The sequence below is a fragment of the Denticeps clupeoides genome, chromosome 9 (genome assembly GCF_900700375.1).
Source record: "Denticeps clupeoides chromosome 9, fDenClu1.1, whole genome shotgun sequence".
NCBI lineage: Eukaryota > Metazoa > Chordata > Actinopteri > Clupeiformes > Denticipitidae > Denticeps > Denticeps clupeoides.
This window is the reverse complement of record NC_041715.1, coordinates 13,520,050-13,578,314: the sequence shown is the minus strand read 5'-3', so window position 1 is coordinate 13,578,314 and position 58,265 is coordinate 13,520,050. Positions and strand designations below refer to the sequence as shown.

Here is a 58,265-nt window from a genome sequence, read left to right as displayed (position 1 = left end):
ACTGCCCCGATAGTATATCAACTTGGACAAGATGCATTGTTAAAAACATGCTACCGTTCTGATAGATATATTTAAAAAAATTTGTCCAGCAACCACACAGCCAAAATGTAAGCAGAACAGGAAACAGGAAAGACTCGTGCAAGTTTTATTTCTCTGTAAATGTTCCTTCAATTTTCATAACACGTCCTTTGTAAACATCTAAAGAACTCTTCACTGGACCTCACAGGGACCTCCTCTGAGAATTCTCTAATGGTATTTAAAGCACTCAAGAGGTTTCTGGGAACCACCGAAGGAGGTTAGGCCTGTTCACTAATATCAAGTCAAATGTATATTTTGGGTTTAAGGGAAAAAGAACCCAGATGAACAAAATGAGAAAAAAAAATAAACTGCCGCTTTGCTGTTTTGCTGTGGCTGGGAAAAAATGTTGCGCATAAATGGTTCATATGTTTTGTGAACGCAGACCAGAACAAATCTGTTTATGTTGTTTACGTTTTATGAGTTTTACAGCACGGTGTATGGTTCCTTCTTGGACACACCCACAGACACATACCAGGGAAAAAAAAAGATCTAGAATTGACCAAAACTGGTTTCAACTATTTCTCACAGCCGGCGCAGATCACGCACCGACACCCACCAGATTTAGTTTCAACAAATGATTGTGACCTGGTTGATATTTTTATGAACTTATCTTTAAACTACGAGAAGCTTGGAGGAGCACTGCTGTTGTCCCTTGAATCCACAAGTGCTTTTGGAAGCACCGGCCCCTTTTATTGTGGTTGTGGACAGCAGGTACTGCCCCGGCAACACAGAAGATGTCCACGCACGCAGTGCTGGTGCTTTATAAAGATGACATGGCCAGATATGTGCTAATGGCTCGGTGTAAATACGTCTCTGGATGTCAGTGAAATGAGGCAATAAATCCTGCAGGGATGATGAATTGCCTGACCACCGCGCCTGCTGTCGGACTGGCTCTGTGCTTGGCATTGGCGGGTACGTACAGTTTATTTTTATTTCTTGATTTCCACCTTGAATAGCGGAAAACGCGCTCTCACTGAGCAGCGGGCCAGCGGCCTGCAATTCATTTACAAAGCAGGTTGTTTATAGAGGAAACAGCAAATTACAGACATGAAATCACCCCGTCTGCAATATCACAGCAGCTTTCTGTCTTTACCTTTTTTCGGGGGATTTTGTTCCGTTTCTTTTGTCTTTCCGGCCTGGCAGGAGCGAGCTACGTGACACGGTGTAACAGGGCGATGTTTGACGCTCACGTCCAGCATTACTGTATCCTTCCTTTCGCCCAGTCTGTGGAGGACATGACGGAACACAGGCTGGAGTGCCCCTGGCCCGCGGTGAATGGGTGAGTGGATCGTCACCGGGGGATGAGCTCTGGTGGCTTGGGGGTTATCTCGGGCCCGCTAATCCCGCGCTGACATCAGCGCGGCGAGAAAAGATCAGACCGCCAGCTCACTGATGACATCTTTACGGACGACGAGCGAGAGGAAAGACGGGCTAAAAATAACAATGGGCAAAGTCACATGGTCGAGTTCTCCAGGGTGCGTGTGTGTGTTTTAATTATTAATAAAAAAAAAACACACGGCAAAACATATGACAATCCTGGACTCAGGACACATTAAAGCTGATTAATGACATAAACGGCCTCAGAAATGAGTGCTCATCTCCACCTCGTGGAAAGTGGGGCGCAGGGATGACTCTGGGCCTTTACCCCGGGGACGAGCGTGATTGCTTCCTCCTGTCGGCCCGGGTGCGTGCGACTGGCCAGGCTCTGTTCCGCTTGCGTGCCGGAGCCCGCCGTAATTATTTCTCTCCCCCCTCCCAGCCCCTACGTCATCTTGACAGCGTGTCTGGAACGCGCGGCCAACGCGAGCAGGTGCCTGGAGCCGACGCTGAAGGACGCCATCTTCCTGAGGCTCCACGACGCCTACTTCTCGCTCTGCTCCCGACTGGAGGACCCTGCGACCGGGGTCCTGCTGCTGCTGGCGCTGCCCTGCGTCGTCACCACGTTTCTACTGCCCGTCTGCTGCATCTCCCTTACCACTGCCAACACAAATATACAGCCGTAAAAATGTGCTGGTTTACTACAATTTATTACTACAAAATGCTTATTATGTGATGTTAACAATAACAAGCAAGTCATTTTTTTTATTATTCTCAGATCAAAATATTTTGAGATATTTAATTATAATCTAATTTGAAATATCATGTTATTGTCATGAATGCGCTTTGCATGTAACCCATGTAAAACACTATATAACACACACAGTATTCGTGTGCTTCACATTCTGCTCAGTATTTGGTACTGCATCGCGGATCAGACATCTAACGGTATATTTCAGAATTTGTAACACCCCCAGATTTACAGTCCAGATCTTGGGTTAGTTGGCTTACATTAGTGTCCCCACCCACCGTTTGCTGTCCTTAAGAACGCCGTTTTGGAACCAAAACACAAAGAAGTGAGGGTGGCCTGACACACTTTGTACAATTCTGTATGGAAATGCAGCGTCCAAAATGTACTCACTCTTTACCTTGATGATAAATTGCCATTTTCTCCTGCAGTTTCATGAGATAGAGTCTCCTGGCCTTTCTTCCCAGCTGTGTTTGCTGAAAAGTCCTTTACTTTCAGATTTAAAACATTTTACATTTGTCGTCAGACAAAACGTCACCAAATTTGATTCACGCAAAGATTACAGACCATATATATTAAAATATACAGTGTTCATATTTATAGACCATTAGCCAATGATTATCAAGGGGAACGTGTGACAGTGAATCATCCAATCCATAACCAAACTTGAAACACATAATAAATATTTATTTATTTTCAGACAAAAAAATAACAATTTCTTTTACAATGGTTTGAAAACTTTACAGTAATAGCATGTAGAAGTGCTATTAAAATATCCACATGACATTAGTAATTTCTGGTATTGCTAACTCTAAAGTAATACATTATTTACCATATATTAACTCACAAAAAAAAACAAAAAAAAAACATGTTTGTCTCATTTTTGCCCACGGACAAACCACATTTCTTAATTACAGCCAGGCAACGATTGGGGATTAACATACTGGTACATCTTGTTCCACATGGATGTCAGACAGAAAATAAAACACATTTGTATTGCATGTGTAAACTATACAATTTTTTCCATAAAAACATCACTCTTGACTGCAGTGACATTGTGGTTTTTTTTTTTATTGTTTTTTTCTGTCACATGCTCTAGCGCAAGATCTATGGGCTCCCTATACACAACTGGAACAGACTAAATAGAAGTTCATTCTCAGACAGCCAATAATCTATGTCACTGGGAACAGGAAATATACATCCTATGGCCTTGGTGTCGCCTAAAGGATAAATTATGGACACACCACCCACAATATTGACGTGGCGTACTGTACAATCAAGTGATTACCAAGTAAGACAAATGGATTTGCATGGAAAAAGGACACCACCCCGATACTGTAACATTTGGGGGCCCTGTCCCACTTACACTATACCAGTTGTTTCATGTATAGGTGAAGGGCCTGAAAGATTAATGCAATCTTGCTGCTCACTTGTGATTGTCTACTCTTAAGAAGAAGAAAAAAATCCCCAGTGTGCAAATTCTGTGTCCACAGCACTGAGAAAAATGTAAGGAGTGGCTGTCGAGACATAAATCTGAACAATAACACAACACTTCATTTGTTGGGTGGGTGGTCTGTGCTACCAGGGTGGTACCAGAAAAATGCAGCGCAGCTTATTCAAAAAGTTCCTTAATGCCAAGTCCTTTCACAGGGCTCGCTATTTTCTTTTCATCTCCCGGTTCCAACATCTAAAAGACCACATTTAGGAAGAGGCAATGCTACGTCTTTTATTTTCTCAAATAATAACCCCACTTTCAAAGGTCTTTTTATTCTTTTTTTTTTTTTTTCGTGAACTTTCATTTGCCCCTCAACTTTATGACACAACTCTGAGGTGACTGGTGCATTTATGTCTGTTGGCATTCCACACGTCAGAACAAGTGCGCCCTCCACCAAACAAAAGAACTTTCCATTTCCCGCGAGAAGCAGGAACCCTTGTGCCATTTCCCAATTTGGATCAGAAACCTGTCTGCGGCCATAGCAACCACCGACACCGCTTAAGACAAGTCGGCCGCACAAAGCCTATAGCTGCCATTCGCCGCAGAGTACCGTCTTTGTTCACGCGCAAATTACATTGATTCAAGTCTTTCCCCAGAAGGCCAAGCCGCACGCATGCGTAACCTCCGGTTTTACACTGGCGCTAAAACTGCATACATTCTCTACGTCACACCCTCGTGGGCGCGGACGCCGTCATGTTAGGAATACAATCACAAAGTACCACTGTGCACAGGTCTATATGGCTCTCTTAACAGCTCTCACAGGCGAATACAGCGGATGGCCAGTTGGACGGTCCGGTGGCAGAGGATGCTGAGCTAGAATCGAAGGCTTGAGGTAACGTGCATAGCGGCTCGTTCCCGGAGGGAAGTCCCCTCCCGAGCCCTGTGAAACTTTAAGCGGCGGTGTGGTTTCAGTGACAAGGTACTGTGAGCCTGAAGGGTTCTTTTTTAGCCGCTGCCATGTCTTTCCGCCAAACGGTGAAACCTCACGGGGCAGAGGGCCACTGAGGAGGCGCGTTGCATTGCCGCAACCCGTATCACTTTTTGCTGATGAGCCAGGGACAGACTCATGGTAACCTTTACTATGCTGTAAAACGACAAATGGCTAACGCAGGAGAAGATCTAGGATCTTTTTGGCATTTCAAATAACAGAACGCGTGCAGATTCGCCACAAGCGCCCTTTCCACACTCAGGCCGACAAGTAATTACTTTGCGCTCGGACAAGTAATAACAGACCTTGTCATATTCATTGCACATATTTCCCCTGCTCTACCCCCCAAAAAAAGACGCGTGGGTTGAGTTTTGCACTCAACTCGATCAATCTAAAAAAAATAAAGAGCTCCGCCTTACGTACACAGCCACGCGAACAGCCAAACGACGGACGCTACGCTATTTACAGTCTAAAGGGCAGCTGTAGTATGCTATACAGGGCACTCAGGCATGTGAGCAGCAAACTACAAAAGGCAGTCGCTGATGGTGGCTACACGGAGGGTGAGATGACGCGCCGTCAGGCACGCCTTTCAGGTGCTCCTGAGGGCGGAACGGTGGGAAAGTAGGTCATCCGAACCGAGCGTTACCTTCAGCGAAACGAAACGTAGCAGCTTCAACAGGGTGCACTAATTTTTTTATCTAGAACAGGCGACTATTTGGGGCCAAATTCCGAGGGGGTGTTCACTATCTGAAGCATCAAGGGTTGCTGGGAGTAAACATTTTATGAAGTCTAATGGAGCTAATAATGACATCAACCAAATTCATTTCTTTTCCAAATCGAATTTACTTTAAAAATATTTCTTATTGACATTTTTTTTTTGTTAGATTTCCAATATGTGACATCAAACACAACATATATGTGGTTATTCTAAGAAAGAAAAGCATTAAAACATACTTTGCTGCCTTTATTATGTGGAGTATTTATCTGGAGATTTATGCTTTTAAATGAATAAGGAGCCGCATCTCGATCTTCCACTAACAGCACTCAGCCTTTCTCATGGATTTTTGAAACATCATGACTCAAAAGTGCAGTCGTATCTTGTGCTCAGAACATCCTTCCCACTACCTGCACAAGTTCATTTATGTATAATTTTACCAAACTGCTTGGAGCTACATATTTGAAAACAGGTAATATCGCATAGAGAATTTTTCGCTTTATAACAAATCATTCCAAACTGAAAAATCTGGTTAAACAAATTCCTGAGGACTAGTCCAAAACAAATGAATTACCCTGACTACTGAGTGAGAAATTAAGATGCACTCTTAGAAAACCTCCCTGTCCATACTGGCATTCTGTAATTCAAGGGAAATTCCAGAAATCACTCGTCTTTGCTATAAAATAGACTGCAAAGACAAGAGTGGTTAAAGTTTGACAGCTGGGATTGAAGCCAAGTACAGTACTGACCCTCAGTGACCCCTCTTAAATGGTTCTGTACACTGTTCCATGGAACAGGTGAACGGAAATTCAGTGCACCCTTCAAAACAAAACCACCGGAACAGTGGGTTCATAATAGAGGCAACGCGCTTTTTCTTATGGCTTCAGGTTTTTGGCAGATTGCCTCAAATAATTTCCTCTGGAGTAAAAAGTAAAGAATACCTGACCTCAGTAGTGAATCCAAATACTTTTTTTTTTTTTTTTACATTAATGTCATTTTGTAGCTATATAACCTGCACAGATTATCAGGTCATTTCAGTGCATGTTTGTTAGGTGTTTATGGTATAGAATATAATATAAAAATGCTTTTATGCATTATAACACATTTTATAATGCATATACTAATTATTCTAATATTATAACGCACAGTGCTGGTGCGCATACAGTCAATTGGAGTTGTGACTAAACATTATTTTGTCTGTACTAAACCAAGTGCTTTTTCTCTCACACCTACAGCCAGCGTACAGCTGAGCAGCCTCCCCCAGTACCAGGCTGCAGTAATACTGGTTGACCCACATATATCAAACATCCCAATCAAACGTACACAATGCTGCTTCCGTGAACAAGCCTCTGCCGCCAAAGTAAACCAGTGTTTGACAGATGACATGGAGAAGTACGGTGTTTAAGGTGCATGGTCTTGTGTAGGTCTAGGTTGTCTTTTTTGTTGTTGTTGAAAAGAACATAATAAGAGACATTAAAACAGGGCGTTGTTTCTGTAGTAAGAGCAGTGCTATCGAATGTTCACAGTCTTCCACAAGACAATCCTGCCAGTACCAAAGCAGCTAGTTTTGATTGGTGTGTGTGGCAGTAGAACAGCTTATCCACAGGGCTCTGGTGATGACAGTGGCTAAACTAGCATGTGAATCTCGTTATACTCATCACGGCCATCTTCATCGAAATTTGGCGAGTCCTCGTCTGCATCCAGCTGCAGGAAGAAACAAAAAAAAAGTACTAAAACAACAGATTAAAATGAAGCCGCCGTTGCGTCTGACCCTAAAGGCTGACAGGGAATAAATAGTGGGACAGAAGGAAGGACACCAGAGGTGTACCCACCGCCTGCAGCTCACGGTCCTCAAAGATGCGGGTGAGGATAAGTCGCCGCAGAGGAACGGTCATGATGAGGATGAAGGGGAATGCCAGGGAGGCTATGGTCGACTTGACCACCCACAGTAGCACAATGCACACTAACTGGATGATGGTGAACATGTTCATCCTCCAGGTCTTCACCTACAGAGGCAAACGAACATGGCTTTGGTTGCTAAAACTTGTGATGGCCACCATCTAGTGGGTACATAACAATGACAATTAAATAAGCATATTCTTAACAGAAATGTTATATTTAATGTTAAAGCCATTATATCTTAAGTTAAAGGGTTCATAGCTTCATGTACAGTATCTTCATTATTCAGGCCAAGACTCAGCACTAGTGCTGTGACAATAGCAAAGATTTGAGGGGCATTATTGTGGAATTGTTATATAATGATATTATGTTTAACAGCAAATTGTGTCAAAACTGGTTTAAAAGGGAGTTGGTAACAAACTCATTCCTGACCCAGAACCAATAAAGTGGCAGGTTTTATCCCTGATAAAGACACTTTTACCTCCCTTTAAACAGTCGTTTTAAGTCTGTCTGCATAAGTGTGGCAGTTCTATATAAAATGTAATTTAGGAAGGTCATGGACGTTGTTGTGGCTCCACCTCTGCTTCCCTCACCTTTGTGACGTAGATGTGATCAGGGTGGTGTTTGGCAGGTGTGACCATAAGAGTGATGCGCTCATACAGCTGAATCCCAGTCAAAGATGTGATTCCCATGTAGAGGAAGATCCCAAACAGGACAGCCAGAGGGATGATGCGCAGCAGATCTGTCATCACTATGGACATCCCTGGTGGAAGGTCAAAGGCCATATTAAACCTGACCCTTTCTGAAACACTGAGGAGCATATCTTTAAGTTTTATGGAATGTAATTCCATAAATGTGTATCGGTAACACTACCATAATGTAAATAATAATCAAGTGATTTGAGCATCCAAGTGTAGATGTCTATTTCTACTTTGAGTTATAGTTTAACGCAAAAGAAAAGTAGCATAGCATGATAATTGCTCATAAAAGTTTTAACCAGGTTCAAGAAAATTTATAAAAAAACTAATAGTTCTATATGAGTTACTCATCTATTCTGCCCATAGTAGGATTTGGGCAAAATATATCTGCTCCAAGGAGATTTTTAATTTCCCCCTTCTGTATCTCCAGCTTGCCATATACATCCTTAGGTTGATTCTATTTACGAGAGGCTAAAAAAATGAAGAAATCTCCAGGTCATGTCGTCTCAACGTGATGTTTATGATGACTATGAAAAAAAAATGTCAGTAAAAAATGAGGTGACGTCTCTCTCTTACCCACAAGGACAGCCACGCACATCCCAGTCAGTCTCTGCTCTTTCACTTCCTGGATCATCGGCTTCTCTCCTGGGGCAGTGGCCTTGCTCATGACAGTCAGGGCATTGACGTGAGTGACTGAACGCACCGTGGCGGCGGTTAGCCAGGGCAGTCCGAATAGTGGGCAGATGGCACCCAGGGTGACAATTAGAAGCAGGTCCAAGTGAAATCCAGAACCCTTGACCAAGCGCCTCTCCTTCTTACTCACTATAAGACTGAGAGAGGAGTAATTAAACAGGAATCATACGTTCTAAATGAAACCCTTACAGACAAATCATTTCCAGACTATATTGACTCCTGCCGAAAGTGGTTTAGGATAGTTTACACCATCAGAATTGTTCCCACTGAATAAAACCACATACAGTATACAGTCTCATACCAAATTTGGGCATGAGCATGTGGCCACAGCTGGTCAAAAGTGCAAAAGTTGACTGAACTTGCATGAGGCGAGACACGTTGGCTCCTGCAGGCCACTTACGAGGTGATCTGCGTTTCCATAAAGATGAGGATGAAGACTAGGAGGGCTGGCACCACCGAAGCCCCCATCATCCAAACTGGGAAAGGCTGTTTATCACCAAAGGGGCTGATAAACCAACCTCGTTTGTCAGGGGATGTGACCGAGAAACCAGAGGGCACATTGAGCTTCTGTAACCACAAAATACAAGCACTGAGATCTCCAAGCCTCCTCGGTCAGTGCACAAGCCAAGCATTTACCACAACTTAATACACACTAAAAAAAAACCCTGGGTTCAATTACTGGTAAAAATGTAATAATATGTTTAAAAACGGGGCTGTGTGTGGACTGCCAATTTGTCTTGTTTTTCTTCCAGAGGGTCAGTGGAGTGGAGACAATGTAGATCAGCAGTTGTGGGCTCACCTGCGTGTAGGTGTCGGGGATGGAGTAATCCACGATCACCGAGAACAGGATGGAGATGGGGATACCAAAGTCTCCAATGATTCTTCTCGCCTGCAGAGTTCAATTCAAGTAAGAAACGAGCAGCAAAACAAACAAAAAAAGCTGTTGCGGTATTTTACCTTCCCACCCAGGAACCTGCTGTTCCTAAACTTTCTAAGGAAAAAGGCCACAAAGAAGGTCCCGAGCATGAGCACCAGGGAGAGCAGTGCTGTGTTGGGTTGATTGTGCACAGGAGCCTCGGTCATGGCATCAGAACTGGTGAGATGAGGGAATTCGGTGCTTGGTCCAGTAGGGGTCAAAGGGTAGCTCTGCATAAGGGGGTGCTCCTGAAACACCTGCAAATAAAAAAAATATTCTTAGCATTTTTACCGTCAACGTTTGCTGGCCATTGCAGTTGAAGAACATTTAGTATCAATGGGTCAATCAAACATTAAAATTTAAAGTCCACCTTGATGAGTTTGGAGAAGGTCTCATAGATGAAGATGAGTGAGATGAGAAAAGCGAAAATCTCCTGCGTGAAGGGGGAGATGTAGCGAACCAGGAAACTGCCCTCGGCTGCTACTATCACCAGCACAATGAAGATGAGCCAAAACCCAATCCACACCCGACCAGTGAGGTACTCAAAGCCCTGAGCCTGACAAAACTACAAGAGAAAGGTGTAAAAAAAAGAGCACACGGTCATTTTTGTTCCACTCAACGCTGCAGCCCTCCATTAGACAGATGGACAGAGCGGCCAGCAACTGTACCTTAAAGAAGGCCTCTTCAAACACCAGCAGAGGTCCAGAAAAGCCAATGATGAGCAGAGGCTGACCGGCCAGCAAAGAGAATAACACACCGACTGTTGCCGTGGAGATGATGAGCTCTGATACGCCCATCATGCCATTCGTCTTCTCGCCTGTGCCATAATGCATCGAGGAACTCGTAAGCTATTTTAAGATGGTCCGACGATAAAGTTGGAGTGTTCTGCTACTCACCCAAAAGACCTCCAAAGGTGATGGTGGGTGACAGAGCAGCAAAGTAGATGAAGATTACAGCTGCGATGCACTGAGAGTCAATGGCGTCCTTTATGTCGCTCATGTACAAAGGATAGCGTCTGCGGATATCATGAATCAGACCGCCAAACGGGATTCCGGAGCGTTTGAGTGGGTCTACGTCCAGTTCCTCTTCCTCCTGCTCATCTGTACTCACATCTGCCAATAGTTCATACACATAATTGTTACGAAAAGGCCGTAGGAAAGTGATGAGCTCTCAAGATATCTGAAAGGGTTTACACCCACCCTTAGTCTCTGGTTCTGTCCCAATCGTGGCACTCAAGCACTTCTTATTCTCTCTTTCTTTCCTCTTCCTCAATATCTGTTTCTGAAATAAGGCCACGGTCTTCAGAAGGTCTTTGCCTTCCACATCTGAGGGTGGGATCACAATACTGCAGTCCAGGAACTCGTTGATGCCATTCAGAAGGTCCTGTCGGTCGTCAGCAAAGTAGGCAACCTCGTGGAAGTTCTACAAAACAACAACAACAAATAGACAATGAGATTCGAGGACCTTTAAAGAAGCAATGGCTTTTGAGATCTCTGACATTTTTTGGGACAGTGACCTTGTCTGACATCAGGGTGGAGAAGGACCGGCCAATTTCATGGTAGTCCATGTTGGACTGAGTGGGTCCCAGAAGAACGAACATGAAGCGGACTGGTACTGGCACCTCCAGAACTGACTCCAGAAGAACAGAATCGCTGAGCCTGACAAACGCCATAGCTGGTTGCTCCAGGAACTCCATGCACCCTGACCACAGAGAACAAACACACAACGTTGCTTCACAAAGGTGAAGAAATATTAGAAATTCGTATTTGATTTTCCTATGCCAAGTGTTTTGGTCTAAGGCTTGAAATATTCTCAGACAAACTCAAAACTGCTGCAGCTCTTAATGTCTCACAGCAGGCCTGCTTCGATGTGTTCATGACGAAATGCAGAGAAAGCAAGACACACTGGCGCCTTACAAACAAGCACAGATTTAAAAGCTTAAACCTTTCGTCCCTGAAGCAGAAGAGTGAAACGTAAACAGCAGTTAGTGACTTACCCACTAGGACCACAGTGGCTTCAGCATCCTTGGGAATCTTCGCCATGAGCTTCATAGACCTGGCAGCCGCGTGTCCCTCAGGAGCTAGAGGGTGGTGCGACTTCTGTAGATAACACATCACTTTTACGAAAATTACAACCAGAAGTGGTGCTAGACTTGGTGTAAAATCCAGTACATGCAAACGTCATCTTTAGGAACACAGAACACATAATCAGCTTCTTTTCCGTTGCGTTGTGAGTAAAGGATTAAGGACAAATCTCGGTTTATGGATTTTAATAAAGCATTATGTCAATGTTTCATCTTAAGGGCCAGACCTAAAGTGACAAAATTACCAAACGCTCGATCGCTTTTAATTCAGTCTTAGATGAATGGATTTCTACATCATTTTATGAGCAGCCTTAAATTCGCCAACATTTGTAGTCATTGGGAGCGTTAAAAGTTTCACAGTTAATGCATCAAGAGGTTTTAACCAGAAGCACCTGTAAGCCTGTGCAGCGCCTAATGCAGCACATGTGCTGAGTCGTATGACAGCACAGCGCGAAGGCTGAAACGCGAAAGATGCAAACAGACGGTGCTTTGTCAAGCTCAATAAATCTGGAAGATCACCAGCGATTAGCCAGCTCTGGTAGAGATGGCCCGCCGAACGCGACTTAAAGGGTCTTAAAGCGGCACGAAAGTCTCCCCTTCCAAATCCTCTGTCATGATTAGGCTCATACACATACACTGCGAGCGGCTTATGCGTAAGCGTATAAGCACCTCTTTGTCATGGTCGGCCGCTTTGGTCTCATGAATCTCAGCATGGTCCTCAGAAACCAGTGGCAGGGCGGTGTCCAGTACATGGTTGTGGTTGCGGTGGAAGCTCCCCAGGCTGCTGAGCGAATGGTTGCGATGGAAGAGGCCCTCTTTTTCATCGTTGGGGTGACTGCAGGGAAGTGCAGAGTTTTTAGAATCGCACGAGCAAACGTGGTCGCCAGCCGTACAGCATTGTCTTTCCATAGATGGCATCCAAGGTTGAACTGTGTTTTTGGATTTATGTAAGATTCATGTCAATTTGTAAACAAGGGCATAAAACCTTCCTGCAATTACAAATAATAGAGCTCAAAAAAGGCAGGTTTCCATCTATCCTTCCAAAATCAGCAAACCAAAAGCGAAACCTCATCTTCAAATATAAACAGTGATATTGCAAACCAAACCGCATATCTCCATTCATTTAAAGGACAGAAAAGTGCCAGAGGAGCCCAAAAGTGATGCAAAAAATAATAATAATAATCCCTGCAAAAAGCAGCATGTGGTCGACAGCATGAAGGGACGCTTGATGAAGGAATGAGCGCCGAGAGAAATGACAGACCGCAGAGGTATGAAGCGTGACCAGACGTGTCTTTGTGGAGAGTAATCAGGTTACAAGAAGGGTTGAAATCTTTCTCTCCCTCTCTTTGTTCCATCTCTTTCACTGCGGTGTGAATGGGAACGAGACCACGTAAAGTGTGCCTGTGCCTTCTTGCCCCTCGCACACAATTTCGTCAAAGTAGGTGATGTCCAGCAGGTGACATCACCACGCTCATTAGGACCACTCATGAGAAAGAACTAAAAAGCACCCAGAAAACAAAGAAACAAGGTGTGACACGAAAATGTCATTATTTCCAGGAAATATTTTAAAGAGAATTCAGAATACTGGACCTTGCAGTATTTCTTTCCACATCAGGGATTTACAGTATATGGAGAAACCAGGGAATAATTGGACACATTTCTCGAGACAAATGATGCAAATGGGTGTCATAATGTTACACTTGTGTGTGTGAGTGTGTCTACATGAAAGTGTGTGTATACATTTGCATGAGTTGTACATGTTGAGGTGTTTTATAGGCGCTTTGCACTGATTCCCCATTAAATGGCCACAAATGAACCAAGAGTCTAACAGATTGATTAACAGATTAACGGGCCCCGTGGATGGGGGATTGCACGACACCATAACTGCTGGGTACAGTATATCACGTTGTATATCAGTCCAATGGCATGGACAATGTTCTAAAACAGGCAGAAACAGAGACTCAACAATAGGACACTCAGCACTAATAATGGTTATAATGGTAAAGACTGGTGCACTAACTAATGGTGAATTAACACTAACAAAGAATAAAATAAGTTTAAATATGGTCTACCAGCCATTCTTTTACCATATTGAATACAACTGAGACCATTTTATCTTAATGTCAAATACCCAAACCAGCTCACTAACCAGCTAAATCTCGTTAAGCACATTTGTCAGTAAACCTCCAGTGTGACCCATGCAGGGTTAATGACATTCAGAATTAAAACTGGGGACCGATCTGATTGGACTGCTGGCACCAACATACGACTGTGAACTGAATGCAAAGACAGAAGGAGACAGACAGTGAACAGATCATAAGGTTTTTCTGACAATGAACAGGGAAGACATATTCAGCAGCAAACCCTCAAAGTAGACCATAGGAATCTATCTTGAAAATAAAGAAAATAATATTCCTTTACTAAACATTTTTCAAATGAATTCCCTGCTTCCCAATAAAGCATTTTTGGCCCATTGTGGATAGAATTGATCCTCCTGGCAGCGCGCCGCATGGCACAGTGAATCGATGGTGCCCGTGGTTGAGCTATTGATGTAAAGCCCTCGCTAACCTGTGTTTGAGTAGCAGGGCCCTGAGAACGTTGGCTCGGTCCTCAGCCCTGATTTGGTCCGAGATGATCATAGTCTCCACCAGCAGGTGAGCGATACCTGGCAGTGTTGTCTGCTCAAGGTCCAGCAGAATGGCACCTGGCAAAATAGAGGCAACCACGTCAGGCAATTGATGCATGAGGCCTGCATAGTTTAAACAAGATCCCACTCATATGGAATTAAGTATGATAGATAATAAACACCAACATTTATACTTAGGCAGCTAACAATAATAATATAAGTATAAGTGAAGTGATTGTCACACGTGATACACAGCAGCACAGCACACGGTGCACACAGTGAAATTTGTCCTCTGCATTTAACCCATCACCCTGAGTGAGCAGTGGGCGGCCATGACAGGCGCCCGGGGAGCAGTGTGTGGGGACGGTGCTTTGCTCAGTGGCACCTCAGTGGTACCTTGGCGGATCGGGATTCGAACCGGCAACCTTCTTCTCCCATCCAAGTACTAACCAGGCCCAAGCCTTCTTAGCTTCCCAGTTCAGACGAGATCGGGCGTTCTTCAGCTGGTATGGCCGTAAGTGTTAATAATGTGCAGAAGTGCTAAATCCTTAGATGGTTCTAGCTGGTTTCACTGGTAAGACCAGCATGACCAGCACAGAAACATAGCTTAAGATGGTCATTTCAGTTGGTACCTTAGGCTGTTCAAACTAGATGGTCCACCATCTTAACTTTTGTGTTGTGTTCATTTTATGTAAAACAATTTTGTGTTCGTGTTCCATTAAAACTCATCATAAAAACTGTTTTGAACTTCTATTTGTGATTTATAGCCTGTATGCCTATCCATATCTTATACATCTTGAATTCATGATCCAAAAATATTTCATAGTTTGTCACATACTACTTTGGTAAAAAAGTTTGATATGAAAACCTTTAAATGTTTATTCAGAGACATTAAGTACCACCTGTTTGACCAGGAATATTTTAGAAAGGAATGTATCCCAAAACCACACTTGACATTCTGACAATATTCCAAGATCAATGTCTTAATGACAAGTGGAATGGGTTAACTCAAACTCCACTAAAATCCATTTCCCTGCAAGTTGCTCATGTTTACTACCATGGATTCACTGCACTCAGTCAAGAACAGTTCAAAGCAGGATTTGATTTCATCAGTACAGGACCAGGGTACAGCACATTTTGTAAACCCTGTGGTCATCCTGATGACATTTTCAGATGAAATCCAACCTTGATTCTCAGGTTGGGATGAATACAAGGATAAGTTCCCAAGTTTCTTTGACTGAAATGTGACAGCAGGCTCAGTGTTGGCATGCGCTTCATCATTGGATGCCTCCTCAGTATTTTTTCGTCCTGCTATGGTGCTGCCAAACAATGAACTGTGTTACAACTGAAAGGCTGCCATAGTGGAGACCAGGGAGCCCAAGGTTTGTATGTGTTCACGTGAATGTATTTGTATTTGTGCATTTGTTCTGCTGACAAATGAGGATATATCTGAATTACTTTTTTTTTTAATTCATTTTTGACTAAGAATGTAGAGTTTACATTAGTTGAATGAAACACACAAAACTGTGTGAAATTTAATACAATTTAATACAATACAATGTCTGTTTAAATGCTATTTGTAGACAAAGTTATGGAATTTTAAACCAGTCTGATGAAATTTTAGAACATGAGGCTTAACCTGGTCATTCTTTGATAAGCAATATGGGCCTAGCCAAGAGAACAAGAGATAAAAAGAGAACATTTGTTGCTAAACTTCACCATGTGTGATGGTCCGACGGAGTTCCAGAAGACTGCGGAAGGACAGTGAAGCAACATGGGGTTTCCCCCAGCGGTCTGTCTCCTCCTCAACATCCTCTTCAAACTTGATCCAGCGAGCCCGTTCCTTCCAGCGCATCTCATGGTTCTTATCTGTGATCAGCTCATTGAGCTCCACAAATACCTAACCGCACCCAAGGAAACAGCACAGTGACTTCCATTCATCTCTGAATTTGACATATAGTAAAATCAACTGCTTTAAACATTATTTGGAACAGTTATACTTAGGCAGAAGCTTCAATCAGGCTATGAGAATCCATGGATATCCACTAATAAATAAAAGGTCATGGTCTATAATACAATCAAAAATAGAGGCAGCATTCCTGACCAGGACTTCACCTACTTAATTCATTTATCCGATCTGACAGGAACCCTCTGTGAGAAGATCGATAATGAACTAGCAGAAGAAGAAAGGTCAGTGAGCAGACTGACCCTCTATCAAACCCTCCATTCAAATATTGATGCTAAACTCGAGTTTTCGTCTGAAGGAAACAAGGCATCACCTCATGGGTCTTCTTTTCAGCCCGCTTTCTCTTCTTCAAACTAGAGAGAGGGGACGAGCAGTTGCTTGTTCGAGGGATCTGGCATCGCGACGACTTCTTCACCAAATGACGCCTTACTCCAGGGTTGTCTTCAAATCGGTGGCCTGGAAAAATTATGAAAATCATTTTACATACCATTACAAGCTTTGCGGATGTAATGACTTAGATTACAGAGTAAATGTCTATGAACTAAATGCATAAATTAATAAACCTTTACATATACAATATATATATATACACACACATACACACACACACACACACACACATAAGTATAGATGTGTGCACATTTCTACATATTATTTATATATTATTTATTTATGAACAATCTGAAATAAGGAAAAAATAACACACTGAAGTAATTAATGTGGGTGGTTAGGCCCAGAGGCAGCTCAATTAAAGAAAAAATGATAGAATATATATATATATATGATTTAATATTCTATCATTTCAGCCCACAAACCAAGGTTTTTATTGAGTTTGGGATAATTGAAGGGGTGTGTTCATGGGAGCCCCACTCTCCCCAGACTTTCCTGGTGCCAAGTGGAGAGTCTAGGGTGCTCTGGGGAGAGACCCTTGCCAGGCTGCCTCAGGCCCCAGCTGGTTCGTGTTGTCACAGTATCCACAAGACCTTTAATAAACAGAGCTTTTTTAAAAAATGTCTTGTTCTTCTGTCTTTTTCTACATCTCTTGTCACCCTGGGTTCATCCACCCATTCTTTACAAAAGCTAATGATGCTGCAGTCAACATGTTCCAAGATCTGGTAAACCAAGGAGAAGCTGCTTGGCAGTAAACCACCGGATCTTTCCAAGGAACCACCGCCTTTCTTTCAGTTTCCAAAATTTGAAAGCAAACCAGTTCTCGACCAGTAGAAACATAATCACATTTGGCATGCGCATAAAGCAGCCAGTCATCAAAAATGCTGAATTGTTGGAAATATATCTAGAAATATATTAAGTGGTGCCTGTGTCTAGTACGAATATGGGCAGTTCTGCTTGCACAGTTTGAAAAGAAAATGTAAAAAGCAGCAGAATGACCTTTGGCAGCACTGGGAGCACCGAACCACTGACTCAATGTCAAGAGACGGACCGGCCTCTGATTAATACTGTCTAGACGGCAGTACAGGAAACTATGAGAAATGGCTCAAGGATAACCCGCCCAATTGCAAACCAATCTATACATCTCTGCGCAAAAGCATGTTCATTGTGCGGGCAGGTTTAATAATTTCTTGCTGGACAAACACCCATTTTGAAAAAACCCTCTGAGCATCTGTGCCAGTTGCACAACCTCCAGCATAATGTCGGTCACCAACATATCCGCTTTTGTCAATGGACTGCCATAGTGCTTTGACAGGGGTGACAGTAACACCCAAGGCTAGCTAGTGTTTCCTGGTCAATAGTGCTGAATAGAGAACCTCAAATTACCCTGCGCCCACAGCAACTTCCATTGATACCACTGGCCTGGGACTGACTTAAATTAGCTTGTGTTACTACACATAATCAATAGAAAAACTAAATTCCGCAGAGATTGATTGCCAATATAAATGGGCACGTCTGTAAATCGGTGAGGAGCTTAACAACCACAATGTCATAACAGTCATGTGAATGGAAAATGCCTTGGAATCCATTGTTGCTTTGCCCCACAGGGCAGTACTACAGTAAGACCAAACCTAAATGCACAAGATCTATGCATTGAGAAAGGCACCAAAGGACAAACACTGTCAAAATGGCTTAAAAAGCCATTATATCAAAATCCTTTCCGTCTGAAATAACATAATTTAAAAAGATCCCCCTCACCTGTTGATTGTTGAAATGGGGAAAACGGTACTAATTAACAAATTAACCAATGCCAACAGTCAAATGCATCATATTCCACTAATGCAGGCACTTACGAATAGGATCTATGGAGGATATAGGAGACCCCAGATGGGTGTGGATTGACTCCAGCAGGTCATAGTCCTCAAAGTCCAGCACAAACTCCTCAAAGTCCTCAAATCCACTAATGTTGCTCATTCCTGGTGGGAGTTCCTCCTGTATCCTGTGGCGTCCCCCAGCTCTGGGCTGGTGTCCTGAACCTTCAGGGAACAGATCTGCATGTGGCCGCTGCTCCTGCATCCCGTCTGTCATCTCTTCACTCCGTACCTCCACCCCACCCCTCCCCAGGGGGAAGTCTTGCTCATCCAAGTTATGACCCCCTTAATTTCTATTGCGTGTAGATTGTTGGCTCCTTTTCCCCTTTTCTCAACGAATCTGTTGTTGTGGCCTGAAAACCCTGGACTTTCTCGCCAGCTTAAGCCATCCACGTCAGTCCATGAGAAGTGCTGAAAGGTCTTGCTTCCAAGCTTAGCATCAAGAAATGCTTTGATGCTCTTTGTGACTGTGGATCATTTCAAAGACCCAATACCAATATAGTTGTGAAATGAGGTTTCCAGCCAATGCAATGGTCTGTGTGGAGAAGTTGTGTGTCCAATGTGTCCTCACGCTCCAGTCTGTTCAGCCGGCGAACTGTGAAACAAAGCAGGTTCCACGTTAGCGAAGCAGCAGGGACTCCAGGCTTGGCTGGTTTTCCAGTGTGCTACTTTTGTGATTGTTTCCTACTAATCTTTTGGCTGCCTTGTTCGGTTTCCATGATGCTGTTGATCGATCCTGCAGCTGGAGGTGGGACGTACCCCCTGTGTTGGCGACGCCCCCCGCTTCTCACTCCAGCAATGACAGCGCGGTAGAGCGATCAGCACTGAGATGAGTCACTCGGTGGCAAGCCATCCCCGATACGCTTTTGAACAAGTCCAGGAATATGAAACCAAAGCCCAGATTTGGTCTGTGCATCCCTTTGTCTCTTCTACACGGTCAAACAACAACAACAGAGCAAGAGGCATTGGCTCCAGCGTCACATTTTGTCAAAGTGCGCCCAGATGCTCAAAAAATGGAGCTCAGAAACAGACAGCACTGTCTCTAGATGCCAGGTCTCCATGGAAACCATAATTGCTTCTGGTGCTCTACCCTCCTCGCGCATCCTCGGCTGGTACCTGAGCCGAATGGAGCCTCTACAGGCCACGCCCTCACGGGCCAGAACAGGGCAGACATATGGTGACATGGGTCACTGTGTGAAACTCAAAATTAGATTCTACTTACTGCTCGATTTCCTGTTTACATGAATTACTGGGCTTTTTATTTATTAATGCCACTTGTGGGTGGTAAGTTTAATGTGTGGGGCATTCCAGCCCAGCATGTTCCCATGATGTGATGAAGGAAGAGTGACATCATTTAAAAAAAAAATTCTTACTAAAGCTGAATGATCAGTGAGGTGGAAGACATGCAGCGGATATGGAATCCTCATCCGCCTACCATCTCCATGCATGGATAAAATTCAATCACTTGTTCCACTTCGAGGTCCGACTTTCCCGTTTATCTGGCGCAGCGGTCAATGATTCCTGGACTCTAAAAGCAGAAAGGCCCAGGGGCGGGGTCACTGCCCGGGATAATCGATCAGAGGCGCTGTGTTAATTAAAGCCCCGAGCAGGGCCACCCATCCACTCCACCGTCCACCCTCAGAGTGAGGCTCAGGCGTCGCTTCATTCACAAAAGAGCAGAAGCACAGCTCTCACGTGTCTTGTGTCATGCACTCATCGCTGAACACATGCTACCATCAGCACACGACAGCTACAGTCACCCCCCCACCAGCAGGGTTACAGCTCTTTTATGACCAGAAAGGGTAACCATATTACTGTTTTACTGTAAAAAAAAAAGGGTACAGTTTTATGACATAACATTTTGGCAGTTGCATTTTTTTTATATAAAAAGTTCATAACGGGAATGCTGTGCTCATCCTGATGTATGGCAAGTACTGGCAGAAAACTTCAGGCCTGTAGTACCAATTTGTTTCACTAGAGACACCAATTCATTTCATTAGAAAGAACAGCAAACTCACGACTTGAAAAATTGCAAATTGAAAAATAAATAGACCACAGAAACTTTTTTTTTAAATATATCTCTCTATTTAATTTATCTCTCTATTTCTTTATATTGTTCAACAAACTATTGATCAAATCTTTAATATTTTATAAATATTTCTAATGTTTTATTATATTAACTCTTAAATAGCATTATCAACAGTCAAAACAGGATGAAATAAAAAAGGTTCTCAATCATTTTCTCCTATAGCTGTCTGAGGAAGTATGTATGAAATCAAATAATACATTTATAATGAACAATGCATTAAACGGCTGTTTATGATTATTTAACATTCATGCAAATGGGTGGGAAAACTTTTTGGTCTTCAGATTAGAATGCTACATTGGCAGGAATTACTAGTCGAGTTGTAAAAATAAATCAGGGAGGATGATGAATTTTATCGTTTATCAGAAATATTTTGTGACGATGACAGTGCACATGGTGGGAGACAAACTGTGTACCCTTTTTATTGTTGTTTAAGCAAAAATATAATTAATATATTCTTTTATCCTAAATCAATATGCATGGTGTGGATGTTATGTGTCAGATACTCAAATGTACTCCCAAATTTTGAATTTTCACTCAAAGCAGTGTGTGCGCTGCACTCTGACTGTAGTGTACTCTCATGGCTCTCCAACAGTAGACAATCTGATTTCTCCTCAATATGATTAATGATGTTTTTACCGCATTTTCCACTAAGCGGCGTAGAAAGTGCCGCCCTTTGAGGATTGAACGACGTTTTTACGCTGCTCTCTTGCAACAAAATGCTGTTTATTGAGCTTGCCGATTATTGGCCCTGTTGGTGTGCCGTAGGGGAGTGGGGGGGTGGGGGTTTGCATGGGAATTTTCAGTATCATTATTATTATTACTACTACTACTATTACATAATAGGATTTGTTACACAGGCAAATTCATGTGGTGCTGTTCTTTTCATATTATGTCACATTAATACATTTAATATTAATGTCGATAGTACACATGCTATGTCCCTCACTGAGGAAATTTTTTTAAACCGTTTTTCTTGCTCATAGTATTTTACTCAATAGACCTATAAATTCATTGATAAAATAGCACAAGGGATGGAATAGGGGGGTGTTCTGGGGATGTTTGTACAATGGGGATGACATCCCTCCTCATCCCCCCTCAACTCGAGTACTGGCAGGAACATATGGATGACTTTGTGACGGCTCCCATGGCTGATATGCCACCACAAATCTCAAAGCACAGCAGCTGGGAGGCCAAATGGAGCATGGGAGCCGATCTGAACAAGGCAGGAAAGGCCAATGACGAAAGCTCTAAAAAAAAAAAAAAGGTTTTCACCATGAGAAACACACTGTTTATAGAACATGGCTTTGCACGGCTGGCTTACAGCAGTCTAACATTGATCTTATCACAAACTCAGAGTACCAATCACATGGTGCTGTCATACAATGGTTACATTTCATGAGATAGGAAAAAAGATTGGAATATATCTTTGTGGTCTGCTATTGGATCATGTGTCTAGCTCAGCATTTTCTATGTAATATTTATTGGTTATTTATTGATGGAAAAATTCCCAGACCTCCACCAGCATATCAGGGATAAAAACTCAATGACCCTGACTACATTTCAAAAATTGCTGGGCTTGATTACACGCATTTAACAAGAGCTCGAATGAGAATATGTCGCTCTCGCTGCCTGGCCCCGCCAACGGAGATGAATCTGCAGCTACTTTTTACACCACAAACATATTTATGTACATGGAGCCACAGACCTCAGACCGCTCCTCCCTTCTCCAACCAAACCAAACAGCTGCCAATCTGGCCTCCATGTCCACAAAGCAAACATCTCAGAGCCCATTACTGTCTCCAATCATTCCCCTGGGAGTTGGGAATCTGTAATGGGGTGCTGCGGAAGAGCGCTAAGATACAGCCACGCCCGTCTTCAGGACAGCTGAGCTCAACTTTGCCATCTTATCTAAAATGCTTGGCGCCATCAGAAAGATGTAAAAGATGTAAAAAGATGCAGATGTAAAAGGTTACTCGTCCTCCAGACACACTCTTACTCTTCATGTCATCCAGATCAGCGCTGGCCAGCATCTGGGCCTCCGCCTCGTCGGTGGGCACTTTCTGGTAGACGGCGGTCTCCATGGCCGTCATGCTGCCGATGCAGATGCGCTCGCGCAGGTCGTAGCTGGTCCTCTGGGCCCCCGGAAGCCGGTGCAGGGGCTTCCTCCGGAACCAGCCTCGCGTGGTCATGCTTATAGGCTCAGGGGATGGACTGAACCTGATGGGGACAAACAGAGATGATAAAAAAAACTAGAGCATCTAACACTGGCTGTGTAACATTTCAATAAAAAATTTAGACAGGTTATACGTTTATCTATCAGATAAATACAAGTCAGACTGTCCCTAACATAACGCACAAAAATGACATACAAGCTAGTGAACAGCAGGGGGTGCTACAACACCAATTTCCCCCCCCATTAAAAAAGAGACAGGAAAGGCTTCTTTCATTCATTCATACATGCGTGAAGTCATATCATCACATCGCACTGCTTTGCGTGTTGACGCTCACAAAAACTAACAAGCCACTGAGTGCTTTTTTTCCATCTGGTAAGCAGAAGAGCACCTGCGCTCTACTGCCGAGTGGAGATCCACAGCTTGAGGCATCCATTATTCAAAGCATTACCAAATTATTTATGTTGTGACTGCCATCTACGTTTGCGAGCCAGATGGGTTACCAAACTGAGGGATCACATGTATGCCCCTGGGCCATTATCGCAAGGAAAACCAATTACACGTGCGGGCCGTCGGAGAAAGTGAGCGAGCATCAAGGTTTTTTTTGGCAAAATTCTTTGCAAAATTCTACTTCAAACATGTACAGGTAAATATGTAAGCCACACCAAAACCGAACTTTAATGGGCCTGATTCATTTTAGTGGCATGAACCGTGCAACCTGATAAATCCTGACAAAATGACTAAGAAGGAATGAGACTACATTAGAGAGAATATGGGACCAGGTTATGCTATAATGTGACATAACGTTCTTACCCTTTCAGCTGCATGTTTTTCTTAATCACCACATTTTGATCCAAGTGATTTAATGACAATCACTTCACTTTCACTTTTAAAGGAATGTTTATGCTTAAATAAAACACAGATGGTGTACTCTACTGTGCTTCTTTAAAAAGGGCCATTGACATACTTTTTTTCTGTTCTGCAAAACAGGTATAGCATTTCAATTGAAAACAACCAGGTTTTACAAGGTTTTTAGTGTAGATCATGTGCAGACATGTGATTATGCCACAAACAACAATTTTGAAAGATTCTGAGACTATTTCTGACGCAGTCAGTCAGTTTGGACATCTGATCTGGGTATCTAAATTACTCAAAATGCCACTGGTGTTATTCCAAAATGTATTTTATTCATTCTTTTCTCAGGTAGTAAATGTTAATGTAGGTTCTAGTGCTACCTGTTGGGTGCTTCTTCCTCTTTTTCTTCCATATGTCCCTGTCGCTCCTGGTGTTCCTCCTGCCCCTCCTGAACTTGTGTTGTGGCGGTGGGTGCCTCAGAGTCAGGAGGGCATTCGGTCTCCATATGGAAGCTACAGAGAGGAAGAGGTGGCACCAGGTCTTCCTCACTCCCCAAACTAAACTGAGAGGACAGAACAGCCATCACCTTAATGCTTATGGCAGTCATTAATCTCAGTGTTAAATGTGCACTAATCATTGTATGCAAAACTACTAGTTAATCTGATATTTACTGTTGGAAATTGTGCGTCTTGGGTGTGACTACCTGTGGCTGGTCGTCAGGCAGCTCAGGAGGCGTGGCTGCGGTGCCCTGCCCCTCTCCCTCAGACTCCGCCTCTTCCTCGTCAACCTCGTGAATGGTGGGGGTCACCTCCGACGGGGGCACGGATGTCTTCTTTTTCTTGCGCTTCTTCTTGCGTCGCCGGTCCATGCTGAGCACCCTTTTGCGGAAGCGTTGGGGTGGGGGCAGGTGGGTGGAGAGTGGGTGGTGGGTGTGGTGAAACGTGTGCCGGTGGTCTGTTAGAAACAACAGAATGGTCCATTATAACCTTGTCACAAAAAATGTTGTCTGGTTGGGTCCATTCCATCTATCCAAAAATGGCAAAATGTTTTACCAATTAACAACCAAAACCATAAAAATAATCTTATAAAGCTTGTAAAGTAAGTAATAAGTAAAAAACATGGTGACTACTAGCATTAAATACAGTCTGACATCTGCTTAAAAGGGAAAAAAAAAGAACATATGTCATGTTCCGTAGCCATGAACACAAGCAAACATTGTTGAAAACAGACTGAATTTACATATATATCCTTGTGTATTATTTTCCCACCACTAAAGATTAGAATCTTTCGCATTAGTAAGACGGGAGTATGATTGCCCCTGCCCCCAAAACCAGTCCTGCTTTGTACGGATCTTGTACCCCTGCCACCATAAACTCAAATGTCCTCACAGAAAAGATCTTCTGAACAAGGCAAGCTTGTACTTAAGTGGTAATCATTTGATGGTTCACACACAAAACACGACTGTGACTAAAGTCATGAATAAAAGTGTCTTTTTTCCCACTCTGTTGTCAGCACGCCGAATATCACTGCTGAGGACTCAGGCCTCAGCTAATAAAACAGCCAAGTACGATCGGGGCCTTCCCATTAGATGCATGTTTCCTCAGATCGCAGCTTACCCTGCGATTCACACCCATCTCTCGATGAGAGCGTGAAGATTTATGGCGACCAGGGAGCCCAGTGGCTTTGTGAGGGACTCTGAGGAGGTCATAGGATGGGAAAGGGAAAAAGAAAAGAGAATTAAAACGAGTCTCTTCACTTTGAAGGCCAGCGCTTGACGAATGACTCTCTTTGTGACAGTTCCATTAATCTGAGCCGAGTTAGCAAAGCGCTGGGGAACTTGGCGTTCAGGCAGTAGAGCGTCTCCGTTCTCTTTGACTGATGATGCATCTAAAACAAAGATGGCACCTTATTTGCAACAGTTTTGAAAGTCTGATGAGAGCAAGTCACGGGCTGATTTGATTAGGGAAATGTGGAAGTGCAGAGCCATGAGAACCCATTGACTCTCCCTTTGCCTGGAGCTGGAGCTGGAGGAAATCAACAGGTAGTGACATCACATGAAAAAGGAGACATGCACTTACACTCAAAGTCTTTCTCGTTGTAGCTACGGCCCATTTTCTCAGCTCCATTGGGTGCACAGTCAGTGATGATGTCCCCAAAACGCTCCACACACAGGGCCTTCTCCCAGGCTTCATCTTCCTGGACCTCTCCTTCCGTAGGGCTCTTCTCCTCTTCAGCCAGAACCTAAACAAACATACAAGGATGAAACACAGAAAATTATATTCACATCTTTGATTAACTGCCAAGCCAGCAACCAACCACAAGTCTCAACCTAAAATGCTTTTCATGGACGTCTGCTCAGCCATTGCTCAGCAATAGCAGCTGAAGGTAAAGAATTCACGCTGAAATTAGGGGAGGTTGCCATAAACACAGTTTGTTATACATCTAAATACCAGATGAATTCAGATTAACAGAATTTTTGAAAATATAATAATGTATTAAAATTCTAACTATACCAAATTTGTAATAAGATGGCGATCTTATTTTAGTTTTTAACAAAAGGACCAAACATAAAACAACACAACAAAAAACGCATATTTTAAAACAATGCCACATTATCTAAGCAAATTGCAAATATATCTCCAGAGAAAGAACAGATCTAGTGCCAGTCATGAGTTCAATGAAGTCCTTATATGCAAGACTTCCCTTCTATACATTATTTTGCAGACTTTTATTATTTGTGCCTGGCTCGAACCCCGCACCTCATAGGACACACCTCACCATGCATCACACTGGCAGGCATCCCTCATCGTGGGCTACACCATGTGCAAGGCTTTCATGTGGACTTTGAAGCGAGGGGGTGGTGAGGAGAGGGGTTTGATGGGTGGGAAGGTATGAGGGGGCAGAGATCAGTCAGAGTAAATGTCAGCCGCACAGCATGGGACCAACAGAGGGCCCAGGTCCAACATTCAGCGGATTCACAAGCGCTTCCATCATGTTCAACAAGATGCTGACCCTGATCTGAGGAAGACAGTCATGTAGAGACATTCTCTTGTTTGGGCTGGGTGATGCGGCCTACATGTTAATGACCTCTTACAGCGTGTCACTGTGAGTAAAATGTCAAAAAATAAATCAATCTTTCAGTGACCTGTCTACAGGGCGTCAGGTGTTCACAAAGTGGCATGTACTGATGTCAGTTTGATGCACAAACGAATCAGTGCTTTTGACTTGTGTGAACAAAGACTTTTTGTGTACAAAAGGTTTATCTTTCTGAGATCAAAATGCAGCATATTTATCAGAATATTAAAATGATCAATGGCATTCGATGCCTCCAAACCTGAATCTAGAATTCAAAAACTCTACAATGTAACAACTGCTGTAATTCCTATAGACTCACTTGAATTAAGCTCGGCATACACTTTTACTGCATTAATGGCAACTGAGTTTTTAGGCTGATTATACACATAACCCGGGTCCTAGTGAACCAGTACATTAGTTTCAGAGCACGTATGTAAATTGCTCTGGAAAAGGGCAGCTGATAAATTGTCGTTCTTGTGAAAAGGGTCAAAGTGTGTGGTGTCACATTTGCAGGGCCCTTTGACATTATGTGTATCTGTATGTGATTTGTGGCTAAATAAGAAATAAATGTTGTTGTTGTTGTTGTTGTTTATATTCTGCTATTTTATACCATACTACTTCCAGCGAAACATTCAAAAACCGGAACTGCAACCAAAGGTACTTCTGTTTCCAGCTGAGGTTCTCTTTTCAACCTTCTTTATTTTGTAAGACAATTGGAATGATTACAAAAAAAGAATCTTGTTAGGGACCGTCAATTTAGTCACTATGTGCCATCAAGCACATCCATATTAGTAACAATCAATCAAGGCCAGGTTTTGCCAGATATATTACTATAGACCCCTTTTAGGACATTATACCAAGCATACCATAAGAAGACCTCGTGTGCCAGTTTGAACCCACAGAGGTGAATGACAAGATTTCTCCAATCTTGAAAGGCACATGTCACGCTCAGAGAAAACTATAGCCTTTTTTAAGCGCTGACAGATAATTAACAGGAGCAGATAGGCCAAACATGACAAAATGACAAAGTGACAGAGGGGAGGGAAGTTGTTAATTAAAGGGAATGCGGAGCTCTTTATGCTTTGTGTCTCTCAACCCTGCTTGAATTAAGTGCTTGTTGCCTCCACCCGATCAAAGGCCATGCCTTTGATCTCAATTGAAAGGTTGACTTTAGTAAAGATGGCCAACCTGATGGCCGAAGACAAAAGATAAATGGTTCCTGCTACCATAAACAACCATGTTGAATGGGAGCCAGAGCACTAGATGGATGGGGAAGATGAGGGATGCGAATGGCACCAATTTTTTAAAGCACAACATCTGTACTGTCCCAGGAAATCCATGCACAGCTTGCCAGATCCTTCAAAAATCCCCTTCATTGCAAAAGGTGACACAAAGATGATACACTGGATTTCCTGATGACTGCTGGTATGATCTCATGCCCTCTCAAGGAAAAAGGTGTGGTCATATCCTGCTCTCAGAGCAGACCGATTCACCCCTGCAAAAAAAAAAATAATCCAATAAAATATATCTAATATATATATTTGTTTGTTTTTCAGTTTCACATGTTGCCATTGTAGATGACAGTTGTTGCCGTCACCATGGCGTCCATCGCTACAAAAGACACTGCTGGGCCAACATGTTTGTCTCCCCTCTCCCCTGTCTCATTGTGCAAATGTTAATCATCTGGTCAAATTAGCCAGCGAGCCCGCGTCAAAGAGATTGCGAGCGGGGCAAACAGAGGCGGAGTGGATGGCAAACGTGCTGCTTCAGACCAGCTTTCTGGGTAAACTTCACACTGCAGATACAGCTACCCACGTCACAGGCGGGGAGCAGAGATGCCACGTCCAGCTGCTTACTCTGCGTCGGCTCAGGGGCTGAATCCTCTCCGAGGGAGAGTAAATAGGTTGGGCACACAGTTCTATCTATTTCATAGAGAGAACCAAAGTGGTACACAACAGGACGGCGACTCAGGGTTTTCAACTCAGAGGGGCATATTTGCACTATATCAAGCCCAGTATGCAGTGCAGGATTTTGGACTGTCCAAGACCAAAGATGACAATTGTGAAACAATGGTTTGCACTCTCCACCACCATGTGCCCTTATTTGTATATTGTGTTTTTAAAATTGTATTTATACCTTTGTATTTAATGTTACTGTTTGTATTTAATGTTACTTGTAAGCACCATGTCAGGATCCGGTCCGAAATGGGGGTTACTCCGGTCCGGGTCAGGATCAGGATCCGGACCGGAGTTTCATTGTTGTCCTGTGTAATGTTCCCTAATCGTTTTCACCTGTGTTAATTGTATAAAGCTGCCCTGTTCGTTTCTGTCTGGGGTCAGGTCTTTGAAGTTATGTTCCATGTTCACCAGTGTCTTCGTCTCGGATGTCTCCCCTGTCCTGTGCTTCACCATTAAACCCCTGTTCCGTGATGTCATGTGAAAGCGTCCTTCATTCCTCGTCGTTCCTCGTCACTCCACGTCCTCCTCTCCGTTCACCCGCCGCGTCATGCCCGCATGGACGTGACACGCCATGGGTCTGAGAGTAACGAGATTTCAATTCTCTGCATGTCCTGTACATGTGGCAGAATTGACAATAAAGCTGACTTCGTCTTTGACTTTGACTTAACTTTGATGCTCTTCCAATCATATCTCACTCGTAAACGGGGGTCCTACATAGGTTCATAGAAGTCTGAGATTGTTGATATCACCCAGTCTGTAGAAGACGTAAGACTATGTTCATGGGAAGTGTTCACAAATGCCATAATCACTAGCTTGCCAGTAAGAATGATTATTTTGGTTGCGAGTATGGTCGCAAGATGACTACAGTTACCAAGGGCACATAAAATCAAAGAAACCAGAGGAAAATGGATGAGAAAGGGAGTTTAGGCCAATTGCGAAGTGAATGTCACTTGTGATACACTGTAGCACAGCACACGGTGCACACGGTGAAATTTGTCCTCAGCATTTAACCCATCACCCTGAATGAGCAGTGGGCAGCCATGACAGGCACCCGGGGAGCAGTGTGTTCGGACGGTGCTTTGCTCAGTGGCACCTCAGATGGAGCCACCTTCCCTATAGCTCTGAGGGGCTGAGCCACAAAACAGGGCACTACATGATGAGAGCAGATTAGTCCAGTTTTGTGCTGTACAGGAGAAAGAGGCAGGTACTTATGTACTCCAGCATGTCAGAAAGAGCCACTTGGTCATCTTAAATGGTGATCCCTCTTAAAGCCTTGGCCCCGATCTTCTCTCATTAGCAAGGGCTGACGTAGGGCTGCAGCTGGTGGCCAGCACTGAGATGATGTTGCCATGCCAACCCAGTCTCAGCTGGTTCAGGATGGGTCACAGGCTTGAGTCTGTATAACCTCTGGAAAACGAGGGGACTGTTGCTGGAGTGGGGGTGTGTTCGGAGATGAAAAGAATGGCCGTTAGCTTGTTAGCTCAAGTAGGGTTGCAATTGTCAAGCATCTGCTGTGTCACTTTTACTGTGCTTTTGCTGGGTCACCATCAGTCTCACAAAAAAAAATCGCCTGCCAAATCTACTCCGAGTATAATATTTCACATATGGTGTATACGCAATATTATTTAGACAAGACCGGAAATTTAAACACATTCCATTAGTCCACTACATATAGAATTACTCCCAGCCAAAGGGTTAGGGGACAGGCCAGTTGTTACAAAAAAAATGTGGGGAAAAACTGACTTGAGAACTTCATGCATGTGCATATGCACACATGTGTACACTTCTGCATGGACTAGTGCTGATTAATGCTGATGTTACTAACCGATACATGTCATCAGATTTTATACTCAATTTGTATTGATACCAACAGTGGCATCTGTGACAGCGACACACATTGTAGTATTTCATAGTTATAATAAGTATAAATGGTAGTTATTAGCATTTTAGCCATTAGCCACCCTACTAGTGGCTATTGCAATTAGCTGCTAGCCACGGTTGAGATTGCTTATGTTATCATCTGGTTAGAGACCCATCTGTAACATACCCCACCCTACCTACTCAATATGCTCCAGATGCTAAGAATTCCAAATGTGGGTCCAAGTATCAAAATTCTGTATCTAAGTCAGTTGTCATTTTACCCCATTTCTGGTTAGGAGAAAATGACAGCGGTTGACTCTTGTGCTCAAACCGCTTAATCTTATCCAAAGGAAAAGACATTTTCCCCGGTGTTCCGAGATGACTCATATTTCATCTCAGGAAACCTTTACGAGGTAAAGAACGAGCTCCGCCTGGTGAGGGAAATTGTCGTCTGGTGGTAACCAATGGTAACAGATGAGCCGTTTGTGACAATCAAATGGCATGAGAAAGATTACAGCCTTTGGATAAAACGGGACGTGATGTCAGTGAGAAACGGCGGCACTCGTCCCTTCTCCGCTTCCTGCTGCCTCATTAAAGACAAAGAAAACGAGCTTTTTAATTTACTACTTTATTTGCGCGCCATTACCATCCTGCTGGTCTGAAATATGTGAGTGACAAATAGTGGCTAAAATATGACAGATTACGTCTGAGTGCGTGTCGCACCATGAGGATTAGCTTTTTACTAATGCTCTGTAACGGCAGACAGAAAATGATGCCCCACCTTCCCAACAGGTGGTCCATCTGCTCCTATCGCGATAGTATAACACGGCACACTGAAATCAAATAAATCACAGGCCACAAAAAATGCTGTTTATTGATCACAGTGTTTTATCAACAGATGCTTGCATTAGAAATAATTGACATTCAAATTCGATGCAACATTTGGGCGCGTATGATCAATTTTAATATTGTTTAGAATCATACAATAGCTTTGGAAGACCACAAGGTGGCAATATAAAATCTCCCTATGCATTATTATCCAAAGATTTGTATTATTTGTATTAGTTTTTGCATTTCATGAACCACACTAACAGCAGCAGGCACCCAAGGTGTTTATATTTGGGGCAGTAGTGGCCTAGCAGTTAAGGAAGTGCCCCCGTAATCAGAAGGTTGCCGGTTCGAATCCTGATCCGCAAAGGTGCCACTGAGGTGCCACTGAGCAAAGCACCGTCCCCACACACTGCTCCCCGGGCGCCTGTCATGGCTGCCCACTGCTCACCAAGGGTGATGGTTAAAAGCAGAGGACACATTTCATTGTGTCACCGTGTGCTGTGCTGCAGTGTTTCACAATGACAATCACTTCATTTTCACTTATGTTACCTGGGTAGCAAATTAAGCTATGTCGCTACTGGTGACTTTGCAGGGTGTACCGAATGAAACTATTTAGTTAAAGAAGCTAACCCAAATTTCTCATGCAAATGAGACAATCCAAGCTGCAACCTGCGCAAATTAACTAAAGCAAGCACCAATGAGGCAAGTTCATGCAAGCATACCAATTTATTTATTTATTTTTTAAATCAACATGAGAAAAAGCGGTGGACAATCATGGAATTGGTAGAGCTCTGATAGATTTCTGAAAAATTATTGCTTTCCAATACAGTGCTCCCTGCATGGCAGACACATCCACAATGCAGATATGTGAACATACAGTAAGGGACATGACCCATGCCAGTATTTCTGGAGTGTCAAAAGCTTTTCATAATCAGACAGGCTCAAGCCATATACCCATTCGAAAGTCTGACGATGATATTTTTATAATCTATAAAAAATATTTATGAATGTCAAGCCACATATGTCCATGCAAGTAATCTTTGTGTTTAAGACACCAGTCAATTCCAGAGTATAACACACAGCTCGGTGGCAAATTAGCATTGCTGATCGCTAGATGTCATCTCAGGGATCAAACCCAGGTCTCCCAACTGCAAGGAACATTCTATAAAACACAGTTTCTCAGACTTTTTTTCTTATTTGTTAATGATAGAAAAATATGACCCACCTTTGAGCTCTTCCCAAAGCAGGAATAAAAATGCCAGAGGTTCTAATGAGCTAAACAGCTCCAAATATGTGTGGCAGTTTGCAGTTATTTTACAGCAGGCCATGCAGAGAGTTTAATTCAGGGATCATGAAGTGTTTGTGTGTTCCTTAATTATTGACCTGGTGCTTTATAAAACGTTTTATTTCAGCATAAAAATCTCAGACGTCCAAATTGAAACAATTTTTCTTTATATACAAAGCCTTGTCTGGGCAGGAACAGTATGATGTGATTATGTACTTTTGAGTCTGTATGAAAGTCTACTGTAACAAAAAGACAGATCAGATCCAAACCATATGGGTTTAGCGTAAAATGAACACTGTACAGGTTTGGTACACTCCAGTTATACAGATCCTGCATTTGATCCAGACCCACAATGCTATTCCCCTAAAGATTGGATCTGGGCCTAATGTTGGGGCCCAAATCTGCTTTATGAGTTGAATTATTGACTTCTCTTTCTTGGAAAGAACAGAAAATCTGCCAGCACGCTGATGAAATTAGAATTCATATTTCACAATAACAGCTGCATTTTTCCCCCTCCGCATCATGATGGCCCAGTGTACTAAATAGTTTACAGAAATAATGGAATGGAATGAGCATGAAGCAAAATGTCCTTCTGGCATTGTCATTTTTGTAATCTCTTTTAATTTATTATCAGATAAAAATCCCCTCCACACTCCATCATTTTAGGTGCGCGGTAATCGCACCACACCTGTTTCCTCTCTGGCCAGATCGCTGGACCAGTTGCCCAGAGCAACCTCTGATAACAACAACATCTGAGAACTTCATTCTCCCGGCCTAATATTGTCCCAATGTTTACACGACCTTCTGGAGGGCCCTAACCTCAGTGGGACGAGCTGTTGGATCTGTTGCTGGGCAATTCATCTCTTTCCTAAGCCTTCCACGCTACAGTCAGACCATCACAATCCCTGTAGCACTCACGGCTGGTGTGCCCAACAGAGAAAAGGGACTCTTCTGCTATCTACTAGCCAAAAATATGCATCCGTTCATCCTCTAAACCGTTCAGGAGCCTATCGCAGCATTCCTCTTGTATAAGGCTGTCAGTCTATTATACCTTATGTCAGGTCATATATTATCCATTTAATTCGATCTTCAGTGTAAAAATAGTCTGAAAAAAGAGGCATCCATGAGTGAGTGGGATGACTTCTGTATAATGGTCTCGAGACCAATTTTTTCGTGGTCTCGTTATTGTCTTGGTCTCAAACATAGCTGTATCGACGGGATGCTGGAAAAAAGAATGACATTATATACATTTTCTCAACGGACATTGCCAGCATGTCACAGTGCACACACATCATACACATCCCACCATAGCGAAGTCGGCAAAGAAATGTCAGCGAAATGTCGACTGCAATTAACTTTGGCTTTACAGAGTACAGAGAGTATATTTGCAAAACGACATGGGCCGTTGCCCAGGGCGGCATCATGGCCATCTATAACCATGCAATTTCCCCATACCTTGTAATTGTTCCTGGATGGAGTCAATAACACAACCTAAGTCTGTGTAGTCTGAGCCTATTATCTTCCAGTATAGACAGAAAATGAGTCTGGCTAATCACAATCCCATGTCTATGTGCAAGAGCAGCAACAATTTCATTGTATGACATTCCAAAATGAGTCCTCTCAATCATGAGGCTGAGGCTTCTGTCCCTGGTATGAGAGACTTAATATGAACATCTTTCTGGTACATCCCATCTATTTCCCTTGACGCGGTCTGATAAAATGGTAATAGGAGAGGATTGCTGAGAACTATGACAAATCTGGGAGATTTTAAAAGAGACATATAAACAATATAATTTGATTTTAAGAGTAATGATCCTTTACAGCAAGGCCTTTTTTCTCTACGGTTGATCTGAGCAATGTGATGATAGAATGTACACGTTCACGCTGTCATGATAAACACCTAAAAGTAAAGTTAATGTGGTACCACCACACAAACCGAAGTGCAGCAAAAACACAAGGACTTGTTCATTGGGCTCCTAAAGGTCAACTGCCGATGCTCACTTTACCATGAGAAACTATATGCATGGCTGGAAGTGTTTTCAAGTGGCAGAGCACTCAGGCCGGAAAAGATGAAAGGAGTTGAAGGTAAGGAGAAGGTAAAGGAGAACCCCCTACAGATACAGATGGAGTGTGCTGCTCCATTGTTCTTTGTTCGAAATCCTGCGGGCCTCCAAGTCCATTTGGGAGGGACCCAACTAAGAGGGGCCTCTGTGATTCACTCGCCACCCTGCAACAGATCAGCAGTGAAAGTGCTAAGCGGTGCGAATGGCCAGAAGACTGAAGCCCGGCTGATGATAGGGGCTTATAAGAGCCTTCCAGTTCCAAGTACCTTCAGGGAGATAGAAGAGCTCCCAATAGTGTCACTTATATCATTACATAACACCCATCTGACACCCTCAGAAAGAGCCTCCCCACAGGCCGCAGTCAGTTAGAGCCCTGTGCTATCAGGTTTCTCCCAGTGTGTTACACACACTCACACTCTCCTGAAGCTTAGACACTTACTGTAAAACAGACACAAACACACACACACAGACATGTGAATACAGATATAAAAGTGTTTGAGTTGCTATCTGTTTCTGACAATGTAAATCCATGTGTATGTGTATGTGAGACCCTGCACTGCAGCCCGCACACTTTGGCTCTGCAACCACCAGCCGCCACTGAGCTGTTGCCCAGGAAACATGTAATAATGGAGCCTAAATTGGTGTCATTTAAGGTATTCACTTCATTGGCAAGTCTTCGGGATATTGCCCACATGAAACGGGAGCGGGTGATACACAATAACTAATCAAGCATGAAGGCAAAATACTTGAAAACTCACTACCGCACTACAGACATATGTGGGTGGGGACCATGCAGGAAGGTGGGGTATGAATGGCTGCTTGCCTGATGCAGGTTGATCAACACATCTGTCTCGGGGGCATAGCCTCCTGTGGCCATGGGGACCAGGCGGGGCGCGGCGGCGGGAGCTCTGGGACAGGGGGTGGGGATCAGCCCTTCTCTTTCACGGTTGTGTTTCCAGTCAGCCTGTGGGGTGGCATAACCTGCAGGAACAAAGAAGGGCTGTGAGTCTGTGCTCTATGAACCTTCAACTGTCTCCCACAAGGTCAAGTTCACTTTGCATGGTATTAACTTTCTGCAAAATTAATATACTGTAACATATTTACATTTATAGCATTTATCAGACGCCCTTATCCAGAGCAACTTACAATCAGTAGTGACAGGGACAGTCCCTCCCTGAAGACACTCAGGGTTAAGTGTCTTTCTCAGGGACACAATGGTAGTAAGTGGGATTTGAACCTGGGTCTTCTGGTTCATAGGTGAGTGTGTTACCCACTAGGCTACTACCACCACTAATCTTTCCTAATTGTAATTACTAAAGCATCACAGTGTTTTGAATATGAATTTGTACAAGCAGATCCCTCGGTCACTGAAGTGGTAAGTGAATTATATATCTAACATTTTTCCCACATATTATGAAAAATAACCTGAAAAAAATAATATACAGAATTTCACGTCTAATATTTGTCGCACTGTGGGGATAATAATTTTTAAATAATTATATTATATATCGTTTTATTCATCAATTAATTTAATTTGAGGCTTCGCAACACGGAATAGAACAATTATGCTTCGGGTTTGATCACATCAAAATCAAAACAAAGACCATCCCCATGGTTTCATTTATTTTGTCTTCCCAAGACACCAGGAGTGAACCACACATCCATTTGCTGAAGATGAGTTCAATACTGTCATAATGCCATGAACTGTCGGAAAGGCGCACTGGACCGTGCACATCCCACTCCTCCAGGGATCTTGGCAGCACTTACTGACATGCAGGACACAGGGACATTGGTCCCTGCTTTACTGTTTTTAAGATTTAAAAATCTACTTCCAGTGTTCTAGAATCCTCTTCACTGCAGCCAAGAGGCTATATTTCCATTCAGGTCCGCAGAAAAAAACAGATGGATTCCCCCCACACGATTGACACAAATACAAAACTGTGTCTCTCTCTGTCTGCCTGACTCTCTCTCTCTCTCTGTGTGTGTGTGTGTGTGTGTGTGTGTGTGTGTGTGTGTGTGTGTGAGTGTACACTGCATCCTCTGACAGACCCGAGCGCAGCACAAAGCTCAGGCTCCCAGCCTGCTGAGTCAGACGCATCCATTTTTAGGTGGGAATGTTTCTTTTTTCCTCTCTTCGTGTTAAAGAGAAATTCATGGAGGAGGGGAACGCACCCGCTGAACAAGGGCAAGGAAGGAACCCAGAAGAAACGCTTCTCGCCGCCACTGTAGTTTTATACCTGACCAGGTGTGTGTCAACACTGGCAGATCACAGAAGCCCAGAGGACAGATCTGCCACCGTAAGCCACCGGGGGAAGTCAAGGACACACACACACGCTCATACAATACGACAGAGGGGGGATTATGACGGGAAAAAGATGAGTCTCCTCACATACCCGCGCACACACACACACACCCAGACTGATAGCTTGTCAGGAAGAAGGTCAGACCCCGACAGAACCACAGGGTGTAAAGCGACTGACCCCGTTTGTCTGATTAGCTCTCCCCAAGCCCCTTGCAGCCGGGACGGGCTGACGCTAGCCCCAGACCGTCGCCAGCGAGCCCCCAAACAGGAGCTGGTTTGTGGGATGGACGTCGGCGTGAGCCGCCGCCAGCCGGGCCTGCTGAATGATTCAGGGATCTGTGGGAAGTGCTTTATCTCGGTGATGAACGGCGCCGAAGGACGTGACTCATTCCTTCACCACACCCCCCCGGACGACGCCGCGGGCACCGCAGCAATATGAAGCCCTGCCCCACGCCGCGCTGGCGCTCGCATCACCGCGGTGCCGCAGTCCAGCGTCCGGGGGGGTGGGCGACAAAATAAACCAATTCGGTGCGAAAACACCCATGTCATATTCAGGGGAGTTAGAAAATATCAATACACCAATAAATACGTGGTGATATTGTATCAGTCCCGGGACACCAAATATCTATATATTTGTATACAATAAAAAAATGGTGCTGGCTCAGTCCTCTACAAGCACCACACCAACCTTACATAACTGACCAGGTACTTAAATCTATTCATTTCAACCTTATGCATTTCATCTTTTCGCTGAATTATTCATGGAAATGATCGCACACAGCATGTTGTACATCAACTCTGTTTCTACATTTTCGGTGAACTGCAGAATTATGTGATTATGTACAGTATTAGGGCTGCACGTTTTGGGGAAAAAGACATATTGCAATTGCAATATGCAAATATTGCAATATGCGATTGCGATATGATAAAGAGCACTTGCTTGTATATCTATGAAAAGTCGCATACAAATTACTAATAGTGAAATTTTTAATTTCAAAGTGAAAAATACAAACTACTTATAACAACTTGAAATGCCCTGTGCTTTCAAAATACAATATTCTACAAAATTAAATAATCACAAAAAAGTCTTTACTTTAAAAAACATTACTGTCGAACGACAAACCCTGGTATGGCTAAACAACTGTTTTGATTATATTTGGCCATTATAAAATCCCGTATTATAGTTCTTATGTTTAACCAAAACGTTGTTTGGAGGATGACTTGAACACAGGGATGCATAGCTTTGCTAGCTTTGCTAAGGTTAAGATTTGTAAACTGAGGTGAATTTCTTTAGGAAACCTTCAAAGTTTGAGAAAAGTTAACTAAACAGCTAAGAACAGTCTAAATAGTTAATGCCTACGTTTAGCCAAAACATTGTTTATAGGCTGACTTGAACACAGGAATGCATAGCTTCGCTAGCTTAGCCTAACTTAGCTAAGGTTAAGACTTATAAAATGGGATTTTATAATGGCCAAATATATTCAAAACAATTGTCCAGCCTTCCTATGAAATGTAATCCCCCGGGATCTGGTTTGGAGCGTACAGCGCTTTGTACAGCCCCAAGCAGCACAAGAGTGAGGCATTTCTATGCACTTCTCTCCATAGACATGTATATGCTTCACGCCACAGCAGAGCCTATCGCAATATGGCAGCGACGTTGACGTACGACGTTGACGTACGATGCAGCGTCATGCGCCGTCTACCCAGATGTCTCCGAATCGAAAGTCATGTGACCAAACACGTCACATTCAACTGAAGTGAGACTTCAGTCATCTCGCAAACTTTGAAAGAATGAGTGATATGTTGCCGATTCAATCAATCCATTGCGTTCATGTAATCGCACAGACTGACATCGCGATTACGATTGCGATTAGATTAATCGTGCAGCACTATACAGTATCACAGTATATCGAGATATAACCGTATTGTGACTCATGCATCGTGATACGTTTCGTATCGTGAGATCCTTGCCAATACACACCCCTAGTTTCTAACTGTAATGAGCCCTGGACAGGTTCAATCAATCATCTTAATCTTGGAGCGCCCTTCATTTCTTTATATTTTTGCAAGGAAAATGAGACTCTAAGTAGTCACTGATTGCAACATGTGTAAACATACATGTAAATACAGCAGGGGTGTTGAAATTAATCGTATAATCGATGCATTGCAATGCAGATGTGCATCGATATTGCATTGATGCAGTGAAGAACTATAATCAATCATATCACATAAAACAGGAATGGAGGAAAAGCTGATCTTTCACTGAATGTCCAGAAATTTTCGTCTTATCGTCTTACCAGGAATGTTTTTTTCGTGCTGAGACCCGCGGCGTGCGCTGCCCATTCGTTCTGAAAGCGGTTTGAAACAGCAGCTTATAGGTCTCACACGTGTACAGTTCTCAATTTGAACACAGCCTAAATAGTCGCATCAGGGTCAGGTGTACAAGACCTTAACTCTTATATTTGAAAACATCATGTAACCATGTGGATCATTTTTTGGCATGCATGAATATTGAGGCACTAATAATCATAATAGAATCGTGAGACCAGTCAATGACACATCTAAAATACCGTACAGAATACAAAGATAACTACTTTTAAAGGCCTGTAATAGAAAAAGGTGAAATAGCTGAAAACATGTTTTATATTCTAGTTTCTTCTAAATAGCCGCCCTTTACTCTGATTACTGCTTTGCACACTCTTGGCATTCTCTCGATGAGCTTCAAGAGGTCGTAACCTGAAATGGTTCTCCAACAGTCTTGAAGGAGTTCCCAGAGGTGTTCAGCACTTTGCCTTCACTCTGCGGTCCAACTCACCCCAAACCATCTCGGTTGGGTTCAGGTCCGGTGACTGTGGAGGTCAGGTTTCCACTTTTTGTTAAGTACATAACTCCACATGTGTTCATTCATAGTTTTGGTGCCTTCTACCAACGTAATCTACCAACGTAAATGGTCATGAAAATAAAGACATTGAATGAGAAGGTGTCCAAACTTTTGGCCTGTACTGTAGAAGTTAGTTATCTGCATTTTGGAGAGCAGGGAACTAACTACCCTCCCAGACCTTATTGTTGTTATATTTCTGTATTTATTTCTGGCAAGCAGAAGGTGATCTTGAGCTGTCACACAGCCTACTTCCTCATTTTGGATGATTAAACCCACCTCCTGTGGATACATCAGACATAAATTCATTGCTTTAATCATAAAAAATATTTCTACACTTCTGGTTAGATGCTACTCAGCACAAGGCGAATCCAATCTAATGTTTACCTGTGCCTCAGTTCCTTTCACACTGTTTACAGTGGCATATCTTGCTAGACGCCCTGTTTTTTTTATTTTAGAGACAAGTTTGATCAGTCTGATAAATGCTGCTTTGAAATCTGTATCAGTTGACCTTCCATAGCACCAAGTTATAACACCTTGGTAAAAGCTAATAATACATGCCCTTTATTTTGGTAAAAATGCTATTATACTTAACTGCTCATAGTAAAAGAGAGTTTTAAGCAAGGGGGTCCAAACTCATGCATGCCACTGTATGAGTTATGCAGCCTGGTCCTGCCTGAACTTCATCCCAATGTTCTTCTTGAAGCGACTAACCTGAAACCATACTGAAGAACCAACCAGGACCATCATTCACCAACACACCCAACAGAACTGTACTTGGTAAGGGCAAAGAAAAATTGTCAAATGGCCTTTTTTTTTCTGGATCACGATCGTGCTGTTCATCAGAGAGGGAAGGAAATGTCTATCTGAGCGTATTTATAGACAAGCTATACTTTCAAATAATTTGCCCTCAGCAATTAGCCCAACAGTAAGTGGAAAACTGCTATTAATGTAGCCTGGCACACACAAGGCATCCTGGGAACACTTAATGATCCCAGTGTTACCAAAACAGATCCGGGCTGATTGATGCTCACCAAGGGAGGCAACAGGTGCCCCTCTTCCACGCAGACATGCCAGGCATGGCTGTTCTGTAATTATCCAGGGCAGTAGGAGATAGGGCAGCCCCGGGCTGGACGCTATCCAGGCACCAGCTGCCTCTCGGTCACTTCTGTGTACACTTGCATGGCGGCCTTGAAGCAGGCTGACATTCTGGCGAAATGAGAACGACAAGAGCGGGCAGCATGGCATTCTGGGAGCGTGCTGGAAGAAAACGGAACAGATGCTTCCCCATTGTCTTCCTGGATCTCGCCATAAGCGAGCCACACCGCTTCCTGTGTGCCCCTAGCCAGAGAAATCACTAAATGTCTGCAAAAAAGCCAAGTTCTCTCTGCATCTGTCCACCATTGTTGAATCAAAATGTGAAAGTAGAATGCAAACAAACAGAGATTCAGGGGTGTGGTTGGAAAATGCTGACATTTCAGCATTTGCAATAACTCATTAATGAGGAATTCAGTCGTTTGACCTTCACCTGGCATCGCGCTTCACAGCTCTCTCTCCCAACCAAAACACAGAATTAGTGCCAGTTGAATGGCATTTGGTTAATGAAAGCGTTGTGGACTGCGATATCGTTCCTTTTTCTTTTTTAAGACAAAGAGAGTACTCACATTACTTTCCAGAGAGAAGTATCTTCCCTGAATGACTGCAGATCCTTTGTAAAACCATGGACTGATACTTCCTCTGTGGCCCGAGCACTCAAGGGTTACATTAAAGCCCACGTTAAATCACCGTCCACCATGGTCATTGTCCTTTCGGGGCTTGCAGTTCAATCTTCCAAGCACTAATGGCTTCTTCTTTTTTAGCAGCGGCGTTCCACACATATAAACACAGTCATGTGCTCATGTAATAATTTAAAGCCGGGAAGGACTGTGGCCAGGGGGTTGACAGAAATGAATGCACGTTTGCACCGCAGGCATGATACCCTTAAGTGCCCTTGACCGAGTCTCTGCCGACTTGTTGTCAGATGGAGTGCTTAGTGACGTGTCATGAAGTGTGTCTACAGGATTTACAGAAATAAACTTCTTAGCAATGTTGCCAGATACGAGATTATTTCCACACAAAAACCACCCAAAAACATATCAGAACACACAAAAAACTGCTGCAATCTTTCAACATACTTGGGTTCCTCAAAACCTCTTCTTGTCCATGCAAAACTAATCAATCTGGTGGCACAGAGCACATTCCCCTTGGTTCCTCCCTACTTCCATTCCTTTGAACATAGCGAACATAGTGAAGAAATATGATTTCTGAAGTTGTCAACCTGACTAATAGCAGAGCACGGGGAGATTTCTGATGCCCTATTATCTAACATTATGACCTCAGGTTACAGCTAATCAGAGAAAAATTATAGATCACAGAGATAAGGACAATGACTGATCCTATAAAATCGATTGACTCTACTGATGCCTCATTCCCCGTTAAACCAACCACATGTCAATTAATCCCACGCCCAACTGAGCTGTATAATCACTGAGAACAAAAGCACTGCCAGTGCAGGAGGTGTCATGTTTCCTGTCGAACAGATCCTCTCAAAGCTCCCATATGCCACTACAACAGGTGCCATTGTAGTACAGCACCTATAGATCAGTGAATGCTGTGCTTCAATCTCCTCCCATCTGGGCACACTTCTGCACTGGAGGCAAGGTGGATGTGTATATTGTGTTTATTGTGTGTTATTGTGTGAGCTGCTCCACTGTGCCTTCTAAACTGCCCCAATTGGACCAATATATGGGCCTCATAAAATTACATTAAAAATTACATTACATCTTGGGATTATCCCTTAAAATTGCAATTTTTCTTTATGGTTGCATTCAGATAGTCAGTAAGAACAGTGAAGTGACTTAAGACGACTGACAGTGACATCATTCGCAATATTCAACAGCATGCATTCAGCAATCAACAGACATTTACATTCATGGAAATTGTATGGGAGTTTAGACTCTACACCAAAGTAGGAACTAAATTATGCACTAAAAACAGGCCTTCCTATATCAAAACAATGCAAAACAGGAACTTCTTCACAACTCCTAGAACTGTATGTGAAAGTTTAAACGTTTTTTTGGCCTGCTCGCCCATGTGGATCTGGCACAAAGTCTGCTGCTAAAATTAGCATTAAAATAAATGCCTGCCAAAATGTGCAGGCACTCTTCTTTTGTGTGTGTGTGTGTGTGTGTGTGTACGTAAACTTTTTAGTTAGCTAACCTTTCAAAGAAGCTGTCTTGCTATGGTGTTACAGTTTATTACCATTAATTACACAATAAAGTAAACATCACACAATTAGCAAAACTCTGCACAACATTACACAGAATGTCTGCTTCACAATTTTGGCAAAAAACTATACACACAATGATTTGCAAAAATCACACCTTAACACAGTTGAGCATTCTGAGGTTATTTCCTTGTCAAAAAAAGCCCTGGCTTGCCAATGACCATACATATGAACAAACTTGATAATCATATCCACACATGAAAACACAGCAAACATGCGCCCTATAAAAGTTCACCTGTCTTCAACAAAATGGAAGGGATTCGAAGAAGAAATAGTAGAGTATAAATGAGAGGAGCTCAAAAAGGAGGAAAAGAAGGTAGAGGAAGAGACCTGGGTAGACAAAGTGTCACGTTTCTCGCACAACCACCCTGTGGCCCTGCGGACGCCGACCCGGAAGTAGATGGGACAGACGTTGGCGTGCTTTATAAAAAGCAAGCAGCCATCTTGGACGTTTCTCGCTTGTCAATGTGGTTTCCATTTGTGGCTGCTAAGCCCTTTCCCTGCCTCCTTGTCTTGACTGTCTCCTTGTTGCCAGTTTTGTGCCCTCTGCTTGCCTCGCCCTTGTCTGTTCCCATTTGGATACCAATGCACCCAGCCACTCGCCCGTCCCTGGATTCTTCTTCTGCTCACTGCCAGCTCTGCCTGACGGATGCCAACGTTACTGACCCATTTCTGCTGACAACGCAACCTGCTGTCCCCACGCCATGCCTCTCCACCACGGTACGGTTACAGCTTGTACAGTCACACGGACTTCCCCAACGCCTTTCCCCTCCGGCCCCAGTCGCTCCCTCCTGTGCCCACGTGATGGAAAGCGCCCACGACCACAGACCTTCAGCCCTCCTGATTCTCCCTGTGCTCAAGCCATGTCTGCACGTGCGCCACCCCAGCCATCCCATGACACAAAGGTAGAGAAGGATGGGAAGAAAAAAAAAAAAAAAAGTGAAGTAATTGTCACATGTGATACACAGCAGCACAGCACACGGTGCACACAGTGAAATTTGTCCTCTGCATTTAACCCATCACCCTGAGTGAGCAGTGGGCAGCCATGACAGGCACCCGGGGAGCAGTGTGTGGGGACGGTGCTTTGCTCAGTGGCACCTTGGAAGATCAGGATTCGAACCGGCAACCTTCTGATTACGGGGCCGCTTCCTTAACCGCTAGGCCACCACAGAAGAGATATCACCTGAAACAAGGAAAACCGGACAAACTTTAACTCAAGAAAATCTGGACAGCACTTATTGACTGAGTGTAGCTGGACTAATAGTTTAGCCAAATCTACGTATCGTAGAAATAACGTAGAAATACGGTAGAGATAGTCATTCGAACATTGCGTCAAGAAAATTAATGACACAGTACAATGAAACAGCATTTTACTCTACTTGTCATCACTTTTGTTATCCTTTTCTGTGACATATGACAGTAGCCTGCATGTATTGGGGGTTGAGGACAACAACTCTATCATCAAGGCCATTGTCATCAATGATCACAATATTTACAGTATTGTGGATGTATGTATTATGTGTAACTTTACATGTAAAAAGACTATGTGTACAGTGCACAATGCAATATAAATGAAGAAATATTTTCTCATCTAAATTATGCCATAACCATGCTCTCAAACAATATTGCTGAATAAAATCCAGCACTCTACTTCTGAAAAAATGATTGAAACTAGTGCTGCAGATTAATCTAATCGCAATCGTAATCGCGATGTCAGTCTGTGCGATTACATGAACGCAAAAAGCTGCGATTTAAATGATTAGTACATGGATTGGATCGGCGACATATCCAATCCATTCTCTCATTCTCTCAAAGTTTGGTCACAGGACTTTCAATTCGGAGACATATGGTTAGACGCCACATGACGCTGCATCGTACGTCAACGTCGTACGTCAACGTCGCCGCCATATTGCGATAGGCTCTGCTGTGGCGTGAAGCAAATACATGTCTATGGAGAGAAGTGCATAAAAATGCCTCACTCTTGTGCTGCTTGGGGCTGTACAAAGCGCTGTACACTCCAAACCAGATCCTGGGGGATTAAATTTCATAGGTAAGGCAGGACAATTGTTTTGAATATATTTGGCCATTATAAAATCCCGTTTTTATTTCTAAGTCTTAACCTTAGCTAAGCTATGCTAAGCTAGCGAAGCTATGCATTCCTGTGTTCAAGTCAGCCTCCAAACAACGTTTTGGCTAAACGTAGGCATTAACTATTTAGACTGATCTTAGCTGTTTAGTTAACTTTCTCAAACTTTTAAGGTTTCCTAAAGAAATTCACCTCAGTTTACAAATCTTAACCTTAGCTATGCTAGCAAAGTTATGCATCCCTGTGTTCAAGTCAGCCTCCAAACAACGTTTTGGTTAAATGTAAGAACTATAATACGGGATTTTATAATGGCCAAATATAATCAAAATAGTTGTTTAGCCATACCAGGGTTTGTCGTTCGACAGTAATGTAAAATAGTTTTTTGTGATTTATTTAATTTGGTAGAAAATTGTATTTTGAACTGGGCATTTTAGGTTGTTATAAGTAGTTTGTATGTTTCACTTTGAAATGAAACATTTCACTATTAGTATGTGACTTTTTTCATTGATATACAAGCAAGTGTCCTTTATCATATCGCATATCGCAATATTGATCTCAATAATCGCAATATGTCTTTTTCCCCAAATCGTGCAGCCCTAATTGAAACTGTATACATTCATTGAAAGACTGTTAGTGACAGTTAGTTTTCTGCAAGTTGGGTGTGGTGTTCGGTTAATTGTGTTAAGTATTTAGGCAAAAAATTACCCCCCCCCCCCCCTTTTTTTTTTTTTTTTTTTTTTTACTTGGCATGCTATTTTTAAACTAGGGATGCTTACATTAAATACGCCGAAGCTACATAGCAATTACAAAGTCCCCCTCCTCCACTTAAATTGTATTGGTTTGAGATCAGGCACAGTTAGACATCAAGGTATTGGATGATCTTAGACTTTTTTTACAATCAGGTGAAAATAAATCTGTGAAACGGTGGTCCCTTGCCGAGTTATAATATGTTGGACATTTACACACCACTCAATGGCGCAGCAGAGATCTAATTCACAATACTTTGACAAGCTCACTTCAGTGGGGAACATAACACATGAAAAGTTAGGCATGTAATGCTTTGCAAGTCCGTACATTTCATAAGTGTGCCATGCATGTAAAAAGTATTTAAAGTGTTTTTACCACGGCCCCATTCCACAGGTTACTGAGCGATCCTCCCCGGCGTCCAGCATCAGCTCCCGGGGCACTGAGCACAGGCCCCGCCCCTTCCAGATTACTCGTACCTGTTTACCCTCCTGCACCAGTGTGCCGGGTCCGGTATTGTGGTTCCGTCCATCACTGTTTTTTCCGCGTGGAATGAGAGGTATGTGTGAGCGTATGGCGTGTGCGGCGCACTTCCCGGTGTTTTCCCGCCGCGTGGCCACAGGGAAGTCCTGGTGTAGTCCCCGCTCAGACCCGCCAGCAGGTCACGTGACTCAGGGGGTGTTGGTTGTGTGTACTGATAACGGTGATGCTGTGTTGCTTTTCAGGCGTGGTGCGAGTGTGGAATTTTCCCCATGTGAGTAAACCTTCGCTCATTTTCTTCGTCCAGTATACAACAAAGATGATCTTTGTGAAAGCACCTGCGCCCAGGTCCTCCACTTCCTTAGTGTCACAACAGGTTGGGATGTCTTGTGTGCTTGTAAATTAGTGTTCACTTTTGTAAATTTGTTTTATGAAATGCTTTTCACTTGTCGGCCGCTGTAATATTGCAAGGGCCAATTATGGCAAATAGGTGATCAATGAATATTAGGAGCAGTCAGAAGACAGGTGAGTGAAATCATGGTGGACAGGCTGAGGGCCTGAAAGTGTCACATGTTGTCACTTGTTTATATGGTTAATACATCTCAGTCCGGACCTCAAATGCTTTAACATGCAGTTTTTCGGTTTTGTTTAAACAATATTTTCAGCCCTCACATCACTCGACATGACACATCGTGAACATGCTCTCAGACATGAACAAGTTATTTGAGTTTTCTTTATGAGCATGTTTCCAAGGCAACCATCTGGCAGGCTGGCAGGTACATAACTCTTTACATTTACCGCATTTATCCAGAGCGAACCTCATGGCATGAAACCACACTGCTGCTCACTAGTCATCTCTCATAACTTCATGCTGCGGCGGATCATGTTTATCCCCCTGTAGTTGCGGCAGTTCTGCACATCACCCTTATTCTTGAAAACCAGTACCAGCACACCTCTTCTCCACCCATCAGGTGTTAAACAATCGGATAAATTCCACAGGAACAACATCTTTTTTATAGCTGTCTTCTCCTTCTGGTTCACAATCTCCACCTCATCCAAACTGTTCATCAGCCCCTAGAAGTACTCTTTCCATCTGCTCAACACACGCTCCCTGCTATATGAGTGCATTTCCATGGCCATTCTTTTTCGCCCTATCCTGCTGCACATCTTTACCAGCTCTGTCCCTCTGCTTAGCCAGACACAAGAGATCCTGTTATCCCTCCTTATTGTCCAACCTCTCGCACAACTCGCCATACGCCTGAGCTTTAGCCTTCATGACCTCTCTCTTTGCCTGATGTATCATCAATCAATTAATCAATTTTTATTTGTACTGCGCTTTTTACAATGTGCATTGGCACAAAGCGTCTCGCATTAGAACAGTGGCCATGAGTCCCTAGTGAGCAAAGCAAAGGTGACAGCGGCAAAGTTCCTTTGAGAGGAACCGAGGCTCATCTGCATCTGGCCTGCACCGGATTATCCTGATTTGTTCATGTAAGGCCACAGACGTAATGCAGTGTGAGCTACATCCAGGGATTGCCAGGAAAGTCCACTGAGGTTGTAAATTAGAGAATTCTACGCAGGTATCAGCATCAAAGGTCACTCCCAAATTCTTCACTGATGCACAAGGAACAACTGAGGAACCGGCACAATTCAATTTATTTTGTGTTAGTCCATGTCTAGTCCCTTTACCAGCACGTCGATCTCAGACGATGTGTCTATTATTCTTCCATTTCTTCTTCGTCAAACCTCTTCTACTCTCCTGTACCTCCTGGTTCCAACACCAGGCTTCCTTGTCCTCTTTCTTCCATCCAGATGTCACCTCAAGCACCAATGTTCTCATGAAGGTTCTTATGAAGGTATAAAGCCCCACATGCCTCTCTCAAATACACTTGTATATTAATAAAATGTATAGTTGCTTGTTGTACTTTAAGAACCCAACTCTCCCACAGTTCCACATGTTTACTATATCGCTCCCTGGATGGGAGCAATTTGCTTCTTTCCACAGGCAGTCAAACGTATGACCCCTTCCCTGCTCCACCAGACTGGCATGTAATAATTCAGATCTGTCATGAAGTGTCTTGTTCTGATGTTTTTGTTTCCTTTTCCTTTTAGTAATTTCTATATATCACAATGGTGGCCTAGCAGGTAAGGAAGTGGACCTGTAATCAGAAGGCTGGCTGTTCAAATCTTGAACCATCAAGGTGCCACTGAGCAAAGTATCATCCCCACACAACCCCACCCATTCCAACTCCCCGGGCGCCAGTCATGGCTGCCCACTGCTCACTAAGGGTGATGGTTAAAAGCAGAGGACACATTTTGTTGTGTCACCTTGTGCTGTGCTGCAGTGCTTCACAATGACAAACATTCACTTAAAAAAAGTCTTTGTAATGTAGTTAAGATTAGAACTACATAGTTTTTCATAGTTTTTACTAACATTGAGGATAAAGATCTGGTTAAGATCCAGTCCAGAAGGGGCAACTGTAGGTCTGGGTACGGAGTTTCCTGATTGTTTTCACCTCTGTATGATTGTATAAAGCTGCCCTGTTTGTGACAGTTCTCAATTGAGTCGTTGTTTGGTGATGTTCCCCTGTTGAGTGCTTTATTGTAATAAATCTTTTGTCATGTGACGAGATGTTTGTACCCCTTGTAGTTTGCCGGAATTTTAGATTTGAGGCTGACATACTATGCCGAATGAGTTCTGTTTTGGTGTCTAAGCCTGTGTACAATTACATAGAAAAGTAATTAAGATATCTGTTAAAATTTCATATTATATATAATATATACAAATTATGTATATTTTAGAATTTAAAGTGGCATTTTGAACAACAATGGGCACGTATTGCATATACTGTACAAGTATTCTGTTGTAGCACAAAACGTTTCACATGACTTCTAATAAGATAAGATAAAATAAGATAAACCTTTATTAGTCCCACAAATGGGAAATTATAATCCATGAAGATTATTTCCCGCAAAACAGGACAGTGTTTTGAAAAGTTTTTCTCTACATGTGCTGCGTAAGCTTTAATGGATCTAAAGTGTTAAGAGATTACCAGGATTTATATGGCTTCATTTAAAAGGGCAGTGAAGGTCTCCTGAACAAATGCTTTAATATCAAATAGCAGCTCCTAGGTACAGATAATGAATTGACCACTGAGCATAATTTTATTTTCTACACTGGAGAATAAAGCAGACATATCTCATTTCAGAAGAGTCTTGCAGTTCTTCATATCTACTTTACAACGAAACAAGTGTTTCCGCATGAGACCCCATTATCAGGAGATTCACTTCAACTCGTGTGATTTGGAAATCAATTGAGTGTGGACCAAATAAGTGAGGATCAATTTCCAATTAAACTCTAATTAAGTCGACAGGTTGGTGGATTAATCCGGTCAGCATCTTACAGGTAGAATCTGAATACTGGCCACCATGAAGCATTAATGAATACTGCCACCCCGTCCAGGAGCTCTAATGATGTGACATCCTCACATCCAACGTCAAGCCCACAGTAGAAGAGTACGCTGTCGCTGGTGTGTTAGCGTCCCGTTGCAGATCGGAGGCCGCTCTGTAATTTTCTACACACTCCAAGGTCCAATCTGTTGATGTATGGATCTATATTTAGCTAGGAGAGTGGGTTGCCAACATAAGGTAAGTACTCATCTACACTGCCCCCCCCCCCCCCGACACACAAGGGACAAATAAGAGTGAAACCCCTTGGGCTCCTATCAGCAATGATCCTTACCGAATAACATAAACTGCAAGTCCCATCACACCTTGCATCATCGTAAATGCGTTAATAAACATATATTGCTTGCATAAAAATCACCTGTTTTACTCTATTTTTATGTATAATGGTCATAATGGCACTTTGGTCACACTACATCACTAAGTATAGACTGCTCCCTCACTGGGGTCCAGAAACATTTTTCAAGAACACATAACACACATAAGCTGAGCACATCTGTTCTGCTTAAATATTTCATTTACAAAGCGGTAAATCATGTTCTTCATGTTACTCTTTTTCCTCCACATTAATCATGGTTCACACCATTGGTACCTTTGACAGAACTCTGCTGGTGCCAACTTTGAAGTGCGCGTCTACGATAACCAATAACTACGATAACCGCCGATAGTTTTATAGGATGGTAGTAGGGTGTCCCTGTAACTACTGACTGTGAGTCACTCTGGATAAGGACGTCTGATAAATCTTGTAAAGGAAAATCGGAAAAGGTGACTCCCTGGACCAACCGCTGCTCCAGATTCCCTTTGGTCCTGCCCTATGGCAGCTAACCCGTTATTCTTAAAATCAGATATTTCAGCTAAACTATTACGTGACAAGCTCGTGAAACAGGCAGCTAAATTCAAGCAAATAACTGTTGGTTGTTTGTCAGGCATGTATTATACGTATGGTACTTATTTAACTAATCATTATACCTTTGGACAGGAACAACTATTACACTCCAGCTTTCTACACACAGTGAAATGCAGGTACCACAGTGTATCTATAAGGGTCCTAAACGCGCGTCGCTGCGGCAGTGACCTTCTGAAGAACAATAATGTACCTGTCCGAGTCGTCTGTCCCCTTTGAGGCACAACTGTGTACCTGTCGTGGCTGGAATTTAAAATGATATTTACGTGTGAGCATGATGTGGTGGTTAAAGAGGGGTTGCGCAAGGAGGCCGGGCTCGAACCGGCAATCACAAGTCTCAGCCCACCGAGCTGCACGCTGCTACGCCCGTGATATTTTCCTTCTAGCCATTGATGGATTTTCATCAATTGTCCTTCGTCGTGCTGCGCCGGCGAGAACATTTTTACTTTTGCAGACACTTTCGAGAAAAAAAAAAAATGTAAATGTCAGTCACGCCCACTGGCCACTCTATCAATATTGTGCAGAAGAAAATCCCCCAACTGTACAGGCTCATGGTACAAATCATGTGCCTTTAAAGGTACAACATGGTATGGCTCCTGTGTGTGTGTGTGTGTGTGTGTGTGTGTGTGTGTAAATGTGTACAGTAGATCATGTCAGTACATCGGCAGCAGTGGCGATCTCGTCAATTCGGCCTCGTGGGGGGGGGGGGACCTGGTGGACGAGACGCTCCGCGACCGTACGTCGTGCGTATTTTTAATCATCCGACCGTTCAACTTTGCCCACGCGCGCTCACGTACGTGTTTTTTCGCGTTTATATATATATTTATTTTTCATTTTTACACGCGCAATAATGTCACGCGCTCGCGTCGTTTTTTTTTTTTTTTTTGCCTCTTTTGTCCTAAGCGGTGAAATTGCCCACTTTCGCCCGTCGGGGAGGTGCGGTGCACACAATAAAGCCCCCTTTTCCCCCCACGCGGTCAACGCGGTCGTACCTGCGCGTTTGGAGAGGTGTCGCTGCGGAACGAGGGTGATGCCGGGCGGTCAGGCGGCGGCTGCGCGGCGGCGGCGGCGATGCTCCATACTGAACGCGAACCCTCCTCCCCGCCTCCCTAACGAGGGATGCTGGCTGCGGCCACGTGACGCGGAGGCTCGTCCTCCACGAGGCTCGCAGAAGATGCGCGTAAAGCGGCTCCGCAGCGCCATATTCGCAGAACGTCGCCGCGTGGACTCGTCGTGGGTTTACCCACTCTGCTGAAATATGTCTGTAATGCGTCAAATAAATATGTCATTTTTTTTTTACCCGTTTTATTACACGGGCCATGGCTAAGGAGTGAGGGGGGGGGGGGGGGGGGGCTTTTAAAGGCACCCCCACTCTTCTCCATCCTTCCGCCCTTGCTTCGTTCTTCTAGACGGAGAGGACCTCTTGGCTGCAGTGAAAGGATCATTTATTGATGAGCTGGCTCCTGAGCTCCTGTTAAAGTAGGGCACCGTCCCCTCCCATGTCCTCGCTAACAGTCGTTCGTACGTAATTAACGTAAAACGCACTGCGAGTCACAAAAGCCCTCCAATTCCTGCGACACGCGTGCATTGTGGATTCCAGGTGTGCAGTGGTTTCTGGGCTGGACCCCTACCCCCTTCAGGCTTCTAGGCCCTGTGACATTGAAGTCTTGAATGTACCGCCCCCTTCTGGAGGACATGATTTATGATTCATGGTTTATGAACTTATTCAAGCATTCTTACAACCATGGGACGTTAATAATACCCTGATGGGGTTAGGAAAATGGAGAAAACTAAAATAATGGATCAGGATGTACAGGCTCTGTCACCGATTTAACCAAAATATTTCCCAAAATTCTAATTCCTTGCTTAATGGATTACAATTTTTTAGTATGATTTGAAGATTAATGGAGAAGAAATTGTAAGGTGATGTGGTGCGTTTGTTTGGGGTTTGGATACCCTCCTCGTGTTAGTTTCCTCCAGGTTTTCTGGTTTCATCCCACCATCCAAAGTGTGTGAGTGAATGGTGTGTGTGTGTGTGTGTGTGTGTGTGTGTGTGTGGGCTGCAGCAGTAATGACGCAGGGCTACACGGTTAAGTGACTAACTGATAAATATAATATTAATGTTTGTACGTAACACATCAAACCTATGAAAATTATACCCTGCATACTGTGAATTTGTGAAAATGTAATTGAAGTGGTTAACTCTTTCTGCTCATGTCTTGTATCAAGTAAGAGAGAAATGGACTAAACACAAACTGGAAACCTGCATTAATGATCGGTATCAGTTTGTGGACATCAGTGATGATTTGTCTTCACATAGTAAAGTAGAGTTTGGTGTTCCCCAAGGTTCTGTACTAGGTCCGTTGCTATTTTTTTTTTAATACATGTTACCTTTAGGTCACGTCATTTGCAAACACAGTATTAGCATTCAGTGCTATGCTGATGACACACAGTTGTATTTATGAGCAATGCCATACGAAAGGCAGCAGCTGAACAGAATGGAGAATTGTCTGAAGGACATTAGACAGTGGATGCTCACCAACTTTCTTCTGTTAAACCCTGAAAAGACAGAAAAGTTTCAGAAAAGTTGGTCCATGCCTTTATCACATCAAGGTTAGATTACTGCAATGCATTACTGTCTGGATGTTCTAGTAGGTGCATGAGTAAACTCCGGCTAGTTCAGAATGCTGCATCCAGAGTTCTAACTAGAACTAGAAAATTCAACCACATCACCCCAGTCTTACAATCACTGCACTGGCTACCCATCAAATTTAGGATTGTCTACAAAATCCTAATCCTAAATGGTCTTACATTTCCACCTTACATGAGTGAACTCTTAGTTATTCATGACCCGCCATGCCCCTGCGATCAACGGGTGCAGGGTCACTACTGGTACCCAAAGTACAGCTGGGAGCAGATCCTTCTCATATAGAGCTCCGCAGTTGTGGACCGGCTTGCCGGTAAGTGTTCGGGACTCAGAGACAGATAAATCCTGGTTCCCGGCAACTTCTAAACGACGACTTAGCATGAAACTAACCATAGGGTCACCACAGCCACCACTACCGTAACGGCTGAAGCTTCAGGGATCTTCAAACAGATCAGTAGCATCATAATGGACACGTAATGCACACAATGACGCTGGACTAAAACCTACTCTGCACTGTCCAGTACCTCCAAATATGGACAAATCTCTCCAACTCTCCATCTCTACAACTGTAGGACTTTTTCTCTTATTGGACAAATCACAAATCCTGCACTGACATCATTTGCAGGCTCAATCTACCCTGGAAAGGCGTCCCTCTCTGTATCCCTCCTTCCCAAGGTTTCTTCCTTTCTTTTTTCTCTCTCCTAGAGTTTTTCCTTGTGTGCAGAAGGGTCAAGTGTGGGGGGTGTCAACTGTAGGGTCTGTCAAAGCCCATTGAGACATACTGTATGTGATTGTGGGCTATATAAGGAATAAATGTTGTTGCAATGTGGGTTCATTTTCGTTTGCATCATATCGGCCTGATATCAGCAGGAAGGTCCATAAACTGGCTTCGTACACAATTGATTGTAGCCTTCATTGTGCTTTCATTGTGTCGCTGTAGCAGAATGTGGAGTTCGGTATCCTCTGTGCACAAGGAGGTCTCCTGTGAAATGAATGTGTAGAACTGACGGTGCAGATATTAAAACTTGACTGGCATATATTAATAACCTTGCCCCAAAGAGACCGGTACCCCTCTCTCTCTTTTTCAAGGGTCTCTTTAATTATTGAGCAGATTTGAAGGGCGAGAGCAAACTCTGCTGGAACAGGAAGATAATTCAGATTCTCCGGATGTCAGCAGCTGCTCTGGCAGATATAGTGTCCACTATATCTGTGTAATAGTCTGTGCTAAAACATACTTTATTAAAAAAAACATTGCACGTTCCAATGCAAATATAAAATCACGGGGAGGATTCAAACTATGCAGTAAAATGGACCAATTTCCAACATAGTAAAATCCAGTAAGGTGAACACTGATTGTCTTTTTTCAACAGTGTAAAAAGCACATAGATAATATTATTTAACAATACCAATGACATTCATTTGTAAAAAGCTGTTCATATTTGTGCATGTTTTTTTTCTCAACCTTCTTTGTCGTGTGAGCTAACATCAGTCTTTGTCAGTAATCTGGCTCAGTAATCATTCCTTCCAAACTGATTGCCTCTTGTGTGCTGCATTCCCGGCGCTCTGCAGGCTATGCATTGTCCATTCTGTACTGACAGAGGCAGACAGAGTGCACTGTGGGAGGATGATGCTGCTGCTCTGCCTGGACGCCTCGGTGTTAACTCTGATTCATTGGTGGAGTCCCACATGAATCCTCGCTGCGGCTGAGAGGAGGTTGACACCCATCGGCCAAGATGCGGGATCTAATGGGTTTTACTGGGGACTTGGCTGTCTAACGGACACTTTGAAATGTTTATACCCAGTTGACGGGAGATGGGAGAATTTTTTGGGTGTTGCTCCAACAACACTTTTCAGCATGAAGGAGCTTTCCACCCTGATGTGTATTATTCATTTTTGGCAAGAATTTAGCCTCGAGATATGGGAAGGATGAGTAATTTTTTAAAGGAAGACGAATCACTGCCAGCATTTAGATTAACCACATTGTAGAAAATCACATTGCTGCATTTCTTTTTTTTTAATTACTATCCAATCTATGAATCTATCAGTCTCTATCAGACAAAAAAAATCAAATCCACTTCCACCATGTGACATCTCTGATCCCTTTCAATGTGGCATCCAGATTCATATGATGCACCTCATCATTAAGCCCTGCAGGGGGGGCCAAAACTAAACAAAAATGTAGAAAACTGATCAATAAACTACAAACCATATATTATCATTTCAGTTTCCACTGTAAAAATATACTTTATTATTGAAAGAAAAAATAAATGATCTCAAACTAACTAAAACTAAAGGAAGAGTATTGTGCAAATCTGTCTTTGATGCTTGTGTTTCAGGTGTCTCTAATGCACCATGGACTTCAGTCCATGATGAGACTGAGCCCACTGGGAACTTTAAGCCCCTTTAAACCCCACTTAAGTAGCTGAATGTCGTCATTGTCGGCTGTATTTCCGTTCACATGTGAGAAATATTTTAGGAGAGTTTTGCACAAGAAATGCTTACTTAATTCATCCAAACCCATATGTAGGGTATTTTACAAATCTAGTAATAATGATGAATTATAGTTTGAATTGAAACACTGACTGTTCTCATGTTGCTTTTAACATCAGTTCCATCTTACATTTACATTTACAGCATTTATCAGACGCCCTTATCCAGAGCGACTTACAATCAGTATTTACAGGGACAGTCTCCCTGGAGCAACTTAGGGTTAAGTGTCTTGCTCAGGGACACAATGGTAGTAAGTGGGATTTGAACCCGGGTCTTCTGGTTCTAAATCATTTAAGTACTTTTTTCCATCATTAATGTACACACCATATTGACAGAAAAATACAGAATGGTTGCATTTTTATTAACAAAGAAAAACTGAAATATCACATGGTCCCAAGTATTCTGACACCAATATATTTAACTCAGGTACTGTCCATTTCTTCTGATCATCCTTGAGATGGTTCTACTCCATCCAGCTGTGATTGATTATGCTGATTGGACTTGAATAGAAAAGCCACACCCCTGTCTATATAGTGGCCCCCATAATCCTCAAATGGAAGATGTTTGGGACGTCCAGATCCCTTCCTAGAGCTGGCCGGTCGGCCAAACTGAGCTATCGGGGAAGAAGAGCCTTGGTGAGATAACTGTGGCTGAGCTCCAGAGATGAAGTTGGGAGATGGGAGAAAGTTGTAGAAAGTCAACCATCACTGCAGCCCTCCACCAGTTGGGGTTTCATGGCCAAGTGGTCCAACTGAAGTTTTGCTTCAGTGCAAGACACACGAAATTCCACACAGAGTTTCCTTAAAAAAAAAAAAAAAGGACCTCAAGATGGTGAAGTCCTTCAGCTACTAGTCCTTCAGTAGCCTAGTGGGTAACACACTCGCCTATGAACCAGAAGACCCAGGTTCAAATCCCACTTACTACCATTGTGTCCAGGGGGACTGTCCCTGTTACTACTGATTGTAAGTCGCTCTGGATAAGGGCGTCTGGTAAATGCTGTAAATATAAAATGTAATGCTGTGTGGGTGTTTTGCAGCTGCAGGGACAGGACGACTGGTTGCAACCGAGGGAAAGATGAATTTGGACAAGTACAGGGATATTCTGGACAAAAACCTTCTCCATAGTGCTCAGGACCTCAGACTGGGCTGAAGGTTTCCCTTCTAACAAGACAATGACCCAAGGCACACAGCTAAAGTAACAAAGGAGTGGCTTCACAACAACTCTGTGCCTGACTTAAACCCAACTGAGTGTCTCTGAAGAAACCTAAAAGTGGCTGTCCACCAACGTTTACTGTCCGACCTGGACCTGCAAGGAGGAGTAGCAGAGGATCCCCAAATCCAGGTGTGGATAACTTGTTCCATCTTTTCCAAAAAGACTAATTTCTGCATTAGATCAAAAGGGAGCTTCTACTAAATACTGAGCAAAGGGTCTGAATACTTAGGATCATGTGATATTTCAGATTTTCTTTGTTAATAAATCTGCAAAGATGTCAACAATTCTGTGTTTTTATGTCAATATGGGGTGCTGTGTGTACATTAATGAGGAAAAAATTAACTTAAATGATTTTAGCAAATGGCTGCAATATAACAAAGTGTGAACATTTTTAAAAGGTCTGAATACTTTCCGTACCCACTGTACATGTCTGCAGATATTTCCATCTTTTACAACATCAACATGTCAGGACTGGAGTTTTGATCTATTTCATGTTATTGTAATGAACAATAACATGTAATGATCATTTTCAATTAAAAAAGGCCATTTTTAAATGGCTCTGAACGTTTGAATGGTAGTGTATATCGATTGATTTTGAAAAAAAAAAAAAAGAAATTGATGGATCCTGTTGTCAATAATGAATTCAGACAAAAGTGAGTTCCAGTGTCACTTGTCCTCAGAATTATGACAGTGATAATCCATTACAACGGTGAGGTCAGGATATTTATCTGCTTTTTTTTATGACCACTGGAGGGCACTACAGATAGGAGGTAGGAAGGTTGTTTCTTCTCATACATACCCTAGAGTCATATTTAAAGCACCAGCAATAATCTTTATGTGCAGAGAGGGCAGAAACCACCCTGTCCCGCATGGGGATTCGTGCTTGTGTTCATCAGCACACAGCAGTTCCATAGGAACGACAGCTGGCAGGAAAACATCAGCCACTGAATTGGCTTCTTTCGCATGTTACGCAGGCCTTTCACGTGTCTCTTTTGTACATTGCAGCAATATAGATCCTGAAAGGCTGGTTCTGCTCGGACCTGTACAGACATGACCTCCACACGGTAGGAAGATGAAGGACGACCTCACGCCCAACGCTAATTAAAAAGTGACCATGTTTTG

At 43.2% G+C, this 58,265-nt stretch overlaps 1 protein-coding gene across 6 annotated transcripts; it reads right to left on the bottom strand.

The window, feature by feature from the left end:
• Positions 1-2,809: 2,809 nt before the first annotated feature.
• Positions 2,810-51,997, bottom strand: slc4a3 (solute carrier family 4 member 3). 6 transcript variants are annotated; one of them, XM_028991115.1, is made up of 23 exons: positions 51,787-51,997; positions 35,434-35,591; positions 25,617-25,779; positions 24,242-24,492; positions 23,919-24,100; positions 22,509-22,729; positions 16,476-16,618; positions 15,916-16,096; positions 14,139-14,274; positions 12,240-12,405; positions 11,484-11,586; positions 11,004-11,188; positions 10,687-10,909; positions 10,384-10,599; positions 10,156-10,304; positions 9,858-10,052; positions 9,529-9,744; positions 9,371-9,460; positions 8,972-9,138; positions 8,455-8,708; positions 7,774-7,943; positions 7,114-7,287; positions 6,908-6,985 (listed from the first exon to the last, which is right to left on the bottom strand). In XM_028991115.1, exons 2-23 carry the CDS (start codon positions 35,485-35,487, stop codon positions 6,908-6,910), a joined length of 3,717 nt encoding a protein of 1,238 aa, XP_028846948.1. In that variant the 5' UTR covers positions 35,488-35,591; positions 51,787-51,997. The 6 variants fall into 6 exon arrangements, with proteins under 6 accessions (XP_028846946.1, XP_028846948.1, XP_028846949.1 ...); XM_028991116.1 differs by lacking the exon at positions 51,787-51,997 and adding an exon at positions 41,455-41,614; XM_028991117.1 differs by lacking the exon at positions 51,787-51,997 and adding an exon at positions 40,825-40,976.
• Positions 51,998-58,265: the final 6,268 nt, after the last annotated feature.

Coding starts and splice junctions, on each gene's coding strand:
- slc4a3 (XM_028991115.1), bottom strand. CDS start 35,487: ATGGCCACAGGAGGCTATGCCCCCGAGACAGATGTGTTGATCAACCTG. Junction 9,745..9,857: donor CCTTCTCCAAACTCATCAAG/GTGGACTTTAAA, acceptor TTTTATTTGCAG/GTGTTTCAGGAGCACCCCCT. Junction 8,709..8,971: donor ATGGAAACGCAGATCACCTC/GTAAGTGGCCTG, acceptor CTCCTCTCTCAG/TCTTATAGTGAGTAAGAAGG.